The sequence below is a fragment of the Coregonus lavaretus genome (genome assembly GCF_964263955.1).
Source record: "Coregonus lavaretus genome assembly, chromosome: 7".
Lineage (NCBI taxonomy): Eukaryota > Metazoa > Chordata > Actinopteri > Salmoniformes > Salmonidae > Coregonus > Coregonus lavaretus.
Window position 1 is genome coordinate 27,109,458 of NC_139994.1, and position 67,526 is coordinate 27,176,983.

The following is a 67,526-nucleotide window of genomic DNA, read 5'->3' on the forward strand; positions in this document are numbered from 1 at the left end:
TTTCACCAATGGCCTCACGTGGACTTGCTGATCAGAAACCTGGGTTGGTACAGGAACCTCCACCTGGGCTGTTACAGCATCCCTGTGAAGATTTGACCATATAACCAGGTAATATGGACTCTGTCTGTGTCTGTGTCTGTCTGTCTGTGTGTCTGTGTGTGTGTGTGTGTGTGTGTGTGTTAGGTAGAAAGAGAGGTCGTTACCTGGGAGCCTCAGTAGATTTAGCCATAATTCTTGTTCTCTTCTGTGTATTGTGAGAAATATGTACACATTGTTAAAACCAGCTCATCCTATTTACATTAGCAGTACATAAATAAACCATAATGGTTTAATAATAATCTGTAATATCAATGTTTTCTACACATTTGTCTTTTTAATTCTAAAATCATACCTTTCTCCCTCTCCGGCATGGTGGATCTGAAGGAAATGTGTACCTGTTTGAGGAAATGTGTGTGCTTGGAACATTGCATGTAGTGATGCATGCAGTGAACAATGTCATAACGGTTGATGTAATGAACATTCCGTGCAGAGGTATCAATCCCATTGAATGAAATATTAAAACTCCATCCACAGAATTAAATGGAACACAGTCCATACATATACACTGAGTGGACAAAACATTAAGAACACCTTCCTAATATTGAGTTGCACATACACAATCCATGTCTCAATTGTCTCAAGGCTTATAAATCCTTCTTTAACCTGTCTCCTCCCCTTCATCTACACTGATTGAAGTGGATTTAACAAGTGACATCAATAAGGGATCAAAGCTTTCACCTGGATTCACCTGCTAAGTCTATGTCATGGAAAGAGAAAAAGTGCAGTAGGTGTAATCTTTGTCAGTGAGTAATGGCCAGTGGGACCACATTGGGACTAATTGGGGAGTTTGGTAGAGTGAGGAGTGTTGGGTATTCAACATAAAAAATAACTCTGTATTGTCACGCCTTGTGACTGCACAGTTTATCTTCAAGGTCTCAAAATCTATCACCTAGCTTATATCAGTGAGAACCTCACTTACGTACAGTACTTGCTCATACAATGGTACACCCAGTGCATTTTGTGTCAGCAACATAAATAAAGACTGATGTTGAGCTATTAGCCCATTTACAATACTGGAAGCAGACAGAATATACGAAAACAGAAAGCAAAAAATCAATAAAGTCATTTTAGTGAGCGGCTTCTGCTGCCCATGTTCCACCATTATTTTATTATTGTAGCAATTACCATTTGAGAATTGGGGCAACAGAAAATACAGGACAAACAGCCACAAATAAGACAAACAAAGGACAAACACCAAAACTCGATAATTACCAGTCAAGTACAAACAGAAATCTCCATTATTCACGCGCTCATTTCCACGGTTGTACCATCATAGCCAGGGGACAGTGCATACATTTTTACAGCTGACGCAAGGGGTGCCACAACACTTAGAGTTTAAAAATAATAAGGGAAATCGCAAAGATAATCTAGAAACTGTACAATATAACATACAGATAACTGTCCTCTATACATTTGAAAAAATCTAATTGCTTTAGTCTGGAGAGCAAGGCATTGGGAGATTTTCAAACTGTAGCTAATAGGTGCATGTACTGTCTATGCATGCGTGATTGAGTGTGTGTTTGTTTGCGTGTGTGCTTATGTACAGGTAACTGCCAAAATAAAGGGAACACGAGTAAATGAGGGATACAAAGAAAGTATGTTGAAAGCAAGTGCTTCCACACAGGTATGGTTCCTGAGTTAATTAAGCAATTAACATCATGCTTAGGGCCATGTATAAAAATAGCCAGTTGCCCATTCATTTGGCTACCATTGCTAGAAGAAGAGATCTCAGTGACTTTGTAAGAGGGGTCTCAAAAGAGCACCGGGGGTTTAAAGGGTGTGTGTGTCTCAGTCACCAGATCTCAACCCAATTGAACACTTGTGGGAGATTCTGAAGCGGTGCCTGAGATAGCGTTTTCCACTACCATCAACAAAACACCAAATGATGGAATTTCTCGTGGAAGAATGGTGTCGCATCCCTCCAATAGAGTTTCAGACACTTGCAGAATCTCTACCAAGGCGCATTGAAGCTATTCTGGCTCGTGGTGACCCAACGCCCTATCAAGACACTTTATGTTGATGTTTCCTGTATTTGGGCAGTTACCTGGATGTGTGTCTGTGATCATAAATTGTGCCTCTCTCCCCTTCTCATTTTCTGTCCACCACTTTGTCATTATCCCTGAGTTGGAGGGGTGAAAGATGTTGGTCGGAGCTTCATCTCAGTGAAAGGGATGGAAAAGTCCTTTCCTTTCCAGGCAGTCCAGATCACACCCTGAGACACAGAGACAATTCAGTTAACAAACAACCCCAAAATCGAATTGATTGTTCTCGAAGAGTTGCCTTGGATTACTTTGGTGACATAGACTCTGAAATAGTGAAATGAGGTATGAAGTCAGCTGGCATTACCTGGTGATTCACACTGGTGTCGTAGAGGCCATTAAGGTTGGCCTGGTGGCAGTTCTTGTACCACCAACCCCCTCTATAGGACATGGCGCAGCGGGTGATGAAAGGCATGGGGTCTCTGTCTCTGGTAGAGAACAGGCGTGCGTTGTGGTAACTCATAGAGTCGCCTACGAAGACGAAAAAGTAGAGAGGGAATGGGAAAAGGGAGGTAGAGTGGAAAGACAGATGGCAGGTGTGAGGAGGGAAACAGGAGGTGTGGAAGAGAGGGATAATGAGAAAAGAAGAAGGGATGGGTTTAATGATTATGTGGAAATATGCACAATAAGAAGTCAATCCTTTTTAGTGAACACATTCTGTTCTCACCTGCTGTACCGCTGTACCCAGACACTTTGAGAGCATAGTTCCTCCTAACAGTGTCCACTGTGAATACAGAGTACTTGGCAAACACTGATTCGTCCCCTGCACGGAGGTCCACACGTAGTGTCATTGGTGCCATGCTGGTTAGATTGTGTAGGTTGTCATTACCTATAGATGGATAGAGATGAGTGGGAAACAAGGTGTTATAGCAGACAAAAAACTGTTTACTGCCGAGCTCCTGAAGTAAACTATATGTGTTGCCTCTAGGGGGTGCTGAAGACTTATTTTCATCAGATCTACACAGTAGAAATGAGCATGATGCCCCTCAATGATAGAATACTGGATAGTGCGCTACCAGCGCTAATGCTCAGCCAATCGATCCAATAAAGTTAAAGGGCTTTGATGAATGATAGGCCCTCTGCTACTGCTCTTGGTTGTCCTTCTGTTTGTGCACCAATAGTGCCAGTAGTCGCTTTTTTTCTACCCTCTTGCCATACATTTCCACATTAAATTGATCCTTCTCATCTGGCGTTATACTGTTTAATTTATCTGCCTAGCAATGGGTCTATTTACAGAGTTGATCTGTCATGCACTGTGTACATAAGAGTGACATAGTTTAGCTTTTGAGTCGTCAATATAACAGTTCTGTTTGATGTTATGCTGGTGCACTGCTGCTGAAGTGGGTGAAAACAAACTTAGTGTGATGAATGACTCTCACCCAGCCAAAATTCCCCACTCAGTTCTCCAAACCCTTTGCTGTAGTTCTTCCAGCCTCTGAAGAAGTCCGTTTTCCCATCCATCCTTCTCTGGAAAACCTGTAAAGCACACACGCTCATACAGCAGACATATACCATCCTTAACCAACCGTTAACTCCCTCTCATGTCAGTTAGAGGAAAATACCACTCCAAAACTATTTTGGTATTTGGTATTTCATTAGTCCACTTTTGATCCAGTCCCAATTTTTTTTGCATGTCAGCAATCAAGTCTTCAAGATAAACTTATTTTGAAAGTTCTATATCTTGAAAACTTGATTGCAGACATGCAAAACATTTTGGGACTGTATCTACAGTGGACTAATGAAATACAAAATAGCAAAAGATAGTTTTTGAGTGGTATTTTCCTTTAAGGGATATTGCCATTATGCAGTTAAATGTATTTCATTTGCCACAAATTATGCTAAATCTATTGTCTACATCTGAATATATTTTAAATACCAATCTCTCTATTCACCAACAGTATAGACACATGGTCCCTCTCACAATCATCTTCTCTTACCGTCCAGCCGCCTCCATCAGTCACCTGGTCGCAGTAGACCAACACTGGTTTTCCCTGCTTTCCCTTGGGGAAGATCTCCACCTCTCCAGACTCATGTATCCCGTTTAGCAGCTCCTGGGAACAGTCACTTGGGAAGGGGTATCGGAGATTCCCTGACAGACAAAATCAAAAAGAGAGCCCAACTTTATGAAGCTGTGCTTTCGATGTATTTATTTCGTTTTTATAAAGTTTTTTTTAATAAAGTCAAATACCACTTACCTGTGGTGAACTCAGTGGAAATTGTAGCAGTGTAGCTCCCTCCCCTCTCTCCCTGTAGCTGCACCGTGTACTTGGACATGGGATGCAGCCTGGTTAACTTGAACTCTGTTACTGTGGAGTCAATGGTAACCTCCTGTTGAGAAGAAATAGGTAATCTGTCTAGACCAGAGTTTGTTGCATTTTGTCCTAATTTACTATACTGAATAAAATAGAATGTGTGTCTGTCTCCACCTTTTAATCAGTGTTCCTCACCTGCATCTCCTGTCCCTCCGTTTGATAGGTCAGCTTGTAGCTTCCCACAGCGGCAGAAGGTGCTTTCCATGTCAACAACGCTGAGCGAGGAGTCACCTGACTGGCCTTCAGGTCACGCGGGACTTCCCCGACTTTCGCGGATCCTGCCGGATGGACATGGACACAATCACAAGAAGCTCAGTTGTGGGATTCAATGAAAAGATCAGCCTTCCTTTTCTTCTCGGTCTTAGGTGAGTTGATTGGTTTAAGCATTAAGGTAGTTTGAGAGGGTGTGTGTGCGGACTGACCACCGGTGGTGGTGAAGACGGTGATGGCGGCAGAGCTGTCCAGGTTGCCCAGCTGACTGGTGACTGTGACCTTGTACATAGTGGAGCCCTGCAGGCCTTTCAGCTGCTGCTCCGCCGCGTTGCCCGATACAGTGATCTTCGCATCATCTGACCCTTGGTTGACATAGAAACAAGTAAGCGGCAGAGAGAGAGCAGGTGAGTGGCAGGGGAGAGAGGTAGGCAGCAGGATTTAATTTATTTCTCAGTGTTTATATTGTAATGCTGTTGGGGTGGTCATAAACTGACTGTCCAATACAAATACTATGATCTCATCTTGCCTGTGGAAAGCTCCAACTGGAAAGGAAATGCTCTAAAAGCCCCACAGGGTATTGTTGTAATGGATATCCAACTTATGATACCCCTTACCTTTTTCAGAGCCATAAACTATGACGTAACGGTCGACCGTTGCCAGTGCTGGTCGCCATAGCAGCAAGGCCTTGGTGTCTGTGACATTAATGGCCCTGAGATCCGTTGGAGGGTCAGGGACTAAGAATGGTTTGGGTTTGAAAAAATGAAGCCAAGAGAAAGGGAGCGTTAGTTATCACAATGTGAAATCAAACCCCTTCGATATATCATTAGATTTAGCAACATACATAGGAATCTCATTCTTGCTAATAAAGTATTTTGAAATTGAAGTTGAAACAGCTCCAGAATAGACCATTTGAGAAAATATGAAAATGCACAGATCTTTCTCAGATCCTGCACCTGCTAGAACAATTATGAGAACACAGAACCCATATAAAATGCAGAGAAAAACACCATACACACGAAAGTAAGAAACAAAACAAAAAATACATCTCTAATGTGGTTTTTAATGCTTAACTTAAATGTGTTGACCAAGACACCACCAAGGACCAAAAAAAGTGGCTGTTGATAGTCTAACTTCCTATAATTTACAATCTGACAACTTCCTGTAAATTAGCATTAATCCTAAAACTGAAAGTCAACAGTATGACTGAAGTAAACTTACGTGTCATAACCAGGTCTTTGATTGCATCGCTCTCGTCCAGTCCAAGGACGGATATCACGCTGACCTCATAGGAGGACCCTGGAGAGAGCTTTGTCAGTGGCAGAGTGGAATCCACAGAGTCCACTGATACGGAGAGAGGCTCCCCTGGAACAGAACGGGCAAATTGCGATGTGAATACACAATGAACTGATGTGACTCCACAGCCAGGATATTGACCAACAGAACATTACCGTAGTGTAAGCACCTACCTTCCTGTGTGTGAGTGTAGGTGACCTTGAAGCCACTCACTGGACCTTTTGGCTTGGTCCAGGACACAGAGAGAGACGTCTCAGTCACTTCACTGAAGAGAAGACCTGAGGGAGGCTCTGGACCTGGGCATGGCAGGGGAATATTATGTGTGATTGAGAGTGAAAAAGAGAAACAAAAGATAGAAAGACAAACGCAGACAGAAAGACACATAAAAACAAATAAAGACAAATAAAAAGTGTAAGAAAGACAAATATAGAATATATAGAATATAGAAAAATATAGAATATATTTGAGAAAGAGAAAATGGAGACTTGAGGTAAGTCATACTACATATACGGAGAAGAAAGATCAATATACCCTAAAATGTAGGTGCACCCATACTTTTATATTGTACTTCTTGTTTACTCACGCTGTTATTATTAGTGCTCCATTGAGTTTGGGTATATATGTACAGTGCAAACATATATACAGTATACACAGTATAGCATATACTAACACAGACAAAGGTTTCACTGTTAAATGCAGATGTTGGACCCTGGAAAGCAGCAAGGGAAAAGGATGAAATATTAATGTTGAGCTGGTCTTTTGATCCTGAAAAAAAAAAAAAGAAGTTGGCAGGAAAGAGAAAAAGTTATAACAGGAGACAGGAAAAATTGAAGTGATGTTGATAACAAATACATACCCCAAATTATTTTAATACAAGAATAGGAGAGATAAAGCAAGAGAAAGATAATTTCTAAGGAATAAGAAATGTGTTGACCAACAGATTTTCAACCTTGAGTGAGAAGAATCCTGCCATAATGATTCCAAATACCATTTGAGACCTCACCCTCTGAAAAAACAAAAAAACTATGTAATCGTTAAAAGCTTGTAGAATTCCGTTCTTTTTTATTTATTTTTACAAATATATTTTAAAAAGACTCATAGGATTAAAATCTGTACATTTCACGCTTAAGATCAGGAAAAACCATAGGGACCAACCATGGTCTTACCCTGGGTTTTGTGAGTGATGAAGGGAGCCAATGAAGGTTGCTGACTTAAAGCTTACCCTAAGTGAGAGAAGATCAGACCAGCAGTGAATGGCGGTTGTGGCTGAATGGTTGAAGTCTTTTAGACTGTCTCATGAATAGAGTCATTTTCATTAGTACAGTGCCTTTAGAAAGTATTCACACCTCTTTTTACTTTTTCCACATTTTGTTGTGTTACAGCCTGGATTTGTATTGATTAAATTGAGATTTTGTGTCACTGATCTACACACAATACCCCATAATGTCAAAGTGGAATTTCGTTTGTAGAAAATCTTTGAAATTAATAAAAAATTAAAAGCTGAAATCTCTTGAGTCAATAAATATTCAACCCCTTTGTTATGGCAAGCTTAAATAAGTTCAGGAGTAAAAATGTGCTTAACAAATCGCATAATAAGTTGCATGGATTCATATAGTGTTAAATAACAGTGGTTAACATGATTTTTGTATAACTACCCCAGCTCTGTACCCCACACATACAATTATCTAAAGGGTCCCTCAATCGAGTAGTGAATTTTAAGCACAGATTCAACCACAAAGACAAGGGAGGTTTTTTAATGCCTCGCAAAGAAGAGCACCGATTGGTATATGTGTAAAAATAAAAAGCAGATGCTGAATATCCCCTTGAGCATGGTGACATTATTAATTAGGCTTTGGATGGAGTATCAATACATCCAGTCACTACAAAGATACAGGCATCCTTCCTAACTCAGTTGCCGGAGAGGAAGGAAACTGCTCAGGGATTTCACCATGAGGCCAATGGTGATTTTAAAACAGTTACAGAGTTTAATGGTTGTGATATGAGAAAACTGAGGGTGGATCAACAACATTGCAGTTACTCCACAATACTAACCTAAATGACAGAGTGAAAAGAAGGAAGCCTGTACAAATTCCAAAACATGCATCCTGTTTGCAACAAGACACTTAAATAATACAGCAAAAAAATTGGCAAAGAAAATAACTTTTTGTCCTGAATACAAAGTGTTATGTTTGGGGCAAATCCAACACATCATTGAGTACAACTCTTCATATTTTCAAGCATGGTGGTGGCTGCATCATGTTATGCCTCCCGAGTGGCGCAGTGGTCTAAGGCACTGCATCGCAGTGCTAGCTGTGCCACTAGAGATCCTGGTTCGAATCCAGGCTCTGTCGTAGCAGGCCGCGACCGGGAGACCCATGGGGCGGCGCACAATTGGCCCAGCGTCGTCCAGGGTAGGGGAGGGAATGGCCGGCAGGGATGTAGCTCAGTTGGTAGAGCATGGCATTTGCAATGCCAGGGTTGTGGGTTCGATTCCAGTATGAAAAAATAAAATAATGTATGCACTCACTAACTGTAAGTCTCTCTGGATAAGAGCGTCTGCTAAATGACTAAAATGTAAAATGTTATGGTTTTGCTTGTCAACGGCAAGGACTAGGGAGTTTTTTAGGATAAAAAGAAATGGAATACAGCTATAAGGACAGGCAAAATCCTAGAGGAAAACCTGGTTGTCTGCTTTCCAACAGACACTGGGAGACAAATTCACCTTTCAGCAGGACAATAACCTAAAACACAAGGCCAAATCTACACTGGAGTTTCTTACCAAGACGACATTGAATGTTGAGTGGCCTAGTTACAGTTGTGACTTAAATCGGCTTCAAAATCTATGGCAAGATTTGAAAATGGCTGTCTAGCAATGATCAACAATCAACTTGACAGAGCTTGAAGAATTTAAAAAAGAATAATGCGCAAATATTGTACAATCCAGGTGTGCAAAGCTCTTTGAGACTTACCCAAAAAGACTCAGCTGTAATCGCCGCTAAAGGTGCTTCTGCAAAGTATTTACTCTGGGGTGTGAATACTTATGTAAATGAGATATTTCTGTATTTCATTTTCAATAGATTTGGTAAAATTTCTAAAAAACATGTTTTCACTTTGTCATTATGGGGTATTGTGTGTAGATGGGTGAGAAAATAATATATTTAAATCATTTTGAATTCAGGCTGTAACACAACAAAATGTGGAATAAGTCAAGGGGTGTGAATACTTTCTGAAGGCACTGTATGTGCTTAACACATGGATGTGTTTGGGTTGACATACTGTCCATGTACAAAATGGAAAACACAGGCTGTATGTGAAATGTCGTATATGGACTAGGGAGGCTATGTAATCGTGTTGATTGTGTAAGATTTATCACTGATCAAAAACCTGCATCTGCAACTGTTACAAAAGTAATTATTATATATTATATAGCGGAAATTACCTTAATGAAAGAGTATCCCTCAACATAACCTACATTTTGGAGATTATGAACTCACGTTCACATTTTCTGATGGGATGTGCTTCAAATAGTTTCCCAGTTAGGAACAGCCCATGTTTTTGGCAATCATACCTGTTTTTCCACAATGCACCCAGTATGAACACCACACATCACAATTGCACTAATCACTGCACAACATGGTATAAACAATGATTAGCACAGATGCATGATTGTTTGGTCATTGCATATAAGCAATAATGCCAGAGGAGGTGTGGTATATGGCCAATATACCACGGCTAAGGGCTGTTCTTTTATGCACGACACAACGCAGAGTGCCTGGATACAGCCATTAACCATGGTATATTGGCCATATACCACAAACCCCAGAGGTGCCTTATTGCTAATATAAACTGGTTACCAACATAATTACAACAGTAAAATGTAATTTTTTGTCATACACATGGTATACGGTCTGATATACCACGGCTTTCAGCCAATCAGCATTCAGGGCTCAAACCACCCAGTTTATAATTTGTAATTAAAGCTTTGGATTGATTTACCATTGCTTTAATTAAAAGCTCTTGGTTGTCAAGGACAAACCAAAAGAAACACAGCTCACGGTATCAATAAGCAGATGATGCAAATGAACAACAAACATGATGAAGTACTGTAATTCAGGAAGTTACAGTACCAAGAGTGTGACGGCTCTTGAAATGGATATGGATCAAGCAGCTGTGTAAGTATACCTCACCTAAAATGGTGAGAGGATGTATCGGCATCTAACTTGGGTGTCTTGAATAACTTGCATAGTTCATCAAAAGAGAAGTCCTGTGCTTGAACAATGAGCTAATGAACCCTTGTAGTAGTTGGTAGAGATTTAACTATGGCAAGTACCTGTGCTGACGATGAGTCTGTGAATTTTGGAGCGTAGTCCGGGACCCTTCCCAAACACGGACAGGGAATAGCGTGTCTGTGGATGGAGATTCTGGAATGGGAATAAGCGAGCCGACCCTGGAAGGACTTTGGAGAACTTGATTGTACCCCCGTCACCAACTTTAGCCAAAGTATTACTGTTGCTGTTCTGTCTATGGTTATCACTTTTGCTATTGGTAACAGTGTTCTCCTCCACTCCCCCCTTACCTTGACTCACCCCCATTTCACTTTCCTCCTCATTCCCGTTGTTCTCCTTCTCAGTTTTTGCCTCCCCCTCCCCTTCCTCCTCACTATCCTCCTCTGACTCACTCTCCCTCTCCTCCACTTCCTCTTCCTCCTCTTTCTCTGCCTCATTCTTACTTCCATGCTCTTCCCGGGTTACTATGAAATTTCTGTACATCCCCTCTGGTGCTCCCCAAACAAGTACGAAACCTCCTGAGGTTATGCTTTGAACCCCCACTGAGTTTAGAGGCTGGCCTGTTTTTCCAGTAGTAGTGGCATCTGATCCATTTATCTGGTTTGGGCTGTCTTTTGAATCAGCAGTCTTACTCACTTGGCTACCTTTGTCATGATGACCTGTTTTTGAATCTTGGCCCCTTTGGCTCAAACTACCGTTATTTCTCATATATGTTTGACCTCGTGCTATTTTACTAGCTGTGGCATTTGTTCTCTTGAAGAGAGTTTTGGGCTTACGGTCTGTGTTTGTGTCATTATGGCTGGTGCTGTAGGAGCCCTGCTCCACCGGTTGAGTGGTTTGAACGATGATGCCGTTGTCCCTGTTTGTCAGTTTAGGTGGGAAAGGTCTGCGTATGGGGCCTCTTGATGGATGCTGTGGGGGTCTCAGGTTTGTTCGTGTCCTGTTTTGGAATGGTCCCATATTTGGGTGTGGGCGGCGTTGCTGAGTCCACTTAGGAGGTAGACGGCGTAAGGGTGGTGTGCCGCCCACTGTCAGAGTCTTTGACTTGTTTTGTTCAGTTCCAGACGACACCACGTAAGTTGCCCTATCTCTGTCTGTGCTCATACCATCCTCTGCCACTGCAACATTTTCTTTAGTAGAGTCTGATTCCTCTGAAGTGGAGGAAGATGATGAATAGTCTTCTTTGCCACTCTGTTCTGATTCACTGGAGGATTTTGGTGCCCTCTCTGGCTGAGCATCTGGATGGAGGGTTGAGGATTGGGCTGGGGAAACAAGCAATGTCTTTGCAAACACCACTTGTCTGTCAGTCATGGGTTGACCCATACCGGTCTTTGATTCATTTTGTTTTGTGGGAGCTGAAGAAGGTGAACGTGTCCTGTTTTGGAATGGTCTCATATTTAGGTTTGGGCGGCGTTGGTAGGGCCCCTTTGGAGGTAGGCGCCGAAAAGGTGGTGTGCCACCCACTCTCAAAGTCTTTGTCTTGTTTTGTTTGGTTCCAAACAATCCCACGTCAGTTGTTTTCTCTCCATCTCTGCTGATACCCACATCTGCTACAGCAACATTCACTTTATCTGAGTATGAGTCCTCAGAGTTGGAAGGAGATGGTCTATTGCCATTTTGTTCTGATTCGCTGGAGGATGTTGGTTCCCCTTCTGGAGGTAGGTTAGAGGATTGGGATTGGGGAACAGGCAAAGTCTTTGTATTCACCACATCTCTGTCAGCCATGGGTTGACCGATACCGGTCATTGATTCATCAAGTTTTGCAGGAGCTGAAGAAAGTGACATGTAGGAAGTAGGTGATACTGGTGAAGGTGAAGAGGAAGTTGGATATGTAGGACTTTGTGTGGTGTGTGGAGCAATGTCATCTGCTTTTCTCTGTGTGTGAATTAACAGGTTGCGCTCAGGAAATGTAGTCTTGGAATGTCTTGTTTCAGACACTTTTAGGGCACTGTCCTCTTTTTCAGCAAACCCCTGCTCTGTTGTGGGTTTACTTTTAACTATTGTGCCATTGACCCTCCCCCCAATGACTCTCTCTCTACGGGTCACATTGACTTTCCTGTGTGTCAATTTAATCTTGTTGACACATTTCTTCCCATTCAGGTGAACAGTAGTATTATTTTCTGATGTGGTTGTAGGCTCCAGACCATCTGTCCCTTGTCCTGGCTCATTTGTTTCAGTCTCTGTACCCTTTTTTCTATCAGGTAGGTCCTTTAAGCCGGGAATCACTGTTGGTTGTTCAGAACCAGAGCTCGGAGTGGCATTTTCAGGAAGGCTTCCAACAGGATATGTCTTTGTCGAAGTTCCATCTTTTTCTCCAAGAGGAGTTGTCTTCAGCTTAGTGTCTTTCACAGTTATAGCTATAGTCCTGTCCCCAACAATGGGATTTTCTGGTTTAGTGTCAGTATTTAAGGTCTTCTTGACCTTTGGCCCCTCCAATGGATTTCTGCTTGAAGGCTTTTTCAGAAGACTGTGACCCACTCTCCTCCCACCCTGGCCTACTCTTGTACCATTGAAACGGATAGAGCCTCCAATGTATGGCTTCCTGGGCAAGGTTATTCTATCACCTGGTTTATGTACAACCCTGTATTTTGTGTTGACAAGTGGTCTTGTGCTGGTTGTAACAGACGGGACCTCTTTGGTTCCATTGGTGCCTTTGACTGTTACAGAGCCTGGTCCACTGCTATTCTTTCCACGCTCTGGTTCTTCACCATTGGCCTTTGAGTAGAAGATGGCCTTCACAGGCTTTGTATTCCTTGCTGGGTCTTCATCATGGCTTTCTACTCCTGGTGCTACCTGTATGGTCACAGTGTCCATGGTCACCCTGGATATTGTCTTTGTGGATCTTCCTAAAGGCATGAAGCGATCATTTGTAATCAAAGATAACAAAATGTTTTTTGATCCAACTAAAAGAGGGAAGCACTGTTAGATCCAAATGGGAAAATCAAAAATATTACATTTTAACTGAACACTTTTAATTATCCTGTTTTCCAACAACACCTGCATTGACAATAGTTGGCCTATATGCTGTTAAACCTGCAGGGAAAAGTGGAAAGATTATTATATTTGGACATCAAAACAACCTTGCCATTCATTGTTCGGGTGCTGAAATATTCAATGTTGTGAGTTAAGTGTGTGCTGCAACTGTCGAGAAAGAGAGAAGCATAAATCATCAAACATAAAGAATGAAAATGAAAATATATTTTACAAAGAGAGATCAGCTTAGCTCCAGGAGGAGTTTTTATATTGTACCTCAATTCATTTCAAGCTATTTTCATTTCACTTCCAGTGACCTGCTCTATTGAATAATGACTTGCCTAGACATGTTAACTTTAGTGGGATAACACTTCACAGGAGCAGGACTGGCCTCCCTTGCATATTAATTCACATTGCCAGGGAATCCAATTTGTTTCATAGATTTCTCTCTCTTTTTAAACATAATGATGACTTTCTCTTTCTCTCCTGCTTCTTCTGCTTAGTTCACAATTTATTTGTTGTTTCATGACTGTATAACTCTTATCTTAAAATATATTATACTTTTTATGGTCATTATTTCCAAATAAACTAATAAAGAATATGATACACTAAATAAAGATTGCTTCTTATACAATCTATTTTCTGGATATTTTCATATGCAATGTAGTAACTAAAGTAAGCAACCCCCTCATCCAATAAAACTCACCAGGTGTGACTTGGACTGTTGCTGGCTTGCTCTTGATCCTGCCTTTTTCAGCCACTAGTGTAATGTCATACAAATGCCCCGGGTCCAAACCGTCAATCTGGGCAGAGTCCCTCTCAGGGGGCAGGGTCAGGTCTTGTCTTCCCTTGGCTGTTCCGTCTGTCTGATTGGGTGCAACAGTTAAGCGATACCTGTCGATGTCTCCTTGCGATTGTTCCCATTGGACAACTGCAGATGTTGTGGTTGTCTTCACAACTTGAAGGTTTGTGGGTCCAGAGATAACTGGGTGGTGGGTCGGGGAAAAGCATTGGGAAAAAACGACTTAGCATTTATATTTATTGATAACCGAAGTAACAGATGATAATAAGGGGATACAAAATGTGGTTTCCTGACTCACGGGTTGTGAATTCTGCTGTGCTCTCAGTGCCCATTCTCCCATTTATTTCTCCCTTGATTGTCACTGTGTACTCTTGCCCGGCCGCCAGCCCTGTTTGGGTGTAGGTCACGAGCTTCCCTCCAACTTGAGATGTTATCTGTTGATCGCCCTCTTTCTGTGTGGCACAGAAAACGATAAAGTCAATGTTAGAACAGATATCAGGAGGATTAATAATAATAATGATTAAATGGCCTACTGGTATTTCAATTAATTTGCTAAAGTAATGGTAATCAGAATCTGTGTTAAAGATTATATAGAATGGGTGCATGTACTGTATGCTTACCAGCAGGGAGAGTAGGCTAATTTACTAATTCTGTCAAGCCGAAGCCTATATTGAGATATTTTGGCAACGTCAATCGAGCCAACTCTAAATTAGCAACTGGACTCAAATGTATTGTCCACAATGGGCCTCACAATCACGTTACTACACAAGTCAACAGCTATGCAGTACAACATCATCAGACAAAATAGAAACATTATGTCTCTGTTGGGAATTATAACTTGGGTGGGCAGCTTTTTTTAATATTATTATTTTCTTGGCAATGAGATAAACAGTCTCATATTCCAATGATGTAATAGTACTATTGTGAAAGTATTTCATTATTAACATATAGGGGAAACCCAGTAGATCACAAAGCTTTGACAAATGGTGTCACACAAAAAAACATTACAGTATACACAGCATCTGGCAACACCACTCAACTATGGTCAGCCATTCACGTTCCAACTTTCGCAATTTCCTTTTTTGGTATGTGATCATTTGAGAAACCACCTTATAAAAGAAGTGATGCAGACAATTACATTGATGGAAGTTACAATCTATCTGCAATATTAAGCTGATCTACCCTCTACAGTATATATAAAAAAAATATATATATATATAAAAAACATATAAAAGATGCTATTAAAACAAAAACAGTATCAGCTTGTTATTCTTCAATCTATGTATTGGAAAATGCCAGTATTTCCATTAATTTAAAAGCAGTAGTTTCAGGGTTTACTCAATTACTCCAATATGTTCTCCGAGTTTTTCTCCATTGTATAATATATTTTCTCATAGGGGAAATGGGACCCAGCTGGGTTGCCGTGTTGCCCATCATTGATCTGTGTGTCATATGCCTCAACATTTTCAGCAGTAATTTCAAGAGATGAGTGTGTTGTTGTGCTTTATCTTGCACAATGTGGGGTTTGCCCCCTGTTTACTCTACGTGTGTTGTTTATCTGTAAACATGAGAGATGACTGTATATCTCCCTCATTCATTCTCTTCTGCTATGTGTCACAGCTGCCGACCAGTGAAGTCATTTCTCTGGTCAGGGCCATGTTTTTGACAGTGTTTATGGCTGCCCTAGCAACAAGCATCCCACATATTTTCTTCTCCCTTGCTGCCCACTCTCTCTTTCTCCCATTATCCTTCCCTTTCCCTAACTGTTGTTGCTATGACTTTCTCCTTTGCTCATTGTCCTCATCCCTAATTTTCTCTCCTCTCTTCAGTTGTATTTATTCCCTTTACAAGGATGTTCTCACTTCCGCCATATTTCTTCTCACACCTACCCCTGTCACGTATGGAAAAATAGGCTGTTTCCCCTGTTGTTGTTTTTTATGAAGAACAATAATCTCATTCACACATTGAAAGAATTACATTAAGTAGGAAAAAGAGGGGAGTGGGATTTGTGCTAGGTTGTCATTAAGGTGTTTCTCTTTGTTACTGTGTTGTAGATTAGTATTTTAATGACATAGATACTGCTTCTCTAGAGTGCTTGTGTCTGCTGTAATAGCAAGGTCCAATAACATGTGCATGATGAGTACCAATCGAGTTTGTCATTGTTAAGTCTGACATCACCCCTCTGTGCAGATTGGGAGCATATGTTTTATTAAAGCTCCAATGCAGCCGTTTTTTAAATCTCAATATCAAATCATTTCTGGGTAACAATTAAGTACCTTACAGTGATTATTTTCAATTAAAATGGTTAAAAATAAACAAAATTAGCTTAGCAAAGAGCAATTTCTCAAGCAAGAATTTTGCTAGGACTGTCTGGGAGTGGTCTGAGTGGGGAGGGGAGAATTGAAAAATAGCTGCTATTGGCAGAGAGGTTTGGAACTCTTTCTTATTGGTCTATTAACTAATTTACCGCCTGGTGATGCCTCCGAAACTCCATCCCACATTTGAGTAATTTAGCAGACGCTCGAGTGATTTACAGTAAGTAGTGAGCGCATAAATATTTTTTCTTTTTCGACTGGTCCCCGTGGGAATCAAACCCACAACCCTGGCGTAGCAAGCACCATGCTCTACCAAATTAGCCACACAGGAGGCCCCAAAACAGGTGGACATTTCAGACTGGCTTTTCAAACAGCTCTTACGCTAAAAGGGCATTATCATCATTTTCACAATTTCACAGTATTAGTCCAACCTCATAGTGTGGAAATATACACTGCTCAAAAAAATGAAGGGAACACTTAAACAACACATCCTAGATCTGAATGAATGAAATAATCTTATTAAATACTTTTTTCTTTACATAGTTGAATGTGCTGACAACAAAATCACACAAAAGTTATCAATGGAAATCAAATTTATCAACCCATGGAGGTCTGGATTTGGAGTCACCCTCAAAATTAAAGTGGAAAACCACACTACAGGCTGATCCAACTTTGATGTAATGTCCTTAAAACAAGTCAAAATGAGGCTCAGTAGTGTGTGTGGCCTCCACGTGCCTGTATGACCTCCCTACAACAGCTGGGCATGCTCCTGATGAGGTGGCGGATGGTCTCCTGAGGGATCTCCTCCCAGACCTGGACTAAAGCATCCGCCAACTCCTGGACAGTCTGTGGTGCAACGTGGCGTTGGTGGATGGAGCGAGACATGATGTCCCAGATGTGCTCAATTGGATTCAGGTCTGGGGAACGGGCGGGCCAGTCCATAGCATCAATGCCTTCCTCTTGCAGGAACTGCTGACACACTCCAGCCACATGAGGTCTAGCATTGTCTTGCATTAGGAGGAACCCAGGGCCAACTGCACCAGCATATGGTCTCACAAGGGGTCTGAGGATCTCATCTCGGTACCTAATGGCAGCCAGGCTACCTCTGGCGAGCACATGGAGGGCTGTGCGGCCCCCCAAAGAAATGCCACCCCACACCATGACTGACCCACCGCCAAACCGGTCATGCTGGAGGATGTTGCAGGCAGCAGAACGTTCTCCACGGCGTCTCCAGACTCTGTCACGTCTGTCACGTGCTCAGTGTGAACCTGCTTTCATCTGTGAAGAGCACAGGGCGCCAGTGGCGAATTTGCCAATCTTGGTGTTCTCTGGCAAATGCCAAACGTCCTGCACGGTGTTGGGCTGTAAGCACAACCCCCACCTGTGGACGTCGGGCCCTCATACCACCCTCATGGAGTTTGAGCAGACACATGCACATTTGTGGCCTGCTGGAGGTCATTTTGCAGGGCTCTGGCAGTGCTCCTCCTGCTCCTCCTTGCACAAAGGCGGAGGTAGCGGTCCTGCTGCTGGGTTGTTGCCCTCCTACGGCCTCCTCCACGTCTCCTGATGTACTGGCCTGTCTCCTGGTAGCGCCTCCATGCTCTGGACACTACGCTGACAGACACAGCAAACCTTCTTGCCACAGCTCGCATTGATGTGCCATCCTGGATGAGCTGCACTACCTGAGCCACTTGTGTGGGTTGTAGACTCCGTCTCATGCTACCACTAGAGTGAAAGCACCGCCAGCATTCAAAAGTGACCAAAACATCAGCCAGAAAGCATAGGACCTGAGAAGTGGTCTGTGGTCACCACCTGCAGAACCACTTCTTTATTGGGGGTGTCTTGCTAATTGCCTATAATTTCCACCTGTTGTCTATTCCATTTGCACAACAGCATGTGAAATGTATTGTCAATCAGTGTTGCTTCCTAAGTGGACAGTTTGATTTCACAGAAATGTGATTGACTTGGAGTTACATTGTGTTGTTTAAGTGTTCCTTTTATTTTTTTGAGCAGTGTATATAAATCATAGGGAAATCAAATGTTTTGACTGCACTGGGCTTTTAAGGGACAATTACAGTGGGTGACCTGCAAGTGAAAAGTTGCACACATGGCCCGGATATTGTATTAGATCATAACAATGTACCCTTTTTTATACATAGTGTCCAGGCTACTGTATGTTAAGTGAACTGGAACTCAATAGGAAGTTAAGCGTCCAGCACTAGACTACATCATTCTGTAGTGCAAATCAGTGAAAAATTAATAACATCCTGTACTCAAAACAAAGAGCACAAAGGCAGCTTTGAATGCAATTGGTAGCATATGTCTCTGTGAATTCACTGAAATTCATTTATTTCATCCATTAGCTACCTTTGATATTGGAAACTGGATTTGATCTCTTCAATCCACTGATTGATACCATGAGCTGCTGAACAAATTTAATACAACAACACACTTAAAATATTATGTCCTCCATTCTGTGGTTACTATGGCTGTGAATCCAACCATATAAGTTGAACCAGTAAAAGCAAATCAGTATGTACTGAGGTGACAGTTTGTTAACGCCAAACGTCATTAAACAGAAACTGGCTAAATGTCCACTGCTATTTCTTTTGGCAAAGCGTTTGAATATCTGCACATTTACAGCATCTATAAAACCATGTTATGTACTCCAATAGTCCACTAATGGGTTTTGCTCAGTGAAACTCATTTTTTGCCATTTGAAAGTCTTACATTTACATTTTAGTCGACGCTCTTATCCAGAGCGACTTACAGTTAGCGAGTGCATACATTTTTCATACTGGCCCCCCGTGGGAATCGAACCCACAACCCTGGCGTTGCAAGCGGCATGCTCTACCAACTGAGCTACAGGAGGTCTTCAAAGGCTTAGTGAAATTAATGACTGAATTGAAATTGAAAAACACAGTAATGAGTTAAGAGGGCTTGAGAGTCATCTGTTTCTGACATGGCCTGAGGCTCCCCTGCCAGTAACTGTTGCGTATGGAGTCACCTTTCAGTTGTGTGATGGACTTCTGCTGCTCAGCTGTCAAACTGTGGTGTGTTACTGTTCTCAAGGTCAATCTTTTTGGATTGAATTATTTTGGCATGATTTGCACTCTTTGGTATAGAAAACTAAGGGCTCTATTAAATCCGTATGGTGGAGGTTCATGGTTACAACATGATTGAAATTTAAAGGCAATGTTCCGGCGTTAGCGGAGACTGTAAATGCTGTATACACTGACATAGCTCTTTCCATGACATAGACTGACCAGGTGAATCCAGGTGAAAGCTATGATCCCTTATTGATGCCACTTGTTAAATCCAGTTCAATCAGTGTAGATGAAGGGGAGGTGACACAATTGAGACATGGATTGTGTATGTGTGCCATTAAGAGGGTGAATGGGCAAGACAAAATATTTAAGTGCCTTTGAACGTGGTATGGTAGTAGGTGCCAGGCACACCGGTTTGTGTCAAGAACTGCAACGCTGCTGGGTTCTTCAAGCTCAACAGTTTCCCGTGTGTATCAAGAATGGTCCACCACCCAAAGGACATCCAGACAGCTTGACAACTGGGGGAAAGCCTTGTAGTCAACATGGGCCAGCATCCCTGTGGAACGCTTTTGACACCTTGTGGAGTCCATGCCCCGACGAATTGGAAGGTGTATTAGGAAGGTGTTCTTAATGTTTTGTACACTCAGTGCATTCGGAAAGTATTCAGACCCCTTGACTTTTTCCACATTTGTTATGTTACAGCCTTATTCTAAAATTGATTAAATTGTTTTTTTCTTCTCATCAATCTACACACAGAACTGCCATTCTGCGGCCAACAAGGCAGAGATAATCTCAGCCTATGCTACCCTCCAGTCCCTCGACTTCTTGGCGCTGACGGAAACATGGATTCCCACAGAAAACACTGCTACTCCTACTGCTCTTTCCTCGTCTGATCATGTGTTCTCGCATACCCCAAGAGCATCTGGTCAGCGCGGCGGTGGCACAGGAATCCTCATCTCTTCCAAGTGGACTCTTTTCCCCCTGACCCCCCATCTGTCTATCTCCTCATTTGAATTCCATGCTGTCACAGTCACTAGCCTATTCAAGCTTAACATCCTTATCATTTATTGCCCTCCAGGTTTCCTTGGAGAGTTCATCAATGAGCTTGACAAGTTCCTTTCCTGTGGATGGCTCACCCCTCACAGTTCTGGGTGACTTTAACCTCCCTACGTCTGCCTTTGACTAATTTCTCTCTGCCTCCTTCTTTCCACTCCTTTCCTTTTTTGACCTCACCCTCTCACCGTCCCCCCCTACTCACAAGGCAGGCAATACGCTTGACCTCATCTTTACTAGATCCTGTTCTTCTACTAATCTCACTGCAACTCCCCTCCAGGTCTCCGACCACTACTTTGTATCCTTTTCTCTCTCGCTCTCCTACAAACCTCTCCTCACTCTGCCCCTACTCAGATGGTAATGTGCCGTCGCAACCTTCGCTCTCTCTCTCCCGCTGCTCTCTCCTCTTCCATTCTATCATCTCTTCCCTCTGCTAAATCCTTCTCCCTCCGATCTCCTGATTCTGCCTCCTCAACCCTCCTCTCCTCCCTTTCTGCATCTTTTGACTCTCTATGTCCCCTATCCTCCCGGCCGGCTCGGTCCTCCCCCCTGCTCCGTGGCTTGACGACTCATTGCGAACTCACAGAACAGGGCAGCCGAGCGGAAATGGAGGAAAACTAGACTCCCTGCGGACCTGTCATCTTTTCACTCCCTCCTCTCTACATTTTCTTCCTCTGTTTCTGCTGCTAAAGCCACTTTCTACCACTCTAAATTTCAAGCTTCTGCCTCTAACCCTAGGAAGCTCTTTGCCACCTTCTCCTCCCTGCTGAATCCTCCTCCTCCTCCCCCTCCCTCCTCCCTCTCTGTGGATGACTTCGTCAACCATTTTGAAAAGAAGGTTAATGACATCTGATCCTCATTTATTAAGTCAAATGACACCGCTGGTCCTGCTCACACTGCCCTACCCTATGCTTTGACTTCTTTCTCCCCTCTCTCTCCAGATGAAATCTTGCGACTTGTGACGGCCGGCCGCCCAACAACCTGCCTGCTTGACCCTATCCCCTCCTCTCTTCTCCAAACCATTTCCGGAGACCTTCTCCCTTACCTCACCTCGCTCATCAACTCATCCTTGACCGCTGGATATGTCCCTTCCGTCTTCAAGAGAGCGAGAGTTGCACCCCTCCTCAAAAAACCTACACTCGATCCCTCCAATGTCAAAAACTACAGACCAGTATCCCTTCTTTCTTTTCTCTCCAAAACTCTTGAGCGTGCTGTCTCTAGCCAACTCTCCTGCTATCTCTCTCAGAATGACCTTCTTGATCCAAACCAGTCAGGTTTCAAGACTGGTCATTCAACTGAGACTGCTCTTCTCTGTGTCACGGAGGCTCTCCGCACTGCTAAAGCTAACTCTCTCTCCTCTGCTCTTATCCTTCTAGACCTATCTGCTGACTTTGATACTGTGAACCATCAGATCCTCCTCTCCACCCTCTCTGAGTTGGGCATCTCCAGCGCTGCTCACTCTTGGATTGCGTCCTACCTGACAGGTCGCTCCTACCAGGTGGCGTGGCGAGAATCTGTCTCCGCACCACGTGCTCTCACCACTGGTGTCCCCCAGGTCTCAGTTCTAGGCCCTCTCCTATTCTCTCTATACAACAAGTCACTTGGCTCTGTCATATCCTCACATGGTCTCTCCTACAATTAATTTTCTCCTGTCCCCCTTCTGATAACCAGGTGGCGAATCGCATCTCTGCATGTCTGGCAGACATATCAGTGTGGATGTCGGATCACCACCTCAAGCTGAACCTCGGCAAGATGGAGCTGCTCTTCCTCCCGGGGAAGGACTGCCCAATCCATGATCTCGTCATCACGGTTGACAACTCCATTGTGTCCTCCTCCTAGAGTGCAAGGAACCTTGGCTTGGTCGTTCTCCGCTAACATCAAAGCGGTGACCCGATCCTATAGATCCATGCTCTACAACATTCGCAGAGTACGACCCTACCTTACACAGAAAGCGGCACAGGTCCTAATCCAGGCACTTAAATAAAAAAAAAATATGCAGTTTAGCAGACACTTTTATCCAAAGCGACTTACAGTCACGCGTGCATACATTATTAATTTTTTTGTGTATGGGTGGTCCCGGGGATCGAACCCACTACCTTGGCGTTACAAGCGCCGTGCTCTACCAGCTGAGCTACAGAGGACCACTTGTCATCTCCCGTCTGGATTACTGCAACTCGCTGTTGGCTGGGCTCCCTGCCTGTGCCATTAATCCCCTACAATTTATCCAGAACGCTGCAGCCCGTCTGGTGTTCAACTTTCCCAAGTTCTCTCATGTCACCCCGCTCCTCCGCACACTCCACTGGCTTCCAGTTGAAGCTTGCATCTACTACAAAACCATGGTGCTTGCTTACGGAGCTGTGAGGGGAACGGCACCTCCTTACCTTCAGGCTCTGATCAGACCCTACACCCAAGCGAGGGCACTACGTTCATCCACCTCTGGCCTGCTAGCCCCCTACCTCTACGGAAGCAGAGTTCCCGCTCAGCCCAGTCAAAGTTATTCGCTGCTCTGGCACCCCAATGGTGGAACAAGCTCCCCCATGACGCCAGGACAGCAGAGTCACTGACCACCTTTCGGAGACACTTGAAACCCTACCTCTTTAAGGAATAACTGGAATAGTCTAACAGTAATCATTCTACACCCCCCATCCCCCAGTGGTGGTTGTCCCACTGGCTATCCTAAGTTGAATGCACCAATTTGTAAGTCGCTCTGGATAAGAGCGTCTGCTAAATGACTTAAATGTTAAATGTTAAATATACCATAATGACAAAGCAAAAAACTGAAATATCACATTTACATACGTATTCAGACCCTTTACTCAGTACTTTGTTGATCTTCTTGGGTATGATGCTACAAGCTTGGCACACCTGTAGTTGGGGAGTTTCTCCCATTCTTCTCTGCAGATCCTCTCAAGCTGTGTCAGGTTGGATGAGAGCGTCGCTGCACAGCTATTTTTAGGTCTCTCCAGAGATGTTTGATCGGCTTCAAGTCCGGGTTCTGGCTGGGCCACTCAAGGACATCCAGAGACTTGTCCCGAAGCCACTCCTGCGTTGTCTTGGCTGTGTGCTTAGGGTCATTGTTGGAAGGTGAACCTTCACCCCAGTCTGAGGTCCTGAGCGCTCCAGAGCAGGTTTTCATCAAGGATCTCTCTGTACTTTGCTCCGTTCATCTTTCCCTCGATCCTGACTAGTCTCCCAGTCCCTGCCACTGAAAAACATCCCCACAGCATGATGCTGCCACCACCATGCTTCACCGTAGGGATGGTGCCAGGTTTCCTCCAGATGTGACGCTTGGCATTCAGGCCAAAGAGTTCAATCTTGGTTTCATCAGACCAGAGAATCTTGTTTCTCATGGTCTGAGTCCTTTAGGTGTCTTTTGTCAAACTCCAAGCGGGCTGTCATGTGCCTTTTACTGAGGAGTGGCTTCCGTCTGGCCATTCTACCATAAAGGCCTGATTGGTGGAGTGCTGCAGAGATGGTTGTCCTTCTGGAAGGTTCTCCCATCTCCACAGAGGAACTCTGGAGCTCTTTCAGTGACCATTGGGTTCTTGGTCACCTCCCTGACCAAGGCCCTTCTCCCCCGATTGCTCAGTTTGGTCGGGCGGCCAGCTCTAGGAAGAGTCTTGGGGTTCCAAACTTTTTCCATTTAAGAATGATGGAAGCCACTGTGTTCTTGGGGACCTTCAATGCTGCAGACATTTTTTGGTACCCTTCCCCAGATCTGTGCCTCAACACAATCCTGTCTCGTAGCTCTACGGACAATTCCTTCGACCTCATGGCTTGGTTTTTGCTCTGACATGCATTGTGGGACCTTATATAGACAGGTGTGTGCCTTTCCAAATCATGTCCAATCAATTTAATTTACCACAGGGGGACTCCAATCAAGTTGTAAAAACATCTGAAGGATTATCAATGGAAACAGGATGCACCTGACCTCAATTTCGAGTCTCATAGCAAAGGATCTGAATACTTTTGTAAATAAGGTATTTCAGTTTTTTTTTTATATGCATTTGCAAAAATGTCTAAAACTGTTTTCGCTTTGTCATTATGGGGTATTGTGTGTAGATTGATGAGGAAATTTGCCCCAAAAACAAGTCTTAAAACCTGGAATGAGAACTGGGCTTCGTGCCATGAGACCATTCTCAGCTAATATAGTGAGCTCCAAAAGTATTTGCTGTTGTTTTGGCTCTGTACTCCAGCACTTTTGAGGGTATTTTCATCCATATCGGGTGAACCGTTTAGAAATTACTTTTTGTACATAGTCCCCCCATTTTAGGGGACCAAAAGTATTGGGGCAAATTCACTTATATGTATATTAAAGTAGTAAAAAGTTAAGTATTTGGTCCCGTGTTTCAGATTATTTGTGTCCAATAGAAATTAATGGTGAATAATGTATTGTGTCACTTTTATTGTAAATAAGAATATAATATGTTTCTACATTAATGTGGATGCTACCATGATTAAGGATAATCCTGAATGAATCGTGAATAATGATGAGTGAAAATTACAGAGGCATAAATATCATACCCCCCCAAAGATGCTAACCTCCCCTGTTATTGTAATAATGAGAGGTTAGCATGTCTTGGGTGTATGATATTTGTGCATCTGTAACTTTCTCACTCATCATTATTCCCGATTCATTCAGGATTTTCCGTAATCATGGTAACATCCACATTAACATAGAAGTGCTTAAAAACATATTATATTCTTATTTATAATAAAAGTGACTTCAAAATGACACAATACATTATTTACCATTCATTTCTATTGGGCACAAAATCATCTGAAACGCAACCAAAAGAAACAGCAAATGCATCCAACAAGTTCGTAGTCACAAGCTTGATAAGAGCGTCTGCTAAATGATGTAAATGTAAATGTAAATGTAATCATTGCATGCTATGAATTGGAAGAAATTCACTTGTGTTTGTTAAAGTAGTCTAAAGTTTCATATTTGGTCCCATGACCAAATACTAAACTTTTGACTACTTTAATAAACATATAAGTGAATTTGTCCCAATACTTTTGATCCCCTAAAATGGGGGGACTATGTACAAAAAGTGCTGTAATTTCTAAACGGTTCACAAGATATGGATGACAGCTGACAGTCTGTACTTTAACCTCATAGTCATTGTATCATTTCAAATCCAAAGTGCTTGAGTACAGAGCCAAAACAACAAGAAATATGTCACTGTCCCAATAATGTACGTCTGTTGTCTAACAGTTGTTTCTCAAGTTCAGTTTACTTTGTGCTTTAGTCAGGGCCCAGATTCACAACTCACAACTTCTTAAGAAATTGTGAGTAGGGTGTGTAGGGTGTTATTACCTGGCTGGCGAAGGTGACGTGGTAGGTGTCATACTGGACTGGAGGTGGGGTCCAGAAGAGGGTAACAGAGGATTCAGTGATGTCCTTGGTGTTGAGCTGGGACACACCAGACATGGCTAGAGACAGGGGAGGGGTTAGGGGCTTAGTTCCAGTCATTCAAGCCAACAAAGCCATGCAATGTTTCCTTGCAATAGCTAAAGGGATTTACTGTGGAATCGATTTTAAAGGCAATAAGGCATCCTTTTGCGCAGCTGGCACATTTCCCCCATTTAACTGTAAAGTCAATGTAAAATACAGAGTCCTATTTTCCTAAAAGGTACAGGTCCATTAATCAATTTGTGTAAGCACCTCAAGCTGCAACATATGGTCATGGTCTACACACAGCAAGTCCATACAGTATTTGAAAACATAGCGTGGCACATATAACAGTATGTCGAATGGGATAGAAAGGAATACTATATTCCACACTGACTGTACAGTATGATATATTAACACTGCCCTGTGGCTAATACAGTGTGTAATCTTTTTCACTGGACAATATTAAAAGGCAATTGCAGCCTTGAGAGTGTTTTATGGAGAATATTTGGATGACTCACCGGTGCCACAGTCAGCTCCAGTGAACCCAGCTTCACACTGGCTGCAGTCTGGGGCGGCGAAACCACGGCGGCACACACACCTCCCCTTCACGCAGCGCCCTTTGTTGCTGCAGTTATCGGGACAGCCCTTAGCGGCGCAGTCCTGTCCACTGAAGCCCACTTCACACACGCACTTCCCATTCACGCAATTTCCCTTGTTGCTGCAGTTATTGGGACACGCTTTGGCGGAACAGTCCGGCCCCGTAAAGCCGCTGTCGCAGACACATTGGCCATTCACACACTTTCCACGGTTGCTGCAGTTGCCAGGGCAGGACTTGGTAGAGCAGTCTGGCCCCGTAAAACCACTATGACACACACACTTACCATTCACACACTTCCCCCTGTTTTTGCAGTTTCCAGGACATGCCTTGGTAGAGCAGTCTGGGCCTGTGAAGCCAGTGTTGCACACACACTGGCCGTTCACACATCGCCCCTTGTTGTTACAATTTCCAGGACAGGACTCTGAAGAGCAGTCTGGCCCTGTGAAACCTGGGTCGCACACACACTGGCCATTCACACATCGCCCCTTGTTGTTACAGTTTCCAGGACAGGACTCTGAAGAGCAGTCTGGCCCTGTGAAACCTGGGTCGCACACACACTGGCCGTTCACACATCGCCCCTTGTTGTTACAGTTTCCAGGACAGGACTCTGAAGAGCAGTCTGGCCCTGTGAAACCTGGGTCGCACACACACTGGCCGTTCACACATCGCCCCTTGTTGTTACAGTTTCCAGGACAGGACTCTGAAGAGCAGTCTGGCCCTGTGAAACCTGGGTCGCACACACACTGGCCGTTCACACATCGCCCCTTGTTGTTACAGTTTCCAGGACAGGACTCTGAAGAGCAGTCTGGCCCTGTGAAACCTGGGTCGCACACACACTGGCCGTTCACACACTTTCCTTTGTCATTGCAGTTGCCGGGGCAGTCAGACAAACTGCAGTCGGGACCACTAAACCTTGGGAAGCAGACACACTTGCCGTCCTCACAGCGTCCCTGGTCACTGCACTCATTAGGACACTCGTCTCCCTCCGGCTTGATGGAGCACTCAGCACCTAGAGAGGTGGTTCGGACAGCGACACAGAGTAAAGCAGTAAGCCACTACAGTGTATTGATATTTTGAACAGATTAGTGGATAAACTATCCGTGCTGTTGCTGAAAGTGTCCCACATTGAGAGAAGGGTGGAGAGCTAAATTAGGAGGATTGTCTGAGATCACTTTGGGCAGCAAGTTAGAGCTGGACCTTGTCCTATACTTGCTCTGATTGATCGAGCCCATTAGCAGAGTCCTCATTACTCAGGTCAGTTAGATCATATGAGCATGGCTGTAGTCTGCCAGTTCAAAATGTGATCATGATTGAGGTCAGTGATGGATCGTTTTTAATATTAATGTGAGAGCTGTGTGTGCAACCTGCGTGCGCGTGTGTGTGTGTGTGTGTGTGTGTGTGTGTGTGTGTGTGCTCAAATGAGAACCAGTTGGGTGATTCAGTGAGATGGGAGGAGCTATGAGGGGAAGCCATGTGATGGTCAAAACCAGACCCAGTTGCTCAGTGAGTCACCTGGCAGCAGTCCTACTGTACCTTTGCTCTGTTGGGACGTGCAGCAGCCCCCCTCTGGGCCTCCACACTTCTCCCTCAATGACGACACCTCCTTCTCCAGCCTCTCCAGACGGTCTCGCAGGGCAGCAAACTCGGCCTCGCACCCGCCTCCGCACGACCCTGGAACCAGTCGGATTCGATAGGTAAGGACTAGAGGAGAACCAGGCTCAAGGTCCAGTTCCTTGCCCTGAGTCTGACTGGAGTCCCCCTGAACACACGCCTCAGAGATCACCACTTTGATTGGCTGCCCACCACCCTCTGTCTTTGTGTCCCTGGGTGCCCTTTGATCCCCAGTCTGCAGGCTCTGGGAACCTGATGGGGTCAGGAGGGCAGGGCAGGCGAGGAGCAGGAGGAGGAAGGATGGGACAAGAAGCATTTTGGGCTGGAAGTTGCCTTCAGGTGGAGGGGAGGGCAATTGTCTTTGTTGGTTGAAGAGAAACTGATAGTAGACCACTTCAAAAAATGACAGTTTTCAAGGAAAGGCTGGGGCAGAGGGATAAACTCTCTGCTGTGGAGGTGCCTATAAGTCAAGGGGTTTTCTCATCAAGGGGTTGCCTTATTCATGTGAATCTGTAGAACCGTTGCCTCAAAGTGAAGGATATTCAAAGACTCCCTCGCCACTGTATCGCAGGAATTTCCCTAGGAAACAAGACAGTTAAGAATAAACATTCCCCTGAATTCATGTAAGCACAACAACTATCACAGTGGCTATAGTGAGCTGGAATATAATTTTAGTTGTTTATGGCCCTGTCAACACAGCATGTTAGCTTGGAAAAAATATTTTTGTCTTGAAGACTAATTCAATATACTCTGCGACCAGCGTTCCTATTTTCCTATGGCAACGTGGTTGTGGCACATGTGGAACCACGGACTGGTTCTGAACAGTTTGCCATTCACTAACAGCCCATTATAAGGATGGGGTTCATCCCCAGGCCCAGTTGGTATGGGTTAGGCTTGTGTTTGGACAGGGTAGAGCCATGCAGGATAATGTGGTTTACCGGTTGGACCCAATAAGGTCACTTTCCTCATTCCAGCAGGGGGTTTGGATGCAATGGTCTGACCTGGAGCCAGAGTCTCAGTCCGTGCCACGTAGGCCAGTGGAAGTGTACTCACAATCCCTCCCTCTCTCACCTGACTGAACCCTAACCAGCCTATCCTCAGTCCTCTCAGCAATGGCATTTCTCATACCTTCTGTGTATCACAATAAGGAATGCCATGGCTGCCCTATCACCAGCCTAATGCATCAACCTACTAAATCAAATCAAATCAAATTTTATTGGTCACATGCGCCGAATACAACAGGTGCAGACATTACAGTGAAATGCTTACTTACAGCCCTTAACCAACAGTGCATTTATTTTAAACAAAAAAAAGTAAGAATAAAACAACAACAAAAAAAGTGTTGAGAAAAAAACAGCAGAAGTAAAATAAAGTGACAGTAGGGAGGCTATATATACAGTAAAATAAAGTGACAGTAGGGAGGCTATATATACAGGGGGGTACCGTTGCAGAGTCAATGTGCGGGGGCACCGGCTAGTTGAGGTAGTTGAGGTAATATGTACATGTGGGTAGAGTTAAAGTGACTATGCATAAATACTTACTTAACAGAGTAGCAGCAGCGTAAAAAGGATGGGGTGGGGGGGGCAGTGCAAATAGTCCGGGTAGCCATGATTAGCTGTTCAGGAGTCTTATGGCTTGGGGGTAGAAGCTGTTGAGAAGTCTTTTGGACCTAGACTTGGCACTCCGGTACCGCTTGCCGTGCGGTAGCAGAGAGAACAGTCTATGACTAGGGTGGCTGGAGTCTTTGACAATTTTGAGGGCCTTCCTCTGACACCGCCTGGTATAGAGGTCCTGGATGGAGGTCCTATACTATGTGTCCAGTAACCTGTACTATGTGTTTTCTAAATGAACTAGGTTGTCACAACCTACCTAACTTCCCCAGAATGTACAGTGGGGGAAAAAAGTATTTAGTCAGCCACCAATTGTGCAAGTTCTCCCACTTAAAAAGATGAGAGAGGCCTGTAATTTTCATCATAGGTACACATCAACTATGACAGACAAATTGAGAATTTTTTTCTCCAGAAAATCACATTGTAGGATTTGTAATGAATTTATTTGCAAATTATGGTGGAAAATAAGTATTTGGTCACCTACAAACAAGCAAGATTTCTGGCTCTCACAGATCTGTAACTTCTTCTTTAAGAGGCTCCTCTGTCCTCCACTCGTTACCTGTATTAATGGCACCTGTTTGAACTTGTTATCAGTATAAAAGACACCTGTCCACAACCTCAAACAGTCACACTCCAAACTCCACTATGGCCAAGACCAAAGAGCTGTCAAAGGACACCAGAAACAAAATTGTAGACCTGCACCAGGCTGGGAAGACTGAATCTGCAATAGGTAAGCAGCTTGGTTTGAAGAAATCAACTGTGGGAGCAATTATTAGGAAATGGAAGACATACAAGACCACTGATAATCTCTCTCGATCTGGGGCTCCACGCAAGATCTCACCCCGTGGGGTCAAAATGATCACAAGAACGGTGAGCAAAAATCCCAGAACCACACGGGGGGACCTAGTGAATGACCTGCAGAGAGCTGGGACCAAAGTAACAAAGCCTACCATCAGTAACACACTACGCCGCCAGGGACTCAAATCCTGCAGTGCAAGACGTGTCCCCCTGCTTAAGCCAGTACATGTCCAGGCCTGTCTGAAGTTTGCTATAGTGCATTTGGATGATCCAGAAGAGGATTGGGAGAATGTCATATGGTCAGATGAAACCAAAATATAACTTTTTGGTAAAAACTCAACTCGTCGTGTTTGGAGGACAAAGAATGCTGAGTTGCATCCAAAGAACACCATACCTACTGTGAAGCATGGGGGTGGAAACATCATGCTTTGGGGCTGTTTTTCTGCAAAGGGACCAGGACGACTGATCCGTGTAAAGGAAAGAATGAATGGGGCCATGTATCGTGAGATTTTGAGTGAAAACCTCCTTCCATCAGCAAGGGCATTGACGATGAAACGTGGCTGGGTCTTTCAGCATGACAATGATCCCAAACACACCGTCCGGGCAACGAAGGAGTGGCTTCGTAAGAAGCATTTCAAGGTCCTGGAGTGGCCTAGCCAGTCTCCAGATCTCAACCCCATAGAAAATCTTTGGAGGGAGTTGAAAGTCTGTGTTGCCCAGCGACAGCCCCAAAACATCACTGCTCTAGAGGAGATCTGCATGGAGGAATGGGCCAAAATACCAGCAACAGTGTGTGAAAACCTTGTGAAGATTTACAGAAAACGTTTGACCTGTGTCATTGCCAACAAAGGGTATATAACAAAGTATTGAGAAACTTTTGTTATTGACCAAATACTTATTTTCCACCATCATTTGCAAATAAATTCATTAAAAATCCTACAATGTGATTTTCTGGATTCTTTTTTCTCATTTTGTCTGTCATAGTTGACGTGTACCTATGATGAAAATTACAGGCCTCTCTCATCATTTTAAGTGGGAGAACTTGCACAATTGGTGGCTGACTAAATACTTTTTTTCCCCACTGTATATGCACAAAAGTGGATTCTGTTCAAATTATAATAATAATAATAATAATATAATAATAATAATAATATGCCATTTAGCAGACGCTTTTATCCAAAGCGACTTACAGTCATGCGTGCATACATTTTTGTGTATTATCTGTGCACACACAGTACAGCTCAAATTACATTCCTCTCAATGCATAAACCAGGCCCTGCCTTTCCCAACCTGGAAATGCAGGACCATTCAAGAGCAGCATAACGTCATAGCACCTAGAGAGTTGAGTGAGAGATATAGATAAATATATGGAGATAAAAAATGAGGGGGTGAAATGGTAGTAAAGGAGAATAGGAAACAAAGTAGCAGCGGGAAACGACAACAGGTTATTCCATTTTCGGCAGCCTGCAAAAAGCTCATAAATCGAGGCCCTCGGAGGGCAAGTATCTTGTCAGCATGAGGAGACTCACAGACACTCATCACTCAGGGATAGACTCACTCAGTCCCTCAGAGCTACTCTGCCTCCAATCCCGCGAGGCTATGAATCTCAGGGTTTACAATCGTATAATATCTCTGGCACGGGAATACCAAAACTTCACACCAGCCTTACTCACGGTCACAACATATGGCTAACATCACAGAGGGAGGGAGGAAGGGAAGTAGGAAGGAAGGAGAGGATTAGGCAGAGGAAAAAACACTGAAGTGGACCTAGCTACTACAGTGATTGTTGCTACTGTGCTAGCTGACTAAACTCAACTCCATGGTGAAGGAAGTTCTGATGAACTCCACCAACGGAGTTGAGCAGAGACCAGGCTTTGTGGAATTCAGCTCCGACTACATCGGCCCAAGGTCAATACTTCAAAACATTTAAATTATGAAACGCTTACCTTGTACCTATGTTTGTCCTCTGTAGTTTCGCGCCTTTCTTTGTTGGCTGAAATCCATACTTTTTCAATAAATGTTAATCAAATACAACCACCGACTGTTTGCTCGTTTCTGTTTCTCGAAGATGGCAACTCAGTGTGAATGCCTAGGTCACCAAATACTCATTGTCCAATCAAATCACACAATCTAGGCCTAAATCATCTGAGATTAAATTGGCACATGCGCATTCGTGCTGAGTTGCCATCTTCGAGAAACCGAAACGAGCAAACATTCGGTGGTTGTATTTGATGAACGTTTATTGAAAAATTTCAGCAAACAAAGAAAGGCACGCAATTACAGAGGACAAACATAGGTACAAGGTAAGGGTTTCATAATTTTCATAATTTATTGACCGTGGTGAATCGATGTAGTCGGACCTGAATTCCATAATGCTGCATCACTGCTCAACTCTATTGGTGGAGTTCATCAGAAACTTCCTTCACCATGGAGTTGAGTTTAGTCAGCTACTACTGCGCGTACTGCTACCTCTCTGAGTGATAGGCAGCATGGTGATTTTAACAGTGTAGCTGCTGTTTCCAACTCTCTGTGATTTCCATCCTGGTCTGGAACTCAGCAGTAGACTCAAAGTACCGACATCATCCAACAGTTTCCTTATTAATACCTGTCACAGCTGGTAATAACAGTCACAAAATAAAGCAATATATTTCACAGCACTTCTGTCTGCAGAAATCTTAGTCAAATGCACTGTGAAGTGTTTTTCCAGTTGCTTTGAATCCTTTTTGGGCTTTTGCACCATCTTCCCACAACCTACCTTCCTCCCCTCTCCAGCTCTCTCACATTCAAGCACACTCATACACACATACAAATGCCTGTCAATACACCTTTGTAGAGTGGTGTTGAATTGTATAATGCATGCTTTTGTATATTGGCACTAGTCACACACTGTCTTCCATTGAAGTCTACACAGACACTATGAAATACAGTACATCACAGACTTGTGTAATAAAACGTTTACAGGCCAAAGTCATATGGATTCTATCCTACCTATAGCATATTTAAAATCATTATTCAGTACTTACACTATGCATTGCTTACAACTGTACAAATGTACATATAGGATGATCAGATAATAATGTACTCTGCTCTACTTTTATTAATATAACTAATTATTAATTGAATTATTCTTATTGATATGATTTAACCATCTCTTGCATTTGTCAATATTCATTTTAGAATAAAAGCATTGGTAATGTAAATACAAATGCATAGGGCTTACCTGGATAGACTCTACCTCTCTCCCTGACCAATGTCTGTCAGTCAGTCCAAAGCTCCCTCTCCCTGACCAATGTCTGTCAGTCAGTCCAAAGCTCCCTCTCCCTACTCTTGGGAAGCTCTGATTGACTGACCATGAGAAGGGGAGGGGGAATAGGAGAGTGGGAGAGTGAAGGAAAGAGAGAGGGGAGGAGAGCAGTAACATTTTCTCATACTTCAAGAATTTGTCCTCCCTCTCTCACTTCTCTTTCTCTCTCATCTCCCTCTTTTTCTCTGATGTAATTCTATGTGCTTTACGGGTCCCTTTTGGGCGGTGGATTTCGATGGAAAACATCTGAAATTGTTGATGTTTTGAACGACTGGGACTAATCTTTAATATCGTTTGAACTCATCTTTGTCCTCTCCTGCGACACTTTATGATGTTAGTGAGACATTCCTCATTATCTTCCATTTGTTATTTTTTGGCAGTTGACAAAACCTACATTTTCATATCAGTCATATTTGCTTCTTCAGACAGTACATTTGCACATAGGGCTTGTGGGTGCATCTTTTTTTCAGACTTTTGCTATATGCATCCTCGCTGTATTCTCTGTACTCTGTATGGCCGTAATAAAAACAGTCGTAATATATTTCATTTGTGCTGTGGATTAAATGTTGTTTTAGGCTTTAGGGGTATTGAGGGATTCTGGGAAGTGAAAATATGGATTTGTCTGATATCTGTCGTAAGGAAACGGGAGACATCTCTAACTTGATGTCTTTTATAGATGCATGGTTAAATGTATGAAAAGCTCACGGTAAAGTAAAGTCAGATGGCATAAACAGATAGCACCATGAATCGGCTATCTACCAACCCATAGCACATCCCCAACTTCCTTCTGCTATTCTCATAGTAAGCACTCTCGTCTTCCAAAAGTATCTCACCCTAACTTGCCTAGTATCCAGCCCTACCCTCGCATAATAGACTACCCTCTTTTCCAACTCCGAAACCATAGAAACACATCCTTAGTCCCACAATAGTGCAACTCCTCATCCATCCACTCATCATTGTCCTCCATACTTTCTCACCTGCAGTATCGTCCACATTCTCACCCCAAAGTAGTTTCTAGTTTTTACAGATGCCGTCTTTCTCACTTGTTGTTACCACTCCCACGTGATTAATGTTCTTTCCCTTGCAATCTGAGTAGCCTACAATTTGAAGATCTCCATTGGCAAGATATTCTGTTGTGGTTTAAACCATCTACCAGGGTAGGGGTCATTCCTTTTGAACATTTTTGATTTGTAAGAATCATTTCAATTGAAATGAATTAGAAATGAATTTGAGTGTTTGTCACTTTCCCATCCTTCCTCCTCCTGCTCCTCGCCTGGCCACCCTCCTGACCCCATCAAGTTCACAGAGCCTGCAGACTGGGGTCGAAGGGCACCCTGGGACACAAAACCGGAGAGGAAGAGGCGAAGCCCAAAATCTGTTTATGAAAACAAGACCACGAAGTGGGGAATTTTTGTATGGAGTTGAATGAGAGTTTAGAATGTGGTCAACAAAAAATGTAATTGCTAATTTGCTATATGAGGCTTATTTGATCTAATAGAAGTTTCGTAATGGTTAGGTAGTTATGAATGCACTGATATAAGTGGACGCACGTGGCATTCCGGATACTTTGAAAAAAACTACTTTAAATCGGAGTTGTGCCTGTTGTTCACACGCGTATCTGCCCTCTCATTGGCTAGAATAGTCCCACCTGATTTTGCCTCCTCCTGCCTGCCTTCCATCTTTGAGGACATGTATTTCCATTGTTAGAGCGGTCACTCGACTATCTTGTCAATATAATCAATAATCTTTGACAACACCAGAGGGTGCCAGGCAGCCAATCAAAGTGGTGATGTCAGAGGCGTGTGTTTCAGTGGTGTTTCACCTCAATTTATGGTTGTGTTTAGGATGGAATGGACATAACCCGGTGCAGAATTTAATTTGGGCATCCCACTCAGGGACAGGAGTCTAATTTGAGTCAAGTCATATACTTTATGCAAGTATAGAAAAGCTGATGGGAAAGCTCAACTTGGCAGGTGCAATTTCTGTTTAAGGAAATGTTGGACAGGTCACAATGAACACAATTTAGCTGTGCTACAGTAGCTCTTATTTCCCCCTATGCTTTTGTCCCATGCTAACACACTGGCAATGAGTTGTTTTTTCCCAAACATTGTCAACTCACTATCAAATCAAATCAAATTTTATTTTCACATGCGCCGAATACAACAGTGAAATGCTTACTTACATGCCCTTAACCAACAATGCAGTTTTAAGAAAAAAAGTATTAAGTAAAAAATAGATAAGTAAAAAATAACAAATAACAAATAATGAAAGAGCAGCAGTAAAATAAAATAACAATATGGAGGCTATATACAGGGGATACTGGTACAGAGTCAATGTGCGGGGGCACCGGTTAGGCCGAGCAGTTGTCATACCGGTGATGCAACCAGTCAGGATGCTCTCGATGGTGCAGCTGTATAACTTTTTGAGGATTGGAGGACTCATGCCAAATCTTTTCAGTCTCCTGAGGGAAATAGGCTTTGTCGTGCCCTCTTCACGACTGTCTTGGTGTGTTTGGACCATGATAGTTTGTTGGTGATGTGGACACCAAGGAGCTTGAAACTCTCAACCCGCTCCACTACAGCCCCGTCAAACACAAAATTGTCTCCAGTCACCCAAGTCATAGGTGCCCTTCTTTGTGAGGTGTTGTAAAAGCTCTCTGGTCTTTGTGGTTTAATCGGTGTTTGAAATTCACTGCTCAGCCTGTTCCACTACAGCCCCGTCGATGAGAATGGGGGCGTGCTCAGTCCTCTTTTTTTCCCCTGTAGTCCACAATCATCTCCTTTGTCTTGATCACGTTGAGGGAGAGGTTGTTATCCTGGCACCACATGGCGAGGTCTCTGACCTCTTCCCTGTAGGCTGTCTCATCGTTGTCGGTGATCAGGCCTACCACTGTTGTGTCGTCAGCAAACTTAATGATGGTGTTGGAGTCGTGCCTGGCCATGCAGTCATGGGTGAACAAGGAGTACAGGAGGGGACTGCGCACGCACCCCTGAGAGGCCCCCGTGTTGAGGATCAGTGTGGTAAATGTGTTGTTACCTACCCTTACCACCTGGGGGCGACCCGTCAGGAAGTCCAGGATCCAGTTGCCGAGGGAGGTGTTTAGTCCCAGCGTCCTTAGTTTAGTAATGAGCTTTGAGGGCACTATGTTGTTGAACACTGAGCTGTAGTCAATGAATAGCATTCTCACGTAGGTGTTCCTCTTGTCCAAGTGGGAAAGGGCAGTGTGGAGTGCAATAGAGATTGCATCATCTGTGGATCTGTTGGGGCACTATGCAAATTGGAGTGGGTCTAGGGTTTCTGGGATAATGGTGTTGATGTGAGCCATGACCAGCCTTTCAAAGCGCTTCATGGCTACAGACGTGAGTGCTACGGGTCGGTAGTCATTTAGGCAGGTTATCTTAGTGTTCTTGGGCACAGGGACTATGGTGGTCTGCTTGAAACATGTTGGTATTACAGACTCAGACAAGGAGAGGTTGAAAATGTCATTGAAGACACTTGCCAGTTGGTCAGCGCATGCTCAGAGTACACTTCCTGTTAATCCGTCTGGCCCTGCGGCCTTGTGAATGTTGACCTGCTTAAAAGTCTTATTCACATCGGCTATGGAGAGCGTGATCACGTTGTCATACGGAACAGCTGATGCTCTCATGCATGCTTCAGTGTTGCTTGCCTCGAAGCGAGCATAGAAGTGATTCAGCTCATCTGGTAGGCTTGTGTCACTGGGCTTCTTGCGGCTGTGCTTCCCTTTGTAGTCTGTAATAGTTTGCAAGCCCTGCCACATCCGATGAGCGTCGGAGCCTGTGTAGTACGTTTCAATATTAGTCCTGTATTGACTCTTTGCCTGTTTGATGGTTCGTCGGAGGGCATAGCGGGATTTCTTATAAGCGTCCGGGTTAGAGTCCCGCTCCTTGAAAGCGGCAGCTCTACCCTTTAGCTCAGTGCGGGTACGTACGGTCACTGTGGGGACGATGTCATCGATGCACTTATTGATGAAGTTATTGACTGATGTGGTGTACTCCTCAATGCCATTGGAAGAATCCCGGAACATATTCCAGGCTGTGCTAACAAAACAGTCCTGTAGCTTAGCATCTGCGTCATCTGACCACTTCCTTATTAACCGAGTCACTGGTGCTTCCTGCTTTAGTTTCTGCTTATAAGCAGGAATCAGGAGGATATAATTATGGTCATATTTGCCAAATGGAGGGCGAGGGAGAGCTTTGTATGCGTCTCTGTGTGTGGAGTAAAGGTGGTCTAGAGTTTTTTTCCCACTGGTTGCACATTTAACATGCTGATAGAAATTAGGTCGAACGGATTTAAGTTTCCCTGCATTAAAGTCCCCGGCCACTAGGAGCGCTGCCTCTGGATGAGCGTTTTCCTGTTTACTTATGGCCTTATACAGCTCATTGAGTGTAATCTTAGTGCCATCATCGGTTTGTGGTGGTAAATAGACAGCTACGAAAAATATAGATGAAATCTCTCTTGGTAAATAGTGTGGTCTACAGCTTATCATGAGATACTCTACCTCAGGCGAGCAAAACCTTGAGACTTCCTTAGTATTAGATTCCGTGCACCAGCTGTTGTTTACAAATATACACAGACCACCACCCCTTGTCTTACCGGAGTCAGCTGTTCTATCCTGCCGATGTAGTGTATATCCCGCCAGCTGTATGTTATCCATGTCGTCGTTCAGCCACGACTCAGTGAAACATATTACTGTTTTTAATGTCCCGTTGGTAGGATATCCTTGATCTTAGGTCGTCCATTTTGTTTTCCAATGATTGTACGTTGGCTAATAGTACTTACGTTGGCTAATAGTACTGATGGAAGAGGCAGATTACTCGCTCGCCGTCGGATCCTTACAAGGCACCCCAACCTACGTCCACGATATCTCTGTCTCTTTCTCATGCCAATGATGGGGATTTGGGCCTTGTTGGGTGTCTGTAGAATATCCTTCGCGTCCAACTCGTTGAAGAAAAAATCTTCGTCCAATACGAGGTGAGTAATCGCTGTCCAGAAGCTCTTTTTGGTCATAAGAGACGGTGGCAGAAACATTATGTACAAAATAAATTACAAATAACGCGAAAAAACACACATAATAGCGCAATTGGTTAGGGGGCCGTCAAACTGCAGCCATCTCCTCCAGCGCCAGTCATCTCTTTAGCTGTTTTCATAATTAAACCAAAACCAATTTCTTAATTTGTCTTCTATTCACCTTTTTCCATCATTTAGAATAAAATTATTGTGGACATATAATGTTTACCCCTATCTTTCCCTCAATATCATCATACAGTATTTTTGTAGTTATCCTTATTATCAATATTATGCCATACCACCACTCATTATCATTATCATCATGATCATCATCTGACAGTTATCCTTCACTTTCTAATTGGTCTCTGATGACACCCATGTTTCTCCTTTTTCATCTGGATACATTATACTGCGTTTACACTGACAGCCCAATTCTGATCTTTTTTTTGACCAATCACATCAGATCTTTTCACATTTTCAGAGCTGATCTGATTTGTCAAAATGTATTAGTGAAACATTTGTGAAAACATTTATCAGAATTGGGCTGCCTGTCTAAACGCAGCCATGGTGGTCAGACCTTTCTTTCATCTACATGGTCAGGCCACTTCATCTTTCATCTGCATTTGCAGTTTTTCACTTCAGGTCACTTACCTCACATAATTCACTATCCTCTGTCATTTGAAGACCTTTTCAAATGCACAGGCATCCGTCTGACCCAAGCACGCAGCATTCTTTGTTCAAAAGCTTATAACAGGCTCATACTGTGTGAAGTGTAACAGAACAGTTACAGATGTTCCTTTGATATTCATGTCAGTTTTCTGGGGTCACCCATGGCAGCACTTTCACCAGCCATGCTTTCTTAAAGAGGGTCTGTACATCAATATTGAGGACAAAGAGTGAAAAGTAGTCACAAAAACACAATTTACATGGCACTAAGTCTACTTTGGTTCATAGTGTGCATATTCATTCCATTGGGTCAAACTCAGTATGAGTCGAATTGGCACCTTTTTAGTCCATGGGTTAAGTACTGAAGACATTTACAGGCCACTGCATATTTGGCGTGGGATCAAAGTTTGAGTCATTTCAGGCCTAGTGATAAGGGCTTAAGGGCAATTGAGTTTATTATTGAGCTCAAAGGAATGTCCTCAACACTTCTTTATGGTCACTATCAATGACAAGGCTTGATCTCTGAAATGCGTGAGAAAAAGGAAACACGTGGCTTTTTAAAGCCCCCATGCAGTCTTTGTAATGACATTTTTAAATCATCACTGTATGTCTAATAAATCAATGTGTGTTTGCTGTGATCTAGTGTACTATAAAATGTATGGCTCTCCTACTCACACCATTTTGCCCAGTACTATTCAAGGCTAGAACTAATTTGCATTTTCTAATAGTTACAATACTTTCAACCTTAATATGCATTTTGATAACATATCTATTTCTGAATGTATAGTATTGTTTACTAGGTGTTGTCCAATGAATATTGACTATTAAGTAACCACTCCCTCTTCAATCAGGGTGCCTTGGTCCTCCTTTCTTTTACCAAAGAACACCTATCTACAAAGACCCACTATTGTATCCTTGCAGCGCTTCCCTTCCTTCTTTTTTCTAAATCAATGTATGTGTTTATTTAATGAAAATAACTCAAATATATGTTTTGTCATTTATTTCCCTGAGCCTCCTTTGGCCCTTCAAATGCTCAGTCTGATCTTGTGGACGTTAGGACACAAATCTGAAGATATTTACATACACAGCCCTGATTGGCTGATAGGAGGGTCTAGAGCCCACCCCCTTACCGAGATGAACAGTCGTTGGTCTATTATAATCAGATCACATTGTGACATCATGATGTGGGCATTATCATTTTCCTAATTTCAAAGTGTCATTTCGACCTCATAGTGTGGAATTATCATTTAAAAAATAAAAGGAAAATCACATTTTTAACTGCACCTTTAATGGATTTTACTAATTGTATCATGCATTTTCTTCTCAATGATTTGACCTACAAAGGGCCAGGTGTGTGGCTAAGTGAAGGGACACAGGGATACATTCTGGTTCAGCTCAACTCTACTTTTAACTGAAGTATACTGAACAAAAATATAAATGCAAAATGTAAAGTGTTGGTCCCATGTTTCATGAGCTGAAATTAAAGATAGCAAAAATGTTCCATGTGCAAAAAAAGCTTATTTCTCTCAATTTGTTTACATCCCTGTTAGTGAGCATTTCTCCTTTGCAAGATAGTCCATCCACCTGACAGGTGTGGCATATCAAGAAGCTGATTAAACAGCATGATCATTACACAGGTGCACCTTGTGCTGGGGACAATAAAAGGCCACTCTAAAATGTGCAGTGTTGTCGCACAACACAATGCCACAGATGTCTCAAGTTTTGAGGGAGCGTGCAATTGGCATGCTGACTGCAGGAATGTCCACCAGAGCTGTTGCCAAATAATTGAATGTTCATTTCTTTATCATAAGCCGCCTCCAACGTCGTTTTAGAGAATTTGTCTGTACGTCCAACCGGCCTCACAACTGCAGACCACGTGTAACCACGCCAGCCCAGGACCGCCACATCTGGCTTCTTCACCTGCAGGATCGTCTGAGACCAGCCACCCAGACAGTTGATGAAACTGTGGGTTTGCGCAACGGAATAATTTCTGCACAAACTGTCAGAAACCTTCTCTGGGAAGCTCATCTGCGTGCTCGTCGTCCTCACCAGGGTCTTTACCTGACTGCAGTTAGGTGTCGTAACTGACTTCAGTGGGCAGATGCTCACCTTCGATGGCCACTGGCACGCTGGAGAAGTGTACTCTTTACTGATGAATCCTGGCTTCAACTGTACCGGGCAGATGTCAAACAGCATGTATGGCATTGTGTGGGCAAGCAGTTTGCTGATGTCAGTGTTGTGAACAGAGTGCCCCATGGTGGCGATGGGGTTATGGTTTTGGCAGGCGTATGCTACGGACAACAAACACAATTGCATTTTATCGATGGCAATTTAAATGCATAGAGATACCGTGACGAGAACCTGAGGCCCATTGTCATGCCATTCATCTGCTGCCATCACCTCATGTTTCAGCATGATAATGCATGGCTCCATGTCGCAAGGATCTGTACACAATTCCTGGAAGCTGAAAATGTCCCTGTTCTTCCATGGCCTGCATACTCACCAGACATTTAACCCATTGAGCATGTTTGGGATGTTCTGGATCGACCACCAATATCCAGCAACTTCGCACAGCCATTGAAGAGGAGTGGGACAACATTCCACAGGCCACAATCAACAGCCTAATCAACTCAATGCGAATGAGATGTGTCGTGCTGCATGAGGCAAATGGTGGTCACACCAGATACTGACTGGTTTTCTGATCCACGCCCCTACCTATTTTTTAAGGTATCTGTGACCAACAGATGCATATCTGTATTCCCAGTCATGTGAAATCTATAGATTAGGGCCTAATGAATTTATTTAAATTGACTGATTTCCTTATATGAACTGTAACTCAGTAAAATCTTTGAAATTGTTGCATGTTGCGTTTATATTTTTGTTCAGTGTAGTTTTCTCAACAGACTGCTGTCACAAGCTGAAATCCTCCAGTTAAAGAGTAATGGATAGGAGGAAGGAAGGAGAGGTGTTACTAAAGTTTTCCAGCAATGCTCAGAGATCCGGTCAGTGCTGCTCATAGTCAAAACATGTCAGTTAATACATCACTAATGTGCAGATGTAGTCCTCTTTTAAGTATTTTCAGCAGCCAAAGTTATTTTCTTTTCTTTTTTCACCCTCACTACCAGTCCATTTCCTGTTTTTGCCATTTCCCCGGGGTCCTGTTAATGGCAAAAACCAAACCCTGCATGTTTTTTACTTTGTCACAGGGCAGCAAAATTGAGGAGATGGGGGATCTGTTAGCGCAGGGGGGGGATCTGTTAGGCTCGTTTCATGTTCAGCTGTCCAGGTCGGCTTTTGATGAATGTACCGTATGTGTGAGCACCATTGGCGAGGGCAATCAATCAAGTGAAACGATTCGAACACATTGTAAACAGCCTCTCTGTTTAGACTCGAAGGGTTGGACCGTAAGACAAGGGCAATCATGGTGCATATAAAGAGGGACTCAGGTTACTCACACTAATGGGGTGGATATATTTTGAAGTTTTCAGTATGGTTTGTTGTGGGCAATTTGTCCATGTGTCATTTAATGTTTTTGCTGTGGTTGACCACCGTGCGTGTCAATCAACTGCAGGTAAGGCACTAAAGTCAACTGATGTCAGTATGCTCAGGAGGTTTCATAAATCGTGAATCTCTGTGTCTTGGCTAGCCTGTATGGACGTATCTGGCTGAGCTGTACAGAGGATCCTGTTAGTTTATCAGTGGTTGTCCGTCAACCGCTGCGCTCATGTCGATCACATCAGTCAATCTGCAGCTAGCGTTGTGCTTTTTATTAAAAGTAGACCGTATTACTCCAAATAATCAGAGCATTTTTAATGCAACAGTTTCACAATTGGATCATCTGCATACACTATCTGCACCCTTCCAATCCATGCCCTCGTGAATTTACAGTGAGTCTCCCATGGACGTTGCACGGTTAGAGATTTTGAAATGAACGGCATTAAAAACAGCCACATTTTTATGGTGTCTTTTGACATTAGCGCAGATTATTTGTGCTGTCAAAATGGGTCCCTTTGTGTAAGCGGCCAAACTTACTGATCCTAGATCAGTGTCTTACTTTCATTCATCAGTATAGAGAGCTTGTGGCCTAGTGTAACTGAAAGGCGATTCTGTGGCTGACTCTGAGTGAGTGGGGCGGCAGTCCTAGACGTCTTGGGTGTTATTGATGTGACGCTGTGACATTGTTCGCCTATGGCAGTGAGTCTCAGGCCACATGAAACAGCCACTTCCACCTGTCCCACAAAACCACATCACAGAGCCTCCTGGACGACAGTAAATTATGCTCACTCTGTATTTATAGTTCCCCATGCTAATACATGCAGGAGCATGAGTGCCCCATCAAAGACATGGCCCACAATGATTGGCAGACACATTAACAGTATGCATATTTATGCAATGCACGTTGTGCCACACATACTGTACAGCCCATTTAGATCAACTGGGACATTTCAAATAATGGGTGGTGAAAGAGAGAGGTATATCAAAAGTGGGTAGTCATCAGCTTCACTTGGCAGTTATAGTTGAAAGCTTTAGGATGAAACTGGTTTAGGTGAATGTAAGGTGAACATGAATGTAATGTAATAATGTAGGGTACATCTGGCTTTACGAGTTTAACCATAGTTCATCAACCATAAAAAATAGAGTAATTCATTATCATATGCTATTTAAGTAATTTATCTGTCACATTAAATAAGAAATATTTGTAGCTGCAAGTTTCATATTCAGAAAGTTTACCAGTACCATCTGTTGAAGTATTCTGAGCACATATCCCAGAATGGCCATCCATGCTGTTTTCTGCATTGGGGTCTCACGTAAATAGCAAGAGCCTCGATGCCTTACGTCACAGAGGATCACATTTTTATATGTGTGTTACTTTCCTGTTTAACTGTACTATCAGGACTTGGCTGTCTGGCCCTGAGCCTAGGTAAAACCCTTAATGGGACTCCTTTACCAGGCAAGCGCACTCTACTCATGGGTCGTAATATTGTTGATTGACACAATGGCGGGTCAGCCCATTGACTTTATGGCCCACTGGATGATAGAGCTGGTCGTTTGGTCCTCGTAGCACCACTTTGTGTTACCATTACTGGACACTCGTTGTAGCACCCCTTTTCTGAAAGACGTGGGCTCACACCCATGCAAACACTAACAAAACATACACATATCTATTCACACGTGCCATACAGACGTGACCTGTCTGCCCTCTGTGATCCCATATACCCAGGCTCTTTTCAGGGGTCAGAGCTTTCTGGCCACACATAGAGATAGAAGCGCCATAAGCTGTGTCCTGACTCAGACTTTCCACTGGTGCAATCCAAACTAGCACCGCTCCAGGTACACTCAAAAAATTAGGGGTTCAACCAGGGTTCTTCTAAGATCCTCAAAGTTCTTCGAAGAACCTTAGGGTTCTTGGCACTGAGAATTTCCCCCAAAAGGTTATTCCAAGAACCCCCATAGGAGGTAGGGTTCATCGAGGAACCTCCTTAGTTGGTGGGGGTTCTTGCAGGAACCTAACTGCCCAACTGAAACATTTGGATTTGAATTTGAAAGGACAGCAGGTGCAGGCACTTAGCTGAAAAATGTAAAGATCTCCTCCATCTAAGGTTAAGTTTGTCCCTTGTATGATCTAAATTTATATTGTTTTATGATGATACCATCAATTTTTTCATATTTGTGCAAATCTTTCTATAACAGAAAATGGACAATTCAATGGATATCAATGAATAAAGAGGTAAGAATATGTATGCTATAAGATTATGTTGAAGGCTAGCTGTATTGGGTGCAGATGACTGAACTGCTCACTTTTGTGCCTGTGTCTGCAGGTATACAGACGAGGAGGCATGCAAAGGTATGTCTATTGGTATGTTATGCAGATCACATGTACCATCCTCCTCCCCCACAGTTTCAATTTGAAGAACCCCTAAAGGATACTCCAGGAACCTTTTCTTTTTAAGAGTGTAGGTAAATGGAATGCGCGTGCACATACACAAACGCAAGCACACGCATACTGAAGCTTCAAGCAGCTGTGATGTGAGAATCAATCATAGAGTTTTGTGACTTCAAGACGACGTAAGTCTTTCAAAATGCCATACCATGAATTCTGATTGTTGTTCACAAATGCAGCACTTGCCTTGAATTATACGATTGGCTATTGCACACGTAATACACTGTTGGATACACAAACAGATGCATACAAGAAGCGCTGTATACATTTTACGGGGCAATCAGGATGCTTCCTGCTATGGAAATCCAAACGAACAGTGAATGCCATATGTTACACTAAGTGGGGGTTCGGTAGGAAAATTCTGTTTTGTCCATCTTCAGAAGGTAGAGCAGGGACTGGAAGAACATCAAGAAACAACTGACTGAGACAGCTATCACTCCTCAGAGAGGAATCGAAGGGGGAGAGAGACATGGAGGCAGACTTTACAAGACAAGCCACAATCTCTCTCATTCAGAGTTTTTTTAATGGCATATGGTGCTCTTCATCCTATGAAATCCTGGAGGACGGAACCTGGAGTAGAGCAGAAAAACATGGCCCTTTTACAAATAGAAGTGAGAAATAGTCTTGAGACATTCACAATGTAGTGTGGTTTGAACATCTCTGTATTTAAATCATAATCCGTGATTTTACAGATGTAGGATCTTAGTTGGAGCCAGTTTGCTATAGCAGGAAAATAATCCTGCAACAACAGAAAATGTTAATTATTATGTGGATTATGATTAATGTACATTTATGTAGGGGTTGATACATTTTTCACAAGGGAAAATCAAGTCAAATTTCAAAGTGGAAATTACAAACTTCAGAAGCCTTTTTAAACCGCAAGTGTTACATTTCCTGCATTGCAGCAAAGTTTTCCTGTAACAGGGTGATCAAATTAAGATCCTACATCTGTATCTGCTTCGCTAATATGCTAATATTGGTGTAGAAACCACATTATTAAGGCACCTATTCTATGACCTCACCGTAGGGATAGGGTTCGGATTTATGATTCAAATCCATGTCTTTGCCTAATAAGCTCAAGATCTCTGGTAATTTCGCTCCAAGCCACCCTGGAATTTGCAACTGGTCTACCTCAGAGCATGGATTTGACAGTGGGCTGGCTCTTGAGGAAGCAATTCATTAGCATCTTAAAGGGTAAAAGTTTCCCATTGATTTAGGCGTGTCTTTGCAGTTGGATATAAGCCAGGGAATGGGGTATGTTTCGGCTGACTAATGCTCTGGGAAAGGACGGTTAGCTCACTAGATATTATTCACATGACATACAGTATGGGCAATAGTTGGCGACTATCATTGTAATAAAACAGACAAGGTGGTAGGTGGCAGAGGTTGGGCATTGGCGAAGGGAAATTTGGAAACAGAAAAAATGCCCTTAAAATACCTTTCTGTCTCTCCGGGGACATGAAAGGGCACCATTGTTTTGTAACAAGGAATAGAGGAAAAGTGAGTTTTTTTTCTCAAACTCAAAGCCGACCATTCAGAAAAAAGGAGTTGAAGAATCTGAGTGATGCTGAATGTGTGAGTGAGAGAGAGAGAGGGGAAATCAAGGGATGCAGAAACGTTAAATAAATATCAGAGCTGGGGCAGTAAAAATGAGAAGGGGAGTGTTGCCAATGAAATATTTGAACTTCAGTGCTTTGGAGGAGGGCGGTTTACCTGGCTGTTGACTCAGAGTTAATGAGAGCGTTAACGTGACGTTAGACACAGTGGGGCCATTGAAGGTGTGCTGTTGGACCTGCAGTGCTGCCATGCTTGTATTGGAGCCGCACTCCAACCCCACTGGGATTAAAATCATATAATTCACCCTTTCTCCCACCTGCACTCCTCTTCCACCTTCACTCCTCTTCCACCTTCACTCCTCTTCCACCTTCACTCCTCTTCCACCTTCACTCCTCACCCTGTCTATATTTATTATGCATCTCCACCTAGTGTTTGTCCCACCAGTCTCTTTGGCCCACCTTGTTCAGTGAACTTGAACATGCTAATTTCACTGAAGAAAGGCACTTAACAAGTTGTTTCCTGTTCCTGATTGTTAGGGATATTGCAACACACAGTGCTTGTATATGAAGCTGATGAATTGAACCCAATCTGGTAAATTACAGCAAGCTCCATTAAATAACCCTATTGAGGCTACTGTAGGTCATTTTAATTAGCAAAACACAGTCAATCTCTGACACTTGCTGACCTCTATGCCACAACCTTTTGCATCTGAGGGGGCGCATGAGTCCACAGCACACAGAGTTCCCTCCGGGACTTCAGTACTGCTGGCCAAAAATAAATGACAAAAATGATTAAAATAAATAACAAAAAATACACTCCTGAAGTGGGTAGAATTCTTATGAGCGACTTGACCAAAAAGGAGTCTCGTAAGAGATATAACAGAATGTGTCCTTGGAAATGTGTTTCCGTGTGTGTTCCATTAATAAGCATTTAACAGCATTTTTTTGTGAACACGCTAGAGAACATGTAGCATTTGAGAATGTGGTTCGCTCATATATCTTTGTTCAAACTGTAAATGTGTTTGTGTTTTTATTGGCATATACATGTATTTGCGTTCTGTGTGACCTAGCTAGCATATATTATTGGTTAGTCACTGTAGTAGAGAGCAAAGGCTGCTGGATGCCACTGACCCACAGGTGAAGTATTTCACTCCTGGTTTACTCCCTCTAACTGTGACATGATCCATCTCCTATGTGGCCATCACCCAAACACAACTGAAACAACCCAACTAAACAAAGCTGACATTGTATCTCCATCCAAGGACGTTTCCTTGGCCAAACATACCGTAGCTATCCTGTAGCAGTGATTGAATTAAGAATATATGTTTTTTACATTGTAATGGGTACAGTGGGGAAAAAAAGTATTTAGTCAGCCACCAATTGTGCAAGTTCTCCCACTTAAAAAGATGAGAGAGGCCTGTAATTTTCATCATAGGTATACGTCAACTATGACAGACAAAATGAGAAAAAAAATCCAGAAAATCACATTGTAGGATTTTTAATGAATTTATTTTCAAATTATGGTGGAAAATAAGTATTTGGTCAATAACAAAAGTTTCTCAATACTTTGTTATATACCCTTTGTTGGCAATGACACAAGTCAAACATTTTCTGACTAGGCCACTCCAGGACCTTGAAATGCTTCTTACGAAGCCACTCCTTCGTTGCCCGGGCAGTGTGTTTGGGATCATTGTCATGCTGAAAGACCCAGCCACGTTTCATCTTCAATGCCCTTGCTGATGGAAGGAGGTTTTCACTCAAAATCTCACGATACATGGCCCCATTCATTCTTTCCTTTACACGGATCAGTCGTCCTCGTCCCTTTGCAGAAAAACAGCCCCAAAGCATGATGTTTCCACCCCCATGCTTCACAGTAGGTATGGTGTTCTTTGGATGCAACTCAGCATTCTTTGTCCTCCAAACACGACGAGTTGAGTTTTTACCAAAAAGTTCTATTTTGATTTCATCTGATCATATGACATTCTCCCAATCCTCTTCTGGATCATCCAAATGCACTCTAGCAAACTTCAGACGGGCCTGGACATGTACTGGCTTAAGCAGGGGGACACGTCTGGCACTGCAGGATTTGAGTCCCTGGCGGCGTAGTGTGTTACTGATGGTAGGCTTTGTTACTTTGGTCCCAGCTCTCTGCAGGTCATTCACTAGGTCCCCCCGTGTGGTTCTGGGATTTTTGCTCACCGTTCATGTGATCATTTTGACCCCACGGGGTGAGATCTTGCGTGGAGCCCCAGATCGAGGGAGATTATCAGTGGTCTTGTATGTCTTCCATGTCCTAATAATTGCTCCCACAGTTGATTTCTTCAAACCAAGCTGCTTACCTATTGCAGATTCAGTCTTCCCAGCCTGGTGCAGGTCTACAATTTTGTTTCTGGTGTCCTTTGACAGCTCTTTGGTCTTGGCCATAGTGGAGTTTGGAGTGTGACTGTTTGAGGTTGTGGACAGGTGTCTTTTATACTGATAACAAATGTTTTTCTCAATTTGTCTGTCATAGTTGACGTGTACCTATGATGAAAATTACAGGCCTCTCTCATCTTTTTAAGTGGGAGAACTTGCACAATTGGTGGCTGACTAAATACTTTTTTCCCCCACTGTATGTGCCTACCTCATCTCTACATTGTAATGGGTAAAACGCCAAGTATTTTTTAAAAACATTTAAATCATTTTTTAGCCCACGTTCTTATCCAGATCCACTTACAGTAGTGAGTGCATACATTTTCGTACTGATCCGCCATAGGAATCAAACCCACAACCCAGTCATTGCAGGTGCAATGCTCTACCAGCTGAGCCACTTGGGACCCTTTGCCAAGTATAGCAAAGTTAGTTGCAATTATCGAATGAAATCGAGATTATCCGTTTTAGATTGTTTTGTATTTTCATTATGAGCTAAGGATAGACCCTAGAAAGCAGCATTGTAGAAAGTGTTTGAGATATATCAATTAACATTCGTTGTCTGTGTGTGAGCTCCCACACATAAAAGTGTGTGCCTGTGTTACATTAGTGATGCATATTTCACAGCAGCTGTTAAACCCATCAGGGCAAAACATCTGGCCATGGGGGGAAACCCTTTTATTGGGGACACATGACTGCGCGCATCCCCCAAAGTCCCTCCCCCTTGGAGACACAGCTGTCAGGTTAATGGTTTCCAGGTGTGTCTCTTTCGCCTCTTTTGCTTCCCCTCTCTCTGTGCGAGTGTTGAGTTTATAATGGTCAGCCTGAGCTTCTGTAGAAAGGGTGATGGCATCTATATTTATACACAGTCTCTTCCCGTCTTCTCCCCTGCTGGCGAGTGCGCCTGTTGCTAATTCATCACTCCGCAGTTCTCTCTGTAGTCCGATATGACACCGTAATTTCCACATTCATTTGACATGTCATTTACCTACGCGTCTCTCGACGGTAGCCTTGTTGACATTGGAACCATCCATCACTAGTTTAGCCGTCTTATCTCCACATTACCAGGCTGTGAATGTCCCCTGGGGGACCCAAGGGCCGGCAGGTTCCTCCGTCCATGACCCACTCAGCCGTGCATTGCTCTGTGGGTGACGGTGTAATGAGGCAAGGTAGCTATGAGACAGACGCCCCACTAACCCTCAAGTCATGTGGTTCCAGGATGAAGTTGCCCAATACATTAACACTCTGATATATGGTCAGGCTTGCTTTTTTTTTACCTCCTATTGAAGTAAGAATAGGTAGTCCAGCATTTGAAGGTTGAGCGTCCCAGCTGATGATTCCCTATGGGCGACTGCTAGTCCCCTTCCCAGGTTGGGGAAAACACCTCCAATCTCCAATCAGTCTACCATCTTATAGTGCAGACGGATTTAGATCTAGAAGTTATAATAACAGTTAATTCCGCTAACTGTCTGAGATCATAACGTCATCATCAACCTTCCGTCCCAGCCCGATAAATAATTTGTTAGTTGCTAAACACAGAAGCAGGGACGGTAACAATGATGGATAAATAACTATTCCCATTTAAGTTCTTAGCAATCTAGCAAAGTATCAATGTAATACTTATATTTAATTCAGATTCAGTTAGATGCTTTTCAAAAACTTTAAGGGAAACAGGCACTGGCAGAACAAAAAGATCTCAAAAGATGTTCAAATAAATATTTAGACAATACAGTAAAGTAACTGCAGACAACAGTTTCATGTTTTGAAGGTATTGTTCTTCTGCAAAAATGAGCTGCAAACTTTGCACTGGTGCATAAACACACATTTGGCCATAAAACATGCTATAAAATGAAAGCCGCTCTTTGGGTTATGAATCCCATCCTCTGATGCAAAATGGTACTGAGATACTTTACCTTCACTCGACAGGTCCATGAATTTCCATGAACACATCCATGAACACATTTTGTTCCCATTGCAGTGAAACTCAAACATTTTATTACTGGCAAAATGGCACACTGAACCTGTAGAGTGCCCATATCAGAGACCTGGAGTTCACATACTATGTTTTATGTAAATTGTTACTGACACTTTGGTACCTTTCAGCCTGAGGATTTGGATATCTGATCAGACCATCCTTCTTGCCTAAAATAACCCCAAAATCAACAGGGGCTCATACAGAGAAACATTTGTTTTACAATCATAAATATATTTCTTAAATCTAATTTCCACAAAGACCAACAATCTGAGTCATTTTGATGTGTCATGGAGTTTTAGCCCCCTTTTTGAACAGGTCATTGTCATAGGGAAACATGGCTTTTTTTACCCTTTGACCTTTCTGCATTACGCTGAGGTCATGGCAGAGCAATGCAGTGACAGCAACGATGAGATATGTAGCTCACCAATGCTTTCACTCCATGACAGTCCAGTTTATGTGAAACGGAAACTTCAATTTCATCCTCTGCTCTCAGTTCCTCATGTACTTGTCCTAACTCTGGCAGGTGTTGCCTTTCACACTTTCTCCATTCCAGAAAGTTTGCCATTTAGGCTGAGTGGTAGCGAAAATATAGAGACTGAATGTTGGATTGTAGGATGGTTGGTTTGAACATATCAGAAAATGATTATACCCGGAAGGCAAAGTTATGGAATCAATAAAGCGGTTTCAGATGGTGACATAACTCTTTGTAGCCTACCAGCCAAATTCCTCCTCCCTTCCTCCAACCCAACGCTTTCCACAGAGCTGGTGGCACCCGCTGTCTGAAGCTTGAAAAACGACTGTCCAGCAGAACGTAAAATAACGTAATGGCTTTGTCCAATATTCTGTCAACTCGCCCTGTCTTCTGTTATCCTTTTCTCTTCCCTCATGTCCCTGCCTCTGCTCTTTCCAATGCTCACAAGCAACCGTCAATATTTTTAGGACCACACTTCCATGAAATGCCCTCATGGAGTGTAACATTTTGAATTAATTCAAAGGCTTGTTCCAGTTTCTTTATTATCTTGACTCTAGCATGCTTTCATTTTGCCCGTCTCTCTCCATGTGCAGACTCTTTGCAGTCTCGTATGCCCTCCTCCCTCTCTCCCTGTTTTCTTTCTCCCACTACTCTCTCTCAAAAATTCTAAGTGACTTTATGGCTATAACAGCAATATTCCATCTTTGCCAAAACACTAAAAAGTCATAAATCAATGCCAATGCATGGACACACAGTTCCTATAAAAGCTCACTCAGCATTCAATATTTTTATTTCTTTATTTCCCTGCCGCTGTCTGGTGTACTCTCTCTCTCTCGCCATCACTTAAGGACTCTTGGATTTTCCTTGACCATTTTGTTCATGTTGTTCTACAAATCTACAAATGTTTTTTAAGTCCTCCCTGCCTCTCCATCTTCATATCTTTCAATAAGAAGGCTGAGTAGTCTGAGGTGGCATCGCCACTGAAGTTGGGCTTGAATTGTCCAAACTGACATTTATAGTAACTCTCCCTTCCTCCCTGTGTCCCCTGCTCGCTCTTTTTCCACTGCAGGGAAAGATATAAACACATGAAGCGCTAGAGCCAAGATGGACATATGCCTACTGCCATAGTCCTCATGCAGAGCCATTGAAACAGAGCCAACATGGTCCCTGGGCCTAGCAGCCTCTGCCTAATTTCCAGCTCTCCAGACTCAGGTACACACACACACACACACACACACACACACACACACACACACACACACACACACACACACACACACACATTCTGTGAAACAGAACTGATGATGTCTGTCTCACTTTCAAAGCAGCCCCAGTTGACGGTTATTACTCTGGAGCCAAAATGGGGGCACGTACTGTGTCTATCATTCCGGAAATAAAGAGGCAAAAAGGCCAGGACAGGGACAGTCACGGAAGGAGATGGATGGCTCTTGGAGGAGGAGAGATCCATACATGCAAGAACAGATAAAAAAGGGAACAAAGTAAATCAACACCACATGATGTTTTGATTTGGCTGATGCAAATATTGCTATAATATCTAACACATTGCTTTGTCGTTAAATAGCTTCTTGATGGTAAAATTGAATGACAGACAGAGACAGACAAAGAGACAATACCCAGACAGAGAGAGGAAGACTATCTCTTAATATTATCGGCTGCCTGTAGACCCGGGAGTTCTGGGTTTGGGACCATTGGCGCTGGCTAATGACCTTTTCAGCTGAGGTTTGAGAGGAGACAGGTGAATCAAGTACACAGTAAAATACATGAAACACACAAGCCCAATCCATGACATATATTTTGCATATTATTTTGTGCACACACACATTCCCCTACACACAAATATACATATTTGATGCTTGAAGGCATGTACAACTGTAACCAATACCCTTTTATGTAAATGCTAAATTCAGATGCAGTCTTCGATCAAAGCTGCGATAGACTAGAGTCCTGTCCAGGGGGTGTACTTGTACATCAAGCTATCTCACGGTACAGAAACAGGAGATAGGCTCCTGTTCCTATTGCTCGTGCAATGCTTGCTTACTTACTTTGATCCAAGCAGTATGCATGTAACGTTATTAGTCTTAAGTCTTCTGTAAAAGACTTACCTCCTGCAGTCAGTTCATACTGTACAAGCGTTACGGAGTCAAGCCCTATCAAAAACACATTTACCACATCCAGTACAGATGCACACATAACATGGATCTATGTACACACGTGTCAGAACACAATTGCACACACACACACACACAAACACACACACACACACACACACACATTCTCTCTCTCTCTCTCTTTCTCAGAACATACAGTGAGGGAAAAAAGTATTTGATCCCCTGCTGATTTTGTACGTTTGCCCACTGACAAAAAATGATCAGTCTATAATTTTAATGGTAGGTTTATTTGAACAGTGAGAGACAGAATAACAACAAAAAAATCCAGAAAAATGCATGTCAAAAATGTTATAAATTGATTTGCATTTTAATGAGGGAAATAAGTATTTGAACCCCTCTCAATCAGAAAGATTTCTGGCTCCCAGGTGTCTTTTATACAGGTAACGAGCTGAGATTAGGAGCACACTTTTAAAGGGAGTGCTCCTAATCTCAGCATGTTACCTTTATAAAAGACACCTGTCCACAGAAGCAATCAATCAATCAGATTCCAAACTCTCCACCATGGCCAAGACCAAAGAGCTCTCCAAGGATGTCAGGGACAAGATTGTAGACCTACACAAGGCTAGAATGGGCTACAAAACCATCGCCAAGCAGCTTGGTGAGAAGGTGAGAACAGTTGGTGCGATTATTCGCAAATGGAAGAAACACAAAATAATTGTCAATCTCTCTCGGCCTGGGGCTCCATGCAAGATCTCACCTCGTGGAGTTGCAATGATCATGAGAACGGTGTGGAATCAGCCCAGAACTACACGGGAGGATCTTGTCAATGGCAGCTGGGACCATAGTCACCAAGAAAACAATTGGTAACACACTACGCCGTGAAGGACTGAAATCCTGCAGCGCCCGCAAGGTCCCCCTGCTCAAGAAAGAACATATACAGGGCCGTCTGAAGTTTGCCAAGGAACATCTGAACGATTCAGAGGAGAACTTGGTGAAAGTGTTGTGGTCAGATGAGACCAAAATGGAGCTCTTTGGCATCAACTCAACTCGCCGTGTTTGGAGGAGGAGGAATGCTGCCTATGACCCCAAGAACACCATCCCCACCGTCAAATATGGAGGTGGAAACATTATGCTTTGGGGGTGTTTTTCTGCTAAGGGGACAGGACAACTTCACCGCATCAAAGGGACGATGGACGGGGCCATGTACCGTCAAATCTTGGGTGAGAACCTCCTTCCCTCAGCCAGGGCATTGAAAATGGGTCGTGGATGGGTATTCCAGCATGACAATGACCCAAAACACACGGCCAAGGCAACAAAGGAGTGGCTCAAGAAGAAGCACATTAAGATCCTGGAGTGGCCTAGCCAGTCTCCAGACCTTAATCCCATAGAAAATCTGTGGAGGGAGCTGAAGGTTTGAGCTGCCAAACGTCAGCCTCGAAACCTTAATGACTTGGAGAAGATCTGCAAAGAGGAGTGAAACAAAATCCCTCCTGAGATGTGTGCAAACCTGGTGGCCAACTACAAGAAACGTCTGACCTCTGTGATTGCCAACAAGGGTTTTGCCACCAAGTACTAAGTCATGTTTGCAGAGGGGTCAAATACTTATTTCCCTCATTAAAATGCAAATCAATTTATTACATTTTTGACATATGTTTTTCTGGATTTTTTTGGTTGTTATTCTGTCTCTCACTGTTCAAATAAACCTACCATTAAAATTATAGACTGATCATGTCTTTGTCAGTGGACAAACGTACAAAATCAGCAGGGGATCAAACACTTTTTTCCCTCACTGTTGGTACTAACTCGCAGTCAGGTAGCGGTCTTCACCCTGCTTTGATTATTCGCAGACCTGTGGCTTGAAGTTAGAACTGGGGCGTCTGGGGCATCTGATGCATCGGGCACTCGGGCAAAGAGCTGATCGTGAGGTAGCTTCCGTGAAGGCAGCATATTGGCCACAGAGTGTATATAAAACCCATTGCAGCCTTACCATTGCAAGATGAGCTTTCCTGAGTAACCAAATCTGATGAAAACAATGATCCTACACTTATTTCTCCATATAGCTGTGTTGGCCTAACATCTCCCAACACATACCAAACATGTTAAATAAACATTTATGGACGTTCATTTAACCGCATTGTTACCGTTGATGGCTTTTAGCCGGGAGCTGGTGACATGATTACAGTGATAATAGCGGTATTGTATTCCAGTGTAGCAGGCTGGCTCAGATACAAGGTGTTTATTAGGGAAAATGCCCTGAAATGTTAAAGTCAACAGAGAACGCAAGCGGTAGCCTTGTTTCCACAGTCGCTGCGAACATGTGGAGACATTTAACAACCACCTTAAACGCTACTGTCCTTAAATTGGTTATAATTGAGAGATGATGAACAGCATTTAACAGAGATTAGTAGAGGTTGTTGGCCACCCTTTACGCTCTGCATGTTCATTACCACTCAATCAGTTATTGTGTCGAATATGTTCATTCCCACAAAGCGGTTCAGTCAAGTGTAGGCTCACACAGGGCAGACATATGCCCAGGGCATGTGCTCAACACTTAAAAATAAAGCAAGGACATATTCCCTGCACATATAAACAGTGAGCACATGTGCTGTTTCAGTGCGCATACTACTGGCTCACGCACTCACCGCATAAATCACACTCACCAGCTCGGACAAATCTAGACTCTCCCTTTCAAGAGCTTTGTGTGTCCCCTCACACGTGGGCCCTGCGCACGGGCGCACACACACACAGTGGGGTCCGAAATGATTGACACCCTTGATAAAGATGAGCAATCATGACTGTATAAAATAAATAATTCAAATGCTGAGCTATATTGAATGCTAACAAATTGAGGAAATTATATTACTTTATACTAATACAATTGCTCAGAGAAAGAGATTTTGTTTAACAAGTAATCTTTTTTTTTTCTCAAAAAGGTAGGTGTCAAAATGAATGACACCCCTAAAGATTCTTATAAATAAAGTAGTCAAAAGTTGAGTATTTGGTCCCATATTCATAGCACGCAATGACCACATCAAACTTGTGACTCTACAAACTTGTTGGATGCTTTTGCAGTTAGTTTTGGTTGTGTTTCAGATTATTTTGTGCCCAATACAAATTAATAGTAAATAATGCAGTGTCATTTTGGAGTCACTTTTATTGTAAATAAGAACATAATATTTCTAAACACTTCTACATTAATGTGGATCCTACAGAGGGTCAATGATCATTCCCCCAAAACATGCTAACCTCCCCTGTTATTGGTAATGGTGAGAAACATATTCTATTCTTATTTATAATAAAAGTGACTCCAAAATGACACAATACATTATTTACCATTCATTTCTATTAGGCACAAAATAATCTGAAACACAACCAAAATAAACTGCAAATGCATCCAACAAATTTGTAGAATCACAAGCTTGATGTCATTGCGTGCTAGGAATATGGGACTTTTGACTACTTTATTTATATGAGTCTTTAGTGGTGTCAATTTTGACCCCTAAATTATTTTTGAAGAAAAAATGTTTGTGTTAAACAAAATCTCTTTCTCTGAGCAATTGTATTAATATAATTTCCTCATTATTTTGAGCATACAATATACAGTGGGGAAAAAAGTATTTAGTCAGCCACCAATTGTGCAAGTTCTCCCACTTAAAAAGATGAGAGAGGCCTGTAATTTTCATCATAGGTACACGTCAACTATGACAGACAAAAGGAGAAGAAAAAATCCAGAAAATCACATTGTAGGATTTTTAATGAATTTATTTGCAAATTATGGTGGAAAATAAGTATTTGGTCAATAACAAAAGTTTCTCAATACTTTGTTATATACCCTTTGTTGGCAATGACACAGGTCAAACGTTTTCTGTAAGTATTGCTGGTATTTTGGCCCATTCCTCCATGCAGATCTCCTCTAGAGCAGTGATGTTTTGGGGCTGTCGCTGGGCAACACAGACTTTCAACTCCCTCCAAAGATTTTCTATGGGGTTGAGATCTGGAGACTGGCTAGGCCACTCCAGGACCTTGAAATGCTTCTTACGAAGCCACTCCTTCGTTGCCCGGGTGGTGTGTTTGGGATCATTGTCATGCTGAAAGACCCAGCCACGTTTCATCTTCAATGCCCTTGCTGATGGAAGGAGGTTTTCACTCAAAATCTCACGATACATGGCCCCATTCATTCTTTCCTTTACACGGATCAGTCGTCCTGGTCCCTTTGCAGAAAAACAGCCCCAAAGCATGATGTTTCCACCCCCATGCTTCACAGTAGGTATGGTGTTCTTTGGATGCAACTCAGCATTCTTTGTCCTCCAAACACAACGAGTTGAGTTTTTACCAAAAAGTTATATTTTGGTTTCATCTGACCATATGACATTCTCCCAATCCTCTTCTGGATCATCCAAATGCACTCTAGCAAACTTCAGACGGGCCTGGACATGTACTGGCTTAAGCAGGGGGACACGTCTGGCACTGCAGGATTTGAGTCCCTGGCGGCGTAGTGTGTTACTGATGGTAGGATTTGTTACTTTGGTCCCAGCTCTCTGCAGGTCATTCACTAGGTCCCCCCGTGTGGTTCTGGGATTTTTGCTCACCGTTCTTGTGATCATTTTGACCCCACGGGGTGAGATCTTGCGTGGAGCCCCAGATCGAGGGAGATTATCAGTGGTCTTGTATGTCTTCCATGTCCTAATAATTGCTCCCACAGTTGATTTCTTCAAACCAAGCTGCTTACCTATTGCAGATTCAGTCTTCCCAGCCTGGTGCAGGTCTACAATTTTGTTTCTGGTGTCCTTTGACAGCTCTTTGGTCTTGGCCATAGTGGAGTTTGGAGTGTGACTGTTTGAGGTTGTGGACAGGTGTCTTTTATACTGATAACAAGTTCAAACAGGTGCCATTAATACAGGTAACGAGTGGAGGACAGAGGAGCCTCTTAAAGAAGAAGTTACAGGTCTGTGAGAGCCAGAAATCTTGCTTGTTTGTAGGTGACCAAATACTTATTTTCCCCCATAATTTGCAAATAAATTCATTAAAAATCCTACAATGTGATTTTCTGGATTTTTTTTCTCAATTTGTCTGTCATAGTTGACGTGTACCTATGATGAACATTACAGGCCTCTCTCATCTTTTTAAGTGGGAGAACTTGCACAATTGGTGGCTGACTAAATACTTTTTTTCCCCACTGTAGCTCAGTATTTGATTTATTTATTTTATACAGACATTATTGTTCATCTTTATCAAGGGTGTCAATTTCAGACCCCACTGTACATACACACACACTGACAGTGCCCTTCTCGCACACAGGCCTAGTTGGACTGCCAGTCGTAAATCAGGAAGCCAGTTTTATATAATGGAGAGTTTCCACTGCTGTAACCCAAGCCAACCAGACCCAGTCAAATAAAAGTGAAATAAAGCTCAATTGAATAAAATGACTGGAGGGTGTCGATTTTTCAGGGGACAGGTTAGAGAGACCTGAACATACTACATGTTAAAGCAGGCTAAATGAGCACAGTGCTTAATATACCTTACTTAGTCTTTCCTGTCTGCGCTTATAAAGACAGCACAGAACATTGCAAACACACATAAAATGCTGTGAATAGAGAACGACAGAACCTCCACACTAAGCGTAGGAATACATCTATAAACTCGTCTTCGCTCAGGAAGGAGAGAGAGATGCAGGTAGACACACAGCACACAAAGATCAACCAATGTCCATGCCCTGATACTTCCTCAACACAACATGGAGACAATGTAAACACAAGCAAACAGATGTACATGCCTGGACACACACACACATCTGCATAAACACAAGCAGACTATACATGCCTGGACACTTACACATACTCACTAACACGTTCAGCCAGCCGGTGGTAGTGTTTACAAGCAGAGGCTGTTCCGGGTGGTTGGACTTTATTGCCACCTTGACATTAAAGCTATTTGGGACCCATTGTTATTCTTATGAGTCTATCTCTCCCTCACCCGCATCAGCAGCTCTAGACATTTAATAGGTACAGTGGGGAAAAAAAGTATTTAGTCAGCCACCAATTGTGCAAGTTCTCCCACTTAAAAAGATGAGAGAGGCCTGTAATTTTCATCATAGGTACACATCAACTATGACAGACAAATTGAGGAAAAAAAATCCAGAAAATCCCATTGTAGGATTTTTAATGAATTTATATGCAAATTATGGTGGAAAATAAGTATTTGGTCACCTACAAACAAGCAAGATTTCTGGCTCTCACAGACCTGTAACTTCTTCTTTCAGAGGCTCCTCTGTCCTCCACTCGTTACCTGTATTAATGGCACCTGTTTGAACTTGTTATCAGTATAAAATACACCTGTCCACAACCTCAAACAGTCACACTCCAAACTTCACAATGGCCAAGACCAAAGAGCTGTCAAAGGACACCAAAAACAAAATTGTAGACCTGCACCAGGCTGGGAAGACTGAATCTGCAATAGGTAAGCAGCTTGGTTTGAAGAAATCAACTGTGGGAGCAATTATTAGGAAATGGAAGACATACAAGACCACTGATAATCTCCCTCGATCTGGGGCTCCACGCAAGATCTCACCCCGTGGGGTCAAAATGATCACAAGAACGGTGAGCAAAAATCCCAGAACCACACGGGGGGACCTAGTGAATGACCTGCAGAGAGCTGGGACCAAAGTAACAAAGCCAACCATCAGTAACACACTACGCCGCCAGGGACTCAAATCCTGCAGTGCGAGACGTGTCCCCCTGCTTAAGCCAGTACATGTCCAGGCCCGTCTGAAGTGCATTTGGATGATCCAGAAGAGGATTGGGAGAATGTCATATGGTCAGATGAAACCAAAATATAACTTTTTGGTAAAAACTCAACTCGTCATGTTTGGAGGGCAAAGAATGCTGAGTTGCATCCAAAGAACACCATACCTACTGTGAAGCATGGGGTTGGAAACATCATGCTTTGGGGCTGTTTTTCTGCAAAGGGACCAGGACGACTGATCCGTGTAAAGGAAAGAATGAATGGGGCCATGTATCGTGAGATTTTGAGTGAAACCCTCCTTCCATCAGCAAGGGCATTGAAGATGAAACGTGGCTGGGTCTTTCAGCATGACAATGATCCCAAACACACCGCCCGGGCAACGAAGGAGTGGCTTCGTAAGAAGCATTTCAAGGTCCTGGAGTGGCCTAGCCAGTCTCCAGATCTCAACCCCATAGAAAATATTTGGAGGGAGTTGAAAGTCTGTGTTGCCCAGCGACAGCCCCAAAACATCACTGCTCTAGAGGAGATCTGCATGGAGGAATGGGCCAAAATACCAGCAACAGTGTGTGAAAACCTTGTGAAGACTTACAGAAAACGTTTGACCTGTGTCATTGCCAACAAAGGGTATATAACAAAGTATTGAGAAACTTTTGTTATTGACCAAATACTTATTTTCCACCATCATCATATGCCAATAAATTCATTAAAAATCCTACAATGTGATTTTCTGGATTTTTTTTTCTCATTTTGTCTGTCATAGTTGACGTGTACCTATGATGAAAATTACAGGCCTCTCTCATCTTTTTAAGTGGGAGAACTTGCACAATTGGTGGCTGACTAAATACTTTTTTTCCCCACTGTATGTATTTAAATGGGCAACTTTAGCCCATTCTTGGTCATTCTATGAATGGTTTGCAATAAGGTTCACAAATGTGTATGGGTGTGTGTGTGAGAGAGAGAGAGAATCTGTTTGCAGGTTTGCGTGTGTGTGTGTCTGTGAATGAGAAGATCAAAAGAGTTTGAAGAGCCCTCTGTGATTATTTCAGCAGCAATAAGATAATTACTGGACACTGTCGTAAAACAGTGGGAGAGAATGAGAACTGTTCCCACACACACACACAATATTCTGTCATTATCAATTGGTTTAAAAACTACTCTTTCCCCCTGTGTGCCAGAAAGAATAATAGTAAAAAGGAAAGAAATACCCAAGTAGAAAAAAAATAACCCTTATTACTGTATTATAAAAATTGGGACAGTAATATATTTGAAATGATATCATCTGTCAGGACCATAAAATAAGGAAATTATGTCATGGGGACTTTTACTCGTGTTAAGCAAACTTAATGAGTTTCCATCCCTGATATTATCATGATCATTTTCACTCTTGAGCTTCATCTCTCGAGCTCTCTTTCATGGCTGTGCTGGCATGACACTGGTTATGGGTCACTCCTGCCAAAGCACTGAGGGATGGATGGGGTGTACGTTTTCTATCCCTGCTTTCCTCTTCTTTCTCTCTGCAGAGATGTTGTTCTTGAAGTGGTCATTAACTTAATGTCCATAACTTTTTTTGTGAGACTTTGCAGACTTGTTGACGCATTAACTTAAATGTCAATGGAAGAATCCATGGCCATCTTACATTGAGAAAAACCTTGCCTTGGATCCCCTGGGTTCTCTGAGGAACAAAAGCATTGTTATGGATGGTTTACTCACGACTAGATTGCGTGTATGCAGAATCCTTACATCTGAACTGTTTCAATGTAAAGTATGGACACCAGATGGCAGAAGTGCGCACGGAGCGACCCTGACGTATTTTTTGGACGTATTTTTGTGGTCCTGTCCAGCGTTGATACCAACGTCCACGGACATTGATTTTTGGTCTGGACCGGCCTTGATATGACCCAAACATAGATGTCTACACTGAGTGTACAAAACATTAGGAACAACTGCTCTTTCCATTACATAAACTGACCAGGTGAATCCAGGTGAAAGCTATGATCCCTTATTGATGTCACTTGTTAAATCCACTTCAAATCAGTGTAGATGAAGGGGAGGAGACAATAAATAAGGATTTTTAAGCCTCGAGACAATTGAGACATAGACTGTGTATGTTTGCCATTCAGAGGATGAATGGGCAAGACAAAATATTTAACTGCCTTTAAACGGGGTATGGTAGTAGGTGCCAGGCGCACTGGTTTGAGTGTGTCAAGAACTGCAATGCTGCCGGGTTTTTCCACACTCAACAGTTTCCCGTGTGTATCAAGAATGGTCCACCACCCAAAGGACATCCAGCCAACTTGACACAACAGTGGGAAGCATTGGAGTCAATATGGGCCAGCATCCCTGTGGAACGCTTTCAACACCTTGTAGAGTCCATGCCCAACGAACTGAGGCTGTTCTGAGTGCAAAAGGGGGTGCAACTCAATATTAGGAAGGTGTTTCTAATGTTTTGTACACTCAGTAAATGTTTGGTTCTGGACTGGCCTTGATTTACCCCAAACATAGACGTCTATGATTGGTTCAGATTTGGATCTATGTTTCACAACTTCAAAACATCAATTTACTTTAGGGAAAGCCAGCATCGCCAACTTTCCTTTCCAATTCGCAAGAGGCTAAAACCAGAGATCTGTATATAATGACGAGATGCTCATATCTCTGCCCTAACAATGGGAGTTGTTGTCCCATAGGCGGGAAGACAGGCTACAAGCTTAGGTCTGCATAATATGCCCATAAAAACGCATTGGGCGTATTCTGAACAGATTTTGGCGAGAGTGAGCCCTCTCGCTTCGTCTCTTCCTCTCTGCTGAAACTATCACCAGAGAAAGTATCAGAGCGAGCCAAACTGTGCCCCTCTGTCTCAGTATACAGAGCATTAGGAAAGTATTCAGATCCCTTGACCTTTTCCACATTTTGTTACGTTACAGCCTTATTCTAAAATGGATTAAATAGATTTTTTCCCTCATCAATCTACACACAATACCCCATAATAAAAATAATAATGATATCACATTTACATAAGTATTCAGACCCTTTACTCAGTACTTTGTTGAAGCACCTTTGGCAGCGATTACAGCCTCGAGTCTTCTTGGGTATGACGCTACAAGTTTGGCACACCTGTATTTGGGGAGTTTCTCCCATTCTTCTCTGCAGATCCTCTCAAGCTCTGTCAGGTTGGATAGGTTGCGTCCAGGCTCTGGCTGGGCCACTCAAGGACATTCAGAGACTTGTCCCGAAGCAACTCCTGCGTCGTCTTGGCTGTGTGCTTAGGGTCATTGTCCTATTGGAAGGTGAATCCTTGGCCCCAGTCTGAGGTCCTGAGCGCTCTGGAGGAGGATCTCTCTGTACTTTGCTCCGTTCATCTTTCCCTCGATCCTGACTAGTCTCCCAGTCCCTGCCGCTGAAAAACATCCCCACAGCATGATGCTGCTACCACCATGCTTCATCGTAGGGATGATGCCAGGTTTCCTCCAGACGTGACGCTTAGCATTTAGGCCAAAGAGTTCAATCTTGGTTTCATCAAACCAGAGAATCTTGTTTCTCATGGTCTGAGAATATTTAGGTGCCTTTTGGCAAACTCCAAGCGGGCTGTCATGTGCCTTTTACTGAAGAGTGTCTTCCGTCTGGCCACTCTACCATAAAGGCCTGATTGGTGGAGTGCTGCAGAGATGGTTGTCCTTCTGGAAGGTTCTCCCATCTCCACAGAGGAACTCTGGAGCTCTGTCAGAGTGACCATCGAGTTCTTGGTCACCCCCAACCAAGGCCCTTCTCCCCCGATTGCTCAGTTTGGCCGGGCAGCCAGCTCTAGGAAGAGTCTTGGTGATTCCAAACTTCTTCCATTTAAAAATGATGGAGGCCACTGTGTTCTTGGGGACCTTCAATGCTGCAGAAATGTTTTGGTAGCCTTACCCAGATCTGTGCCTCAACACAATCCTGTCTCGGAGCTCTACAGACAATTCCTTCGACCTCATGGCTTGGTTTTTGCTCTGACATGCACGATCAACTGTGGGAACTTATATAGACAGGTGTGTGCCTTTCCAAATCATGCCCAATCAATTGAATTTACCACAGGTGGACGCCAATCAAGTTGTAGAAACATCTGAAGGATGATCAATGGAAACAGGATGCACCTGAGCTCAAATTTGAGTCTCATAGCAATAAGGTATTTCTGTTTTTTGTTTTTTTTACATATGCAAGAATGTCTAAAAACCTGTTTTCGCTTTGTCATTATGGGGTACTGTGTGTAGATAAAAAAAAAAAAAACTATTTTAATTTAAGGCTGTAACGTAACAAAATGTGGAAATAGTCAAGGGGTCTGAATACTTTCCGAATGCACTGTATGTAGCACATGTATCTGATCCTGTCTGGCCAGAAATAGTAGGACATGCCATACTATTTTTGTCCAAACAGCATCAGATACATGGTCTACACATACTGAGACAGAGGGGCGCTGTTTTGCTTGATCGGATGCTATATCTGAGATTGATGCATCTTTCTGTCGGTGTGCGTCTCGGTCAAATAAATGATCAATATTTTATTTTAATTGTATGGGCAAGGAGGTATGGGCGGACGGGCCAGGCGCCCTAAGGCCTGCCCCTAACGCCGGCACTGTTTCCCCATGTGTGCAACTTCTGCAAGCACCTCTACTGCTCTATGCCACTATGCAAATGCAATTTTTTTTTATGCGTTCCGGTACCTCAGAGCCCCCCAGTCCACCCCTTTCTCACGCTCATTTTTTGTTCCGGCACCTCCCGATTTACAAACTAAGCACTGACCAGCTAGCTGCTTATCAAGTGTAGATAATTGGCAAATTATACCAAATAATCTACCAAACTATTTCTCAATGTTTATCAAAATGACTGTAGCTGGCTAATTAACTTGATCATGCTTTGTGATACATGTCGCCCTGTCACCTACAGTAGAACCTGATGAAGAACATGGGGGGAAACAATTGGCCATGTTTTTTTGTCCTGCCAGATCCTCGATGAGAAGGTTCTAGCTAGTGTATCCCTCTGTCCAATTCTTGTTGGATGTAGTTGTCCAGTTTATTAGGTCCCATGACTGTTGTGATTATTTTTGCTTTAGCGTCATCTGTACTGATAGAGCGGATCTAGTCTCACGTGCGGAAGAAAGCCGTCTGGCGCGAGAGACTCATTGGGCGGCAGGTAGCCTAGCGGTTAAGAGGGTTGGGCCAGTAACCGAAAGGTTGCTGGTTCGAATCCCCGAGCCGACAAGGTGAAAAATCTGTCAATGTGCCCTTGAGTAAGGCACTCAACCCTAATTACTCCTATAAGTCATAAATGTAAAAAAATTATGGGAGGAGAATAGAGCAGACCCATACGTTCTGACTGAATGCACATTTACTTTGTGCTGTTATAATTTATGCTATAAAATCCTGTGATTTCATTAGGGCAGATACCCCTCATAACAAATAGCTGGAAAAGCATTAAGCTATCCAAGCAATGTTCGCATGGCCAATGCACCCACGGAGGCAGAGCTGCCTGGCAGTCACTGAAGGGCAGAGTAGTAAGTAACTGAACAGCTTGTTTTGAACAATATACACTGCTCAAAAAAATAAAGGGAACACTAAAATAACACATCCTAGATCTGAATGAATGAAATAATCTCATTAAATACTTTTTTCTTTACATAGTTGAATGTGCTGACAACAAAATCACACAAAAATTACCAATGGAAATCAAATTTATCAACCCATGGAGGTCTGGATTTGGAGTCACCCTCAAAATTAAAGTGGAAAACCACACTACAGGCTGATCCAACTTTGATGTAATGTCCTTAAAACAAATCAAAATGAGGCTCAGTAGTGTGTGTGGCCTCCACATGCCTGTATGACCTCCCTACAACGCCTGGGCATGCTCCTGATGAGGTGGCGGATGGTCTCCTGAGGGATCTCCTCCCAGACCTGGACTAAAGCATCCGCCAACTCCTGGACAGTCTGTGGTGCAACGTGGCGTTGGTGGATGGAGCGAGACATGATGTCCCAGATGTGCTCAATTGGATTAAGGTCTGGGGAACGGGCGGGCCAGTCCATAGCATCAATGCCTTCCTCTTGCAGGAACTGCTGACACACTCCAGCCACATGAGGTCTAGCATTGTCTTGCATTAGGAGGAACCCAGGGCCAACCGCACCAGCATATGGTCTCACAAGGGGTCTGAGGATCTCATCTCGATACCTAATGGCAGTCAGGCTACCTCTGGCGAGCACATGGAGGGCTGTGCGGCCCCCCAAAGAAATGCCACCCCACACCATGACTGACCCACCGCCAAACCGGTCATGCTGGAGGATGTTGCAGGCAGCAGAACGTTCTCCACGGCGTCTCCAGACTCTGTCACGTCTGTCACGTGCTCAGTGTGAACCTGCTTTCATCTGTGAAGAGCACAGGGCGCCAGTGGCGAATTTGCCAATCTTGGTGTTCTCTGGCAAATGCCAAACGTCCTGCACGGTGTTGGGCTGTAAGCACAACCCCCACCTGTGGATGTCGGGCCCTCATACCACTCTCATGGAGTCTGTTTCTGACCGTTTGAGCAGACACATGCACATTTGTGGCCTGCTGGAGGTCATTTTACAGGGCTCTGGCAGTGCTCCTCCTGCTCCTCCTTGCACAAAGGCGGAGGTAGCAGTCCTGCTGCTGGGTTGTTGCCCTCCTACGGCCTCCTCCACGTCTCCTGATGTACTGGCCTGTCTCCTGGTAGCGCCTCCATGCTCTGGACACTACGCTGACAGACACAGCAAACCTTCTTGCCACAGCTCGCATTGATGTGCCATCCTGGATGAGCTGCACTACCTGAGCCACTTGTGTGGGTTGTAGACTCCGTCTCATGCTACCACTAGAGTGAAAGCAC

The 67,526-nt window shown here is 43.3% G+C and overlaps 1 protein-coding gene across 1 annotated transcript; it reads right to left on the bottom strand.

Moving 5' to 3' along the window:
• Window positions 1–1,168: 1,168 nt before the first annotated feature.
• Window positions 1,169–28,355, bottom strand: LOC311132480 (uncharacterized protein; the record flags this gene model as incomplete). The annotated part of the gene is made up of 19 exons (XM_084165765.1): window positions 1,169–2,311; window positions 2,446–2,609; window positions 2,806–2,967; window positions 3,518–3,614; window positions 4,076–4,227; window positions 4,334–4,466; window positions 4,586–4,728; window positions 4,873–5,019; window positions 5,278–5,397; window positions 5,882–6,025; window positions 6,130–6,252; window positions 10,287–11,480; window positions 11,784–11,894; window positions 12,807–13,088; window positions 13,922–14,200; window positions 14,316–14,469; window positions 25,753–25,868; window positions 26,349–27,437; window positions 27,962–28,355. The coding sequence occupies 19 exons, from the start codon at window positions 28,353–28,355 to the stop codon at window positions 2,213–2,215; spliced, it is 5,103 nt and encodes a 1,700-aa protein (XP_084021891.1). The 3' UTR covers window positions 1,169–2,212.
• Between the last annotated feature and the right edge of the window lie 39,171 nt (window positions 28,356–67,526).